The 69,902-nt window shown below is 43.9% G+C and overlaps 6 protein-coding genes and 1 long non-coding RNA gene across 10 annotated transcripts; 4 read left to right on the top strand and 3 right to left on the bottom strand.

Annotated features, from left to right (window-relative positions):
• Positions 1–35,728: 35,728 nt before the first annotated feature.
• LOC136522320 (dnaJ protein homolog) lies at positions 35,729–39,614 on the top strand. The gene is made up of 6 exons (XM_066516155.1): positions 35,729–36,053; positions 37,866–38,028; positions 38,126–38,270; positions 38,351–38,627; positions 38,718–38,916; positions 39,005–39,614. The coding sequence occupies exons 1-6, from the start codon at positions 35,904–35,906 to the stop codon at positions 39,328–39,330; spliced, it is 1,260 nt and encodes a 419-aa protein (XP_066372252.1). The 5' UTR covers positions 35,729–35,903; the 3' UTR covers positions 39,331–39,614.
• On the bottom strand, positions 39,494–40,715 carry LOC136522365 (umecyanin-like). The gene is made up of 2 exons (XM_066516193.1): positions 40,093–40,715; positions 39,494–40,002 (listed from the first exon to the last, which is right to left on the bottom strand). The coding sequence occupies exons 1-2, from the start codon at positions 40,277–40,279 to the stop codon at positions 39,788–39,790; spliced, it is 402 nt and encodes a 133-aa protein (XP_066372290.1). The 5' UTR covers positions 40,280–40,715; the 3' UTR covers positions 39,494–39,787.
• Positions 40,716–40,719: 4 nt separating this feature from the next.
• LOC136522355 (E3 ubiquitin-protein ligase EL5-like) lies at positions 40,720–41,815 on the top strand. Its single transcript, XM_066516187.1, has one exon. The coding sequence runs from the start codon at positions 41,301–41,303 to the stop codon at positions 41,811–41,813; it is 513 nt and encodes a 170-aa protein (XP_066372284.1). The 5' UTR covers positions 40,720–41,300; the 3' UTR covers positions 41,814–41,815.
• A 190-nt stretch (positions 41,816–42,005) lies between these two features.
• LOC136522331 (beta-glucosidase 34-like) lies at positions 42,006–51,404 on the bottom strand. Of its 4 annotated transcripts, none has more exons than XM_066516167.1 (10): positions 51,191–51,404; positions 45,820–46,795; positions 45,439–45,694; positions 45,149–45,264; positions 44,756–44,979; positions 43,115–43,146; positions 42,810–42,912; positions 42,564–42,672; positions 42,245–42,447; positions 42,006–42,142 (listed from the first exon to the last, which is right to left on the bottom strand). In XM_066516167.1, exons 2-9 carry the CDS (start codon positions 45,915–45,917, stop codon positions 42,279–42,281), a joined length of 1,107 nt encoding a protein of 368 aa, XP_066372264.1. In that variant the 5' UTR covers positions 45,918–46,795; positions 51,191–51,404; the 3' UTR covers positions 42,006–42,142; positions 42,245–42,278. The 4 variants fall into 4 exon arrangements, 3 of the variants coding, with proteins under 3 accessions (XP_066372264.1, XP_066372258.1, XP_066372271.1); XM_066516174.1 differs by having other exon boundaries at positions 42,099–42,447; positions 45,820–45,901; positions 46,006–46,795; XM_066516161.1 differs by having other exon boundaries at positions 42,092–42,447.
• A 6,792-nt stretch (positions 51,405–58,196) lies between these two features.
• LOC136538561 (probable E3 ubiquitin-protein ligase ATL45) lies at positions 58,197–58,768 on the top strand. Its single transcript, XM_066530512.1, has one exon. It carries the CDS (start codon positions 58,197–58,199, stop codon positions 58,689–58,691), a length of 495 nt encoding a protein of 164 aa, XP_066386609.1. The 3' UTR covers positions 58,692–58,768.
• A 539-nt stretch (positions 58,769–59,307) lies between these two features.
• On the top strand, positions 59,308–59,855 carry LOC136538560 (uncharacterized). Its single transcript, XR_010779374.1, has 2 exons — positions 59,308–59,464; positions 59,648–59,855. It is a non-coding gene; the product is annotated as an uncharacterized lncRNA (long non-coding RNA).
• Positions 59,856–60,954: 1,099 nt separating this feature from the next.
• LOC136538559 (protein argonaute 18-like) lies at positions 60,955–66,578 on the bottom strand. The gene is made up of 22 exons (XM_066530511.1): positions 66,129–66,578; positions 65,815–66,011; positions 65,574–65,738; positions 65,381–65,484; positions 64,962–65,071; positions 64,767–64,876; positions 64,502–64,634; positions 64,249–64,362; positions 64,044–64,151; positions 63,880–63,951; positions 63,540–63,662; positions 63,303–63,459; positions 63,103–63,224; positions 62,877–63,017; positions 62,686–62,786; positions 62,542–62,604; positions 62,367–62,430; positions 62,147–62,282; positions 61,977–62,050; positions 61,792–61,886; positions 61,651–61,682; positions 60,955–61,384 (listed from the first exon to the last, which is right to left on the bottom strand). The coding sequence occupies exons 1-22, from the start codon at positions 66,513–66,515 to the stop codon at positions 61,212–61,214; spliced, it is 2,781 nt and encodes a 926-aa protein (XP_066386608.1). The 5' UTR covers positions 66,516–66,578; the 3' UTR covers positions 60,955–61,211.
• Between the last annotated feature and the right edge of the window lie 3,324 nt (positions 66,579–69,902).

The following is a 69,902-nucleotide window of genomic DNA, read 5'->3' as shown; positions in this document are numbered from 1 at the left end:
AGATTGAAAGCATCTAGGCCCCTAGTTGGGTTTCGGTGATTAATGACAATACAACATTACTATGACTAACATGTGTTTTGTAGAGGCAATTAAGTTAGGTCATGGTAATGGAGATCAATTGGGCAATCAAGGTGGTCATGCCCCTACGATGGAAATCATTTTGGTTTTCAAAGGATGGACGACAAGGTTAAGGATGACTAGTTCTAAGTGTCAATCAGAGTTGGAGAGACACTTAGAGTAGTTTAGGACTTTGTTTTTCCTTTGGCCGTACTATTAAGGGGGGTATGGATAGGTAGCTTGACCTAGGTGAGTCTAGTGAGTTAGGTGTGGTGCACACTTATTAAAACTAGCACTAGGTAGCTCCACAACAGCCCTATGATCCTTTGGAGCAAACTTCATTCACATATGATCGAGAGTTGGAAGTGAATGGAGGGTCAAATGCTGACCGGACGCTGGCTCCGGTGCGACCGGACGCTGGCCGCAGGGTCCGGTCAGTTCATTTGATCATGCAGACTGCGTTTGGTGCGACCGGACGCTGGAGAGGTCAAGTGACCGAACGCTGAGAGGCAGCGTCCGGTCGACTCTAGTAAGGTTCCAGAGAAGGGAATCTGCGACCGGACGTGTTCGGTCAGTACTGATCGGACCCTAGGGGTTCAGCGTCCGGTCGAGTACAGTAAGGTTCCAGTAAGGGTTTTATGCGACCGGACACGTCCGGTCAGTGGTGATCGGACCCTGCCAGCGTCTGGTCAACACATTATCACTGGAATGCGGGTTGAACTGATCAGAGCGTCCGGTCAACATGACCGGAGCATTCGGTCACCCCGTAGAAGCTCATAACGGTTCGTTTTTCAGGCTGCCTTTTAAATAGAATCTCCACTCATGTGTGGAGTTACTTTTGCTCATTCCAATAGCTGAGAAACACGTTTGTGAGTGCCAAGAAGAGCAAGGTCCTAGTGAGGTGATTGAGATTTGAGAATCCAAGACAGTAGCCTCATTAGTGAATCAAGAGTAGCCAAGTGTGCATCCATCTTCTCATTAGGCTTCAAGTGGTCAAGTGAGAGTTCGTGCTTGTTACTCTTGGTGATCGCCATCACCTAGATAGCTTGGTGGTGTTTGGGAGCTTGGTGATCACCCGGCGGAGCTTGTGGGTGACCCAACTCAAGTTGTGAGCGGCTTTGGGTGATTCGCCACGACGGAGTGTCGAAGAATCAACCCGTAGAGAGCACTTGATCCTTGCACGGATCAAGGGGGAGCTACACCCTTGTGCGGGTGCTCCAACGAGGACTAGTGGGGAGTGGTGACTCTCCGATACCTCAGCAAAACATCACCGTGTTCCTCTCTCTCTATTTACTTTGAGCATTTACTTTGAGCAATTCAATACTTGTCTTTACATTGATAGAATTGCCATGCTAGAGTAAGTTTGGAACATAGGTTGCAAGTCCTTTGTGCGTTAGAGTAATAGAAACACTTTTCTATGCACAAGGGGTTAATTGGGCTAACCGTAGGATTTGATTATTGCAAGAAAATTTAGAATTAGCCCAATTCACCCCCCCTCTTGGGCATCTTGATCTTTTCACACGCTCATCTCGCCTCGGCAAAAACTACTGCTCAAACTCCACAAATCTGAGCTGCTGCAACTGCTTGGCCATGGCGGCCCTCAAATCTAGATGAGTCACTAGAGGTAGACCCTATGGTCTGGGTGGTGGACGAGAACCCCTCCACTGTGTATCTACCCTCGGTGTGACTGGAGCATGGGTACGACTAGAGTGGTGAAGCTATGGCTGAGGTGCCTACTCTGTCTCCTCAGCTTGCTGTCCCTCCTGAGTCTATGCGGCGGCATGTGGCTCCTATTGTGACTCCCCCTGAGGCTGACTCTCATCCAAGACAACTTGCTATCCCGCAACCATGATGGTCCTAGCTGGACCACCATGATGGCGCTCAACCTGCTCTAGTGCGGCCCTCGTAGATGGAGAGAGCTGATCTACAATAACAACACCACTGCGAGCTCCTCCTCTCTCGGCATGCTCTACGGCCTCTGCAACTGTGGCTGCTCTAGCTGTGTCTGCATCTGGATACTTCTGCTTCTTTGTTGCAAGTTTCTTTGTCGCCTTACCTTTTGGATCTGCAGGCAAGCGAGGTAGGTGTCTCAGATCCTCATCACCGGAACCACCTCCAACATTCTTGACACGAACCATCGGTTGGATCTAAAAAGAGCAACTGTTGCTGACAAGAAACAACTGCCAACTATCACTTCCGAGGCTTGATCTCGATCCATACTCACGAGCTTGGCCCCAAGTTGACTAACAACTGCAAGTATGACCTCAACGGCACCGACTCGCTGATGAACCGGCGAAACGACGAAAAAGGAACAAATCGGGGAACCACCGGGACGGCTAGGATTTTGCAGTGGCGTGGATTGGCAATGCACTACGATGAAGAGGCGCTGTGAGTAGTGGCTAGGGCACTGACGGTGTTAGGGCAGGGACTTGGCGGTGCTAGGCCATGGGGTTGCTCGGCGGCACTGGAGAACTATGGGCACGTGGGCGGCTCTACGACTATGTGGCCGCGCTGGCATGGCACAGCGGTGGCGCTGGGGCGACTGAAACACACGGGTGCATTGGTGCTAGGGCAGCAGTGCAGGAGCGGTGGCTCAAAGCAAGGGCGCAGAGCACGGCACGGGCGGTGCAGGAGTAGGAGCAAGGAGGCGTGGTTGCGCGATCGCGGTGGCATGGAAGAAGTCCGGCGCATGGGGCGTGCGGCGGTGCTCGAGCTCTGGAGGTCACAGCGAAGCTACGAAGGCTAGGTGAAAGCTCTAGTTTAGTTTTGGTGAATTGATGAAACCCTAAGTGCTAACCTAGTTTATCAAATGATCATGAGATAGGTAGCACACTCCAAGTGGTGAAGCAAATGAAGATCATAGCATGATGATGATGATGCCATGATGGTGATCAAGTGCTTGGACTTGGAAAGAAGAAAGAGAAAAACAAAAAGCTCAAGGCAAAGGTATAAACCATAGGAGCTATTTTGTTTTGGTCATCAAGACACTTAGAGAGTGTGATCACATTTAGGTTTGATAGACATACTATTAAGAGGGGTGAAACTCGTATAGAAATGCGGTTATCAAAGCGCCACTAGATGCTCTAACTCATTGCATATGCATTTAGGATCTAGTGGAATGCTAACACCCTTGAAAATGTTTGTGAAAATATGCTAACACATGTGCACAAGGTGATACACTTGGTGGTTGGCACGTTTGAGCAAGGGTGAAGAAGTTAGAGGTGAAAAGGAGTTAGTCTTGCTGGTCACTAAGTGACCGGACGCTGGTCTCAGAGGGACCGGCACGTCCGGTCAAGTGTGGCAGCAAAGACGCTGGCGTCGGTCAAACGACCAGACACTAAGGTCCAGGATCCGGTCCTATTGTCGGGTAGCGCAGAGAAATGTCACTAAGTGACCGGACACTGGTAGGGTCCGGTCAAGCATGACCGGACACGTCCGGTCGAAGAAATCCGTTTCTGGAACCTTACTGGAAATGACCGAACGCTGGAGGCTGAGCGTCCGGTTACTTTGTGCACTGCGTCCGGTCAGCAGATGACCATTGAAATCTGATGAATAGTATTTGAAGCAGGGGACATGTGGCATGAATCACATGACCAGACGCTAAGGGCCAGCGTTTGGTCGATCGGACCGGAGTGTCCGGTCACCCTGCGTTGTGCCCAGTGAAGGGGTACAACGGCTCTATTTCATGGGGGCTTCTATTTAAGCCCCATGGACGGTTGAAGCTCACACCTTTAGCAATTTTTATTGACATAGTAACCTTATGAGCTTAGCAAAAGCCCTCCCACTCATCTCCATCATTGATCCATCATCTTTGTGAGAATGGGAGAGAATCCAAGTGCATTGCTTGAGTGATTGCATCTAGAGGCACTTGGTGTTCATGTTTTGCTGTGGATTTCGCTTGTTACTCTTGGTGGTTGCCGCCATCTAGACGGCTTGGAGTAGCGAGGATCGTCGAGCGGAGGTTGGTGATTGTCTCTGGCTCCAATCATGGTGATTGTGAGGGGTTCTTGACCTTTCCTCGGCGGAGAGCCAAAAGGTACTCTAGTGGATTGCTCGTGGCTTGTGTGATCCTCATCTTGTGTTGGTTGTGCGGCACCCTATTGAGGGTTTGGCATGTGAAGCCAATTAGCGCGTGAACCTCCAAGTGAGTGAATCGCCACAATGGGGACTAGCTTGCCGACAAGCAAGTGAACCTCGGTAAAAATCATTGTGTTCATCATTGATTCCGAGGTGATTGGTCTTCATTGTTATTCATCCTTGTAATTGATTGGCTCCTTCATCTACATGGCGGTATAACTATCTTGCTTACTCTCTTTACATTACCGTAAACTAGTTGTCAAGCTCTTTAGTGTAGCTAGTTGTGAGAGCTTGCTTGCTTGGTTGGTGTGGCTCTTTAGTTAGCCTTTGAGAGCACACTAACATAGGGTAGTGTCATAGCTATTGTGTGAATAGATACTATGTAAACTAGAATTGTGGTAGGTGGCTTGTATATTGAGTAGGCTAGCGCAACACTTATTTCACCTTATAATTATCTAACCATTTTGTTAAGTGTTGTTGTAGAAGTTTTTATTAGGCTATTCACCCCCTCTAGCCATTAGAACCTTTCAAGTGGTATCAGAGCCAAGGTCACCGTGATTTGAGGCTTAACAACCTTTGGTGTAAAAATGGCTCAAATCAACAACACCAAGAAGCCACCCTAATTTGATGGCTCAAATTATCCTTATTGGAAGGCTAAGATGACAACATATATCAAGTCAATCAATAGAAATGTGTGGAAGGTGGTAGAAACCAAAATTGAGATTGGAGATCCGGAGAATCCCACCGCGGCTGAAGAAGTGCTTCTCCAAAATAATGACATTTCTCTAAGTGCTATTCATGATGCAATTGATGAGAGAACATTTGAGCAAATCAAAAATATTGAGATGGCTCATGAGGCATGGAAGAAGTTGGAAGAATCATTTGAGGGCACTCAAGCTGTGAAGGGTGCAAAGGCATACATCCTTAAAGAGAAGTTTGCAAGCTTCAAGATGAAAGAAGATGAGAGTGTGCCGGAGATGTTCCATAGGCTTCAAGTGCTTGTCAATGATCTTAAAGCACTTGGTGAAGAGGTGAAGGACAAGGACTTCTCACATAAGTTCTTGAGATGTTTGCCTTTAAGATTTGGTACATTGGTCACCATTCTAGTGAGAAGCGGTTTGAACACCATGACACCAAACCAAGTATTGGGAGATATAATGACCGATGATACATATAGAGATGATGATAAGAAGGAAAAAAAGAAGAAAAAGAAAGATGAGAAGAAGGATGACAAGAAGAAGAGCATGGCATTCAAAGCCACATCATCCAAGGATAAAGCTAAGCAAGAAACATCAAGTGAAGATGATGATTCATGGGATGATGATGATGATGAGAAGATGGCTCTTTTTGTCAAGAGATTTGGCAAGTTCATGGTGAAGAAGGGCTACCGTGCTAGAAGAAAGAAGTCTTCATTCAAGAACAAAGAAGAGTCATGAAGGTGCTTCAAGTGTGGAAGCAAAGATCATCTTGTTGCTCAATGCCCATACAATAGCGACAATGATGATGACAACAAGAAGAACAAGAAGAAGAACAAGAAGGAAAAGAAAGAGAAGAAGGACAAGATGGCATTCAAAAAGAAGAAGGGTGGTTCATATGTAGTCACTTGGGATAGTGATGCTTCCTCAAGTGATGATGATAATGATAGTGATGATAACAAGACCACCAAGAAGAAGGTTCTTGCAAGCATTGCTATCAATGAGAAGCCTTCTCTCTTCGAATCCTCATCATGCTTCATGGCTAAGGCCACTAAGGTACAAACTAGTGATGATGAAAGCGATGAAGAACATGATGATGAAAATGAAAATGAAAATGAAAATAACCATGATAGTGATAGTGATGATGATGAACCCACCAAAGATGAACTATTTGACATGCTAGAGGATGCTAGAGAACACTTTGACATCAAGAGAAGGGAATGCAAAAGCTTACGTAAGGAACTAAAAGATCTTAAGCAAGCCTTTGATGAGCTCAATGCATCTCATGAGAGGCTAGAGGAAGCCAATGAGAAGCTTGACAAAGCTCATAAAAAGCTTGAAAAGGCTCATTTCTCTTTGCTTGATGAGCAAAATAAAAGAAGCGTGTTAAAACTTGCAATGTAGGTTTAACTTGTGATATAATTGATGAATCACTATCTATGCCTATCATTGTTGCTTCTACTAACCCTTCTTGTAGCACTTCCACTTCTACCTCATCTAGTAGTGATGGTCTCACTTGTGATGCCTCACTAATGGTTGAGAATGAGAACCTCAAGAAGGAGGTCGATAAGCTCACTCACACCTTGGCGAAGGCCTATGGTGGGGAGGACCGCTTGCTTATGTGCTTGGGTAGCCAAAGAGCTTCTCTCTACAAAGAGGGATTGGGCTATACCCCCAAGAGAGGCAAGTCGGCCTTTGCTCCTCATAAGACTAGTTTTGTGAAGAACAATGGTCGGTTTTGCACTAGTTGCAAGCAAGTTGGTCATAAAGAGCATGAATGCAAAAACAAGAGCAAAAATGTTAATGTATCCTTCATAAAGCTTGATTCATGCTACATGCTTACTAAGGGTACAAATGGTGTGAAGGCTAAGTTCATTGGTAAACCTTGGATGGGCTCAAAGAAGAAAGCCATTTGGGTACCAAAGAGCTTAGTGACTAACCTTCAAGGACCCAAGCAAGTTTGGATACCTAAAAAGAATTGATCTTCTTTTGTAGGTTAATTACGAAGCCAGAGGAAGGCATTAGGTTCTTGATAGTGGGCACACTCAACACATGATCAGTGATGCAAGAATGTTCAACTCAATCAACACCAATGGCAATGATGGTTATGATAGTATCACATTTAGTGACAATGGCAAAGGCAAGGTCAAAGGACTTGGTAAGATTGCAATATCCAATGACATGAGCATATCCAATGTGTTGCTAGTAGAGAGCTTGAACTTCAATTTACTATCCGTAGCTCAATTGTGTGATCTTGGATTCAAGTGCATATTTGGGGTAGATGATGTAGAGATCATAAGTGTAGTCGTGTAGATGGCTCTAACTTGATCTTTAAAGGCTTTAGATATGAGAATCTATACTTGGTTGATTTCAATGCTAGTGAAGCTAGATTATCTACATGCTTGTTCACTAAGTCTAGCATGGATTGGTTATGGCATAGAAGGCTTGGTCATATTGGAATGAAACAATTGAATAGATTGGTTAAGCATGACTTGGTTAGAGGCTTGAAAGATATTGTGTTTGAAAAGGATAAGCTTTGTAGCTCTTGTCAAGCCAGAAAACAAGTTGGAAACACCCATCCCAAGAAAAGCATGATGAGCACTAGCAAAGCATTTGAGTTGTTGCACATGGATTTGTTTAGGCCAACACAATACACTAGTATCGGTGGTAACAAATATGGCTTTGTGATAGTGGATGACTACACTAGATACACATGGGTATTCTTTTTAGTGGACAAAAGTGATGTATTTGCAACATTCAAATCATTTGTCAAAGGCATTCACACTGAGTTTGAAACAACCATCAAGAGAGTTAGAAGTGACAATGGTAGTAAGCTCAAGAATACTAAAATTGATGAGTTGTGTGATGAATTTAGAATTAGACATCAATTCTCGGCCAAGTACACTCTACAATCAAATGGCCTTGTTGAGAGTAAGAATAGAACACTCATTGATATGATAAGGTCTATGCTTAGTGAGTACAATGTGAATCAATCTTTTTGGGCTGAAGCTATCAACACAGATTGCTATTGTAGCAACTGCCTCTATTGTCACCCATTGAAAGAGAAGACACCATATGAGCTCTTGAATGATAGAAAGCCCAACATTGCATATTTTTGGGTCTTTGGTTGCAAATGCTATATCTTGAAGAAAGGCACTAGATTGGGCAAGTTTGATAAGAAATGTGATGAAAGATTCTTACTTGGTTATTCCACCATAAGCAAAGCATATAGAGTTTGGAATTTGGATAGTGGTACTCTTGAGGAAGTTCATGATGTTGAATTTGATGAAACCAAGGGTTCACATGTAGAGAATGAGAACTTGGAAGATGTTAGAGGCATTCAACTTTCAAATGCCATGAAGAACTTGGATATTGGTGAATTGAGGCCTAGGCAAGTAATTGATGATGAAGATGATCAAGTGCAAGTGCTCTCTAACTCAAATATGTAAGATGATATAAATCAAGTTAGTGCAAGTGGATCTCATGATAATGAACAATATCAAGTGGCTAGTACATCATCTCAATCCAATGATCAAGCAAGTGCAAGCAATCAAGTTCCAATACTCCAACCAACCAATGTTGCAAGGGATCGTCCATTGGACACTATCATTGGTGATATTTCAAGAGGTGTACAAACGAGATCAAGATTGGCATCATTTTATGAGCATTTCTCATTTGTGTCATCCATTGAACCAAAGAAGATAGATAAAACATTAAAGGATATTGATTGGGTGAATGCTATGTATGAAGAATTGAATAATTTCAGAAGAAATCAAGTATAAGAATTAGTGGAAAGACCAAAGGGACACAATGTGATTGGAACCAAATGGGTCTTTAGAAACAAGCAAGATCAAGATGGGATAGTAGTAAGGAACAAAGCAAGATTAGTAGCACAAGGCTATACATAAGTTGAAGGTCTTGACTTTGGAGAAACATATGCCCCAGTTGCTAGATTGGAAGCAATTAGAATCTTGCTAGCCTATGCTTATGCCCACAACATCAAGCTCTATCAAATGGATATCAAGAGTGTATTTCTCAATGGTTACATTAATGAAGAAGTACATGTTGAGCAACCTCTCGGTTTTGAAGATGACAAGAAGCCCGACCATGTGTACAAGTTGAAGAAGGCATTATATGGCTTGAAGCAAACACCTAGAGCATGGTATGAGAGATTGAGGGATTTTCTACTCTCTAAAGGGTTCACAATGGGCAAGACTGACACCACTCCTTTCATCAAGAAGATTGAAAAAGATCTATTTGTATTGCAAATCTATGTTGATGATATCATATTTGGATCAACTAATCAATATTTTTGTGATGAATTTGGAAAGATGATGGCTAATGAGTTTGAGATGTCCATGATTGGAGAGTTGAGTTACTTCCTTGGTCTTCAAATCAAGCAATTGAAGAATGGTACCTTTGTAAGTCAAGGCAAGTACATTAAGGACATGATCAAAAAGTTTGGAATGATTGATAGTAAAGCCATTAGCACACCAATGGGAACCAATGGCAACTTGGAGAGTGATGCAAGTGGAAACATGGTGGATCAAAAATTGTATCGGTCTATGATTGGAAGCCTACTCTATGTGACCGCATCAAGGCTGGATGTCATGTTTAGTGTATGCATATGTGCAAGATTTCAAGCCTCACCAAGAGAAAGTCATTTGAAGGCTACAAAGAGAATATTGAGGTACTTGAAGCATACACCAAATGTTGGTTTATGGTATCTCAAAGGAGCAAAGTTTGAGCTAGTTGGTTACTCCTACTCGGATTATGTAGGATGCAAAGTTAAAAGGTAGAGCACCTCAGGTACATGTCAATTGTTGGGAAGATCACTTGTTTCATGGTCATCAAAGAAACAAAATAGTGTTGCATTATCAACCGCCGAAGCCGAATACATATCCACCGGTAGTTGTTGTGCACAAATTCTTTGGATGAAGGCCACCTTGAATGACTTTGGAATCAAGTTCAAGAAAGTGCCATTGCTATGTGACAATAAGAGTGCAATCAAGTTGACCAACAATCTAGTTCAACATGCAAGAACAAAGCATATAGATATCCGCCACCATTTTATAAGAGATCACCAACAAAAAGGGGATATTTGCATTGAGAGTGTAGGCACTAAAGATCAACTTGCCAATATATTCACCAAGCCATTGGATGAGAAAAAGTTTTGCAAGCTAAGGAATGAGTTGAACATATTGGATTTCTTAAATATGTGTTGATGCACCCCCTCACTTATATGACATGCCTCTCCTTCGAGCTATTCAAGGTAAAAGTTGATTAGCATGACATACATCCTTGCTAAGGACATGTTTAGTGCATCTAGTCACGTTTTCAATTTTATTAGAACCCTTCAAGTGGTTCAATTTTATTAGGCTCATTCATGAAAATCAAATGAATTTGATGTTTATATGGTATCACTATTGCTTCTATGCTTGACTTGATCTAGTGGTAGCATATGACATGTTTATGGGCTTGTAAACCTAGTGTTTAATCTAGAAAATGAACTCTAAGTGTTTAACTCAACATGGTACAAGATAACCCTTATTTAGAGGTGTGAAGAAGCTTGTCCTTGGATCAAACCGAGTTAAATATCTTTGGTAAATGATCTAGATTAGACTAAATTTAGGAAAATGATCCTCACCCCATTGATTGACATCGATAATCTTGACCCTACAAGTGGTACTATCTATATTTTAAGACTTTGTGATCATTGATGACAAAGGGGGAGAGAAACAAAGATATAAGTGATAGGGGGAGAGATAACGAAGATATTAGTACATGAGGAATAAGAAGTGATAACGAAGATATTAGTACATGGGGAATAAGAAGTGTACTAAGATGGTGAAAAGACAACAAAGGGGGAGAATTTGACATAGGGGGAGAAATATGACAAAGGAAAGGGGATCAATTAAAACTTTGAGCACACAAGTAGGGGGAGCAAGCTCATGAACTTGTATGGTGCATTTGAATGTGCATTTCATATGTTTGCTTGCATGGCATAAGTTCTAAATTTTAAAATATCCATGCTTGTGTGATGAATGCTAGTTGTAAGATTGAATGATGAAATGAAATCGCTAGATAATTTTTGTTTCCAAGTAAGTTTTTACAAGTGGTATCTTTTCAAAGTATGTTTCCAAGTGGTATAAAGCTAACCATGATGCTAAGGATGGTATAATGGTGCACTCCAATTGGTATCACGCTTCAAAGGTCCATCTTTTATACATTAGCATCATTTGGTAGACATTGTCTCCTATATTTCCTATCTAAGCATATGTGTAAGCTACAATCCAAACTCTTAGCACATATGTAGGGGGAGAAATTGCTACCATTTAGGGTTCATGAAACTTGTCCATATTCTTTTACACATGGTAAATATGCTTGGGCAAGCAACATGGATTCAATTGAATTTCAATTCATATCTTTGTGAAAGGATTGTCATCAATTACCAAAAAGGGGGAGATTAAAAGCTCTAGTTTGGTTTTGGTGAATTAATGAAACCCTAAGTGCTAACCTAGTTTATCAAGTGATCATGAGATAGGTAGCACACTCCAAGTGGTGAAGCAAATGAAGATAATAGCATGATGATGATGATGCCATGATGGTGATCAAGTGCTTGGACTTGGAAAGAAGAAAGAGAAAAACAAAAAGCTCAAGGCAAAGGTATAAACTATAGGAGCTATTTTGTTTTGGTCATCAAGACACTTAGAGAGGGTGATCACATTTAGGTTTGATAGCTGTACTATTAAGAGGGGTGAAACTCGTATCGAAATGCGGTTATCAAAGTGCCACTAGATGCTCTAACTCATTGCATATGCATTTAGGATCTAGTGGAATGCTAACACCCTTGAAAATGTTTGTGAAAATATGCTAACACAGTGCACAAGGTGATACACTTGGTGGTTGGCACGTTTGAGCAAGGGTGAAGAAGTTAGAGGTGAAAAGGAGTTAGTCTTGCTGGTCACTAAGTGACCGGACGCTGGTCTTAGAGGGACCGGCGTGTTCGGTCAAGTGTGGCAGCAAAGACGCTGGCGTCAGTCAAACGACCGGATGCTGGGTCTTGGACTGACCGGACGCTGAGGTTCAGGGTCTGGTCCTATTGTCGGGCAGCATAGAGAAATGTCACTGAGTGACCGAACACTGGCAGGGTCCGGTCAAGCATGACCGGATGCATCCGGTCGAAGAAATCTATTTCTGGAACCTTACTGGAAACGATTGGACGCTGGAGGCTGAGCGTCCAGTTACTTTATGCGCTGCGTCCGGTCAGCAGATGACCGTTGAAATCTAACAAACAGTATTTGAAGTAGGGGACACATGGCATGAATCACATGACCGGACGCTGAGGGCCAGCGTCCGGTCACCCCGCGTTGTGCCCAGTGAAGGGGTACAACGGCTCTATTTCATGGGGGCTTCTATTTAAGCCCCATGGCCGGTTGAAGCTCACACCTTTGGCAATTTTCATTGACATAGCAACCTTGTGAGCTTAGCAAAAGCCCTCCCACTCATCTCTATCATTGATTCATCATCTTTGTGAGATTAGGAGAGAATCCAAGTGCATTGCTTGAGTGATTGCATCTAGAGGCACTTGGTGTTCATGTTTCGCTATTGATTTCGCTTGTTACTCTTGGTGGTTGCCGCCATCTAGACGACTTGGAGCAGCGAGGATCATCGAGTGGAGGTTGGTGATTGTCTCCAGCTCTGATCATGGTGATTGTGAGGAGTTCTTGACCTTTCCCTGATGGAGAGCCAAAAGGTACTCTAGTGGATTGCTCGTGGCTTATGTGATCCTCATCTTGTGTTGGTTGTGCGGCACCCTATTGAGGGTTTGGCATGTGAAGCCAATTAGCGCGTGAACCTCCAAGTGAGTGAATCGCCACAATAAGGACTAGCTTGCCGACAAGCAAGTGAACCTCGGTAAAAATCATTATGTTCATCATTGATTCCGAGGTGATTGTTCTTCATTATTATTCATCCTTGTAATTGATTGGCTCCTTCATCTACACGGCGGTATAACTATCTTGCTTACTCTCTTTATATTACCGCAAACTAGTTGTCAAGCTCTTTAGTGTAGCTAGTTGTGAGAGCTTGCTTAGTTGGTTGGTGTGGCTCTTTAGTTAGCCTTTGAGATCACACTAACATAGGGTAGTGTCATAGCTATTGTGTGAATACTTTCTATCTAAACTAGAATTGTGGTAGGTGGCTTGCATATTGAGTAGGCTAGCACAACACTTGCTTCGCCTCATAATTGTCTAACCATTTTGTTAAGTGTTGTTGTAGAAATTTTTATTAGGCTATTCACCCCCCTAGCCATTAGGACCTTTCACTAGGGCACGGGAGCAGAGCGATGATGGATGTGGGGCAGGTTATGCGGCATGGTTATATGGGTCTCCAACCATGATAGATAAGGAAACAGGAAAGAAATTGAATCACGCACGATTCCTATTGACCGGACGCTTCGATGGCAGCGACCGGATGCTACCACCCAGCATCTAGTCGATTCCAGTAAGGTTCAAAACCCCTGGAATCATGATCGGACATATCCAGGGGACACCAACTGGATGCAACTAGAGTCCGGTGCAAGCAGCCATCATCGCCTTCGATCAACCAGACGCAGGATCAGCATCTGACCGGACGCTGGGAGAACACTGTTTCAGCGTTCGGTCACTCCTTCGCAGCAGTAGTTCACCACCTAAGAACTGACTGAACGCTGGACATCAGAGTCCGGTGCAGCGTCCGATCACTCCTTTTCCAGCGAATCTTCAAAGTCCTTCGTGCTGCTGTAACACCCCGGGTGTTTAAATATTAAAAACAGGACATGTCATCATATGCATTGCAAGGCATTTGGTCATATTGCAAACTTTGATATGCATTCACTAAAACAAGATTACATTTGTGTTATGAGTGTTGAATTGAATTGTTTGAATCAAGTCAAAATTTGGTTTTGATTTGAATTTTCCAGAAAACCCTGATTTTCAGTATTTAAATCCTACCTTGAAAACTCATTTCAAAATCTAAGCATATTTTGGGTTGAGCCCAAAAGTAAAAGTGTAGAGCTTGAAAAGTTATACAAAGTTTGTTTTTGGAGTTTTTAAAGTTGTTATGAAAAATTTGGAGTAATTCGAAAAGGCGTAATTCGTTAAATTTCCCCTATTTGAATTCAAAAGTTCATTTCAAAATGTAGACCGAATTTGGGGTTGGTTATAAAAGCAAAGTTGTAGAACTTTTGATTTTAAACAACTTTTATTTTTGGAGATTTTTGAGTTGTTATACAAATTTGGGAGTAATTTGGATTTTAAAATGAATGGCAATTCTGTAATATTGATGAACAGTGTTCACCGCCTTAGCTACATTGCCGGCGATCCTTCGGCTTGCTTCCAATCGCGCGCGTGGCCGTCTGGGCGTCGCGCTGGCGAGGGAAATGGAGTCGTCGTGGCTTCCTTGAGCTTCCTGGCCATCCTTTATAACCTGAGCCACCGTCGTCCTTGCCGTTTCCTCCTCCTCTGTTTTCCCGTCGCCTTGCTCATCTTCGGCGAGCTCCCACCGTCGAACCAGCGCCTGTGCCGTCATAGCATAGCGCTCAATAGTTCTGCCTATTCCTTGCACACCCAACTGACCTGCTTTTGTTGCTTGACTTCACCGGAAAACTGCTCTGCGCGCTCTTCTTCCTCGTGGCCGGCAACGTCCCCGTCGCAAGCACTTAGCCATGGCCAGAGCTCCACAGTGCGCCTCTGCCCCTACTGAGTCTTGCTTCAGCTTCGCCACGATGCCGTGGTACTCTATGACCCATTGATTTCTCATTTTGACCACCACAGCTATCGGAGCATCGCCACCGACGACGGTCTACTCCGCCGTGCCTACTCGGAACGTCGACCAGCATCTTCGTTGCTCCTCTGACCCTGCTTGTTGCTCAGTCGTGTTTGGGGTGAGTTGCTGAACCCTTCTGTGCTAAGTGTTTAACCTCTACCGCACTTGTGTCATCGGTGTAGCGCGGCCATGCCGTTGTGCCCGCCATGGTCGTCGTTGTGCTCGGTCCAGTCAGTGTTTGGTCTTGTTTTTGCCACCAGCCGAAGCGTAGTAGTGTAGGGGACGTAGTGGTGCTTTCACCATCGTCGTTGGTCTCACCGGCGGCGAGAATTCGCCGGTCAGCGTGCGTGTCGCCGCGGTCAAGCCGGAGGTTGGGGATGACAGGTGGGGTCAAGTTGTCAGTGACTGTGTAGTTCAAAATGGATTTTTCTATTTTCAGAATTGAATGAATAGTGCCTATTTTTGTTATTTCTTATAGATTTATTTATAGCTCCAAAAATTATGAAAATTTTTGTGTGACCTCTCTGTGATGTATATTATTTAATAAAAATATGAAATGTTATTTTTCATCAATTTTTGAATGTGATGAAAACTACTCAATTTATTAATAAATGGATTTTCATGATTTTTCTAGGCTTATTTAATTGTCCAAAAATTATGAAATTTGTTTTGCCACTTACTTATCATGTAATGAACATTTACAAAAATTTTGAGGTCAATTGGAACAAGTTGATTTATTTCATAATTCTTAATTAATTAATTAATTCATAAAAGCAAATAGTAACCTTTAGTGATTTAGGTTTTGTTTGAATTTTTGATTGAGTGATGTCCTTGGGTCATTAGTTGGTAATGATCTTTGGCAATTGATGTTAGTATTCTGGAAAGGTTTAGTTAGTTTGACTTGTAACTGTACCGTGAAGGAAAGTTGTATTCCAGTTGTTAACTTTTGCATCCAGCATCAAGCATCATGTTTTGTATTCCGCATCATGTTAAACATGGCATTGTTACTACGTGTAGTGAACGAAGGTGAACATGTGATAGTTAATCAAGTTGCTGAGGAGGTTAGTCCGTCTGTTGAGGTCGGATCGAATACTTGTGGAACGTCGCAGGAATCGGACTTTTCCGTCAACGAAGGCAAGCCCCGGATGCATACAACCCTACCTTGTGTTTTACAACTTAATTTCACTTTTGCTTTTCTATACTTCATTAAGTGATTAAGAGTTAAGTAAAAGCCTAATTGGTGCATTACCAACATTATTTTTCCATATCTACCTTGATTACCTGTTTTATTCGTAAATGTCTAGATATGCTTAGTCATGCTTAGTCGGGTGATTACCTGTCACCTAAGAATTTTAAATGGATCTTTGGTTACTTATGTGATCATAAAATATGAGCATGTGGAGTAATAAGTCTAGACCGAGTAGACTAGGTGTGTGTGAGCCATAAGACATGGAGGTCTTGTGAGCGGGTCCTTTCCGCCTGTGTCGGTTAAGGTCCGTCCGTTGTTGAACTATGTGCGGTGAGACTTTGTAGTACTAACCACATACTCCGGTAAGCCTTAATTTGGCGATTCTATTACGAGAATGGCTACTCATGCAATGGAGTGGAGAGATGGCGGGAATAGCGTGTACCCACATGGCAATGGGCTGGAATGGTGGAGTACTATATTCTTGGGTGGCGCGGACCCATTCTTGTTTAGAGGATCTGAGGGTAGGTTGGTATAGTCGTGTGGTCTAGAATTCCCACCTGGGTTTATAATCGGTTCGAATCATTGTTGCTCCTCGATTATGGAGACTCACTTCTCTGTTCATCATCATAGTTTAATAACTGGAACTTAAGGATGGTTTGAGAAGATGTTGGATATGAAGTTCATGATCTCATTACGGATTATAGCAGATTCATATGTGGTTCTTATAAAGTTTTATATGTTGAAATAAAGAATTTTGTTAAAGAGCTTTTACGCAAAAATAACTTTGATCATTGCTAAAGCTATACCTTGAATCCCTGAGCCTGCATTCCTGAGTTTGTCAGTTCTTATTTTGGTTAAGTCTTGTTAAGTACTTTTGTACTCAGGGTCCGTTGACCCTTGTTGCAGGTGTGCCTCATGAGCAGATCTGTTTTGGATCGTGCTGCATGACTATTGTTCGATCTGATGATGAGAAGTAAATGTGTGGCCCTTGGGTAGGGCAGTTTCATTATGTGTTTTGTATTATATTATAATGCCACTCCACTATTTCATTTTTTAATAATCATCGAACTTAGTTGTGAGTTTTGAAACTACTGTTTTATAAATTATGTTATTGTAAGACTTCCGTTGTTTTACTCTGGTATAGATATTTGAATAAATATTGTAATATTGCAATGACTCTGTAATGTGATCCTGCTCAGAAATCATGGATGATTCGGGGTTCCCCGAGGACACCCGACAGTCTTCTTAAGTTACCGGGAACATATGCATAGATGTCAAAGGTCGTTGGACAGTGACAGGTGCATGTGGGCCCTATAATTTAGAAGGTTCTGCCACAGAGTGGTATCGGAGCGATCGTTACAAAGTTTTTGTTGTATTGTTTTACAAAAACTTTAAAATGATTTGGGATGACTAAATTTAACTTGTTAATTTGGTCTAAATTGCTTCTGACTTATCTTATTTCTTTCTCACCATTCCTTATTTGATTAAAAAGGTTTTGTGTGGTGGAGTAGTAATCTTACTATGCCCTATATAAAAACAAATGTTGTTTATGTGCATTATAAGCTTTGATGGTTTTGTTCGTAAGAATGATTCATGCATCATGATTAATTCACTAGTTACTTCCTTCACCTCTGAGTCTGGAGTTGAGTAGTGAGTCTGGTTTGAGTAATGTAATCCATTCTAGCTGCTCTTTAGACTTTGATCAAATGGTCTTACTTAGATTAAATTAGCTTCCTACAGTATGGCTCGTACCAAGATGATGCCCCGTAAGTCCACTGGACCCAAAGGAGTTCCTTGTCACCAACTTGCCCCTAGGAATGACGGTGCTAGCAGTAGCAGCTCTAGGCCTAATCCCTAGGCAGAGATACAGAGGATTTCTGCAGAGTTAGCACAAGCTACTAGAGATAGGGCTTTGGATGCTATACAGGTAGGAGAATTACAGGATCAATTGAGGCGTCTCACCACCGCGCACAGGAACTGCGAACGTATGTTAGTTCGTACGGTGGAAGGAAGGAATGAGGCTTGGCATAGGGAAGATGTAGCTAGAGCTAGAACACATGAGCTAGAATTTTATGTAGAAGATTTAGAAGAACATAATACTTATCTGCATGAGGAAGTTCATAGGCTTAGCAATCTACTAAATCCAAATCATGAACCCCAAGCTGATGCCATGGACCCCGGTGTCATCCTTGCCGATGATGACGAATCAGAAGAAGAAGAAGAAGAAGAAGATCCTGAAGAATTAGTAATGATCGATGAAAGTGATAATGAAGGCGGTAATATTTCCGGAATGGATACCGAGCCTGAAGTTTGAAGTGATCAAGGAAAGGAGTAGAGTTATATAATAGTTAGTTCTAGTTAAGTTATGTAGTCTTGTTTTGGTACTTACAGGCTCTGGTGTTTATATTAGTAAACTCTATGTAATGTGTCTGGAGTAAGCTTTGGTGCAATTCAATAAAGACTTGTAATAAAGTTTGGTTTGTTATGAGCAGATGCATCGTACGCGGGGTTCATATATTCTAGGAACTTCACAAGATGAGGATGGTATTCTAGATCCACCACCAGTTCCAACAAATCTGGCTGATGCTATAACCACACTTGTCAATGTGACGGCCGAAAATTCTCGTTTACTTCATGAGATAGCTCAGAGTAATCAGAATCAGATGCAAGGAAACCATGGTCACCACCATAACAGACAGGAGGCTACATATATTGATTTTACCAACACAAGACCACCGGTGTTCACCAAGGCAGATGAACCATTGGAGGCTGATGACTGGCTTTGAACCATGGAGCAGAAATTTGATCTTATTCCATGCACGAAGTATCAAAAACCTACGTTTGCCGTCCAGCAACTTCGAGGAGCAGCAAGTGCTTGGTGGGCAAACTTAGTGGCTATGCAACCAGCTGGCATTCCAATAACTTGGGCTAAGTTCCATACTACCTTCAGAGCCCATTATATCCCTGAAGGAGTTATGGCTATGAAGCTGGATGAATTCCTTGCTTTGAAGCAAGGGGATCAAACCGTGATGCAGTATGTGGGAAGATTCAATCACCTATCACAATATGCACCTGAACATGTCAATACTGATACCAAGAAGAAGAGGTGGTTTATGAGAGGCCTGAATACCAAGCTGTAGACAATGATGACAACTTGTACTAATGTTACTTATCATGAGGCTGTAAATATTGCAATTGCTTCAGAGGCAAAGTATCGACTGCATAAGGAGCTCAAAAAGAAAAAGAGTATGCCATCTGGATCTTTTGGGAGAAATCAGAAGAGGTAGAGGGTGATTTATCATCCAGTAAATCATAATCGTCCTTATTGTCCGCCATAGTTCCAAGCCGGGCAACAGTCAAATGTTTGTCCTGCTATAACCCAACCGAATCCATAGCAGACCAATGCTCCTGGTGGTAATGCTCCAACGTCCCAGGGTCACAATTATCCGTGTTATAGTTGTGGAAGGACCGGTCATTTCTCCAGGGAATGTCCGTATCCTAGGTAGGCTAATCAAAATTATCAGAAGGCCCCTACCGATCAACAATAGGGTCAGGCACCAAATAAGAACCTCAATCAGAATGCTCAGCAGGGCAAAGATGAGAGGAAGATAGGACAAGTGTTCTATATTCAAGCTAGAGAAATTTCGAAAGGGGAGCCAGTGATGATGGGTATGTTTTCTGTTGCCAATCACCCTGTAGTTATACTTTTTGATTCGGGTGCATCTTATTCATTCATCAATAGAACATTTGTGGTAAAGCATGAAATTTTAATTAGGGCAACAAAGGAAAATTTCTTTATATAGTCGCCTGGGGGACGTCTGTGTACTAAGGAAATGGTATACCAGGTACCCGTAAACCTAGGTGGGCATATTTTTCCACTACCATGATTATCCTTAAGGATCAGGATATAGATGTAATCTTGGGATTGAATTGGATGTATTAGTGTATCAGCATAAGGCTGTTATAGATGCTTTGAATAGGACATTAAGGGTGAGTTTGCTTGATAGTAATTCTCAACTTCTCATCCAACTTCCAACCTTAAGAAGATCAGTGGGCAAGGTTTGTGCAACTGCTGTCAAAGAGATTAGAGATATCCCGGTAGTGTGTGAATTTCCAGATGTATTTCCTGAAGATTTACCTAGTCTACCACCTGATAGAGATGTACAGTTTAACATAGAGTTGCAACCTAGAACAGCTCCGATTTCTCGGAGAGCTTATAGGATGCCACCTAAGGAATTGGCCGAGTTGAAGACTTAGTTACAAGAATTGATTGAGAAGGGGTTTCTCCAACCTAGTTCCTCACCTTGGGAATGTCCGACAATTTTTGTGAAAAACAAAGATGAGACCCTGAGGTTATGTGTTGACTATCGTCCGTTGAATGAAGTGACCATCAAGAATAAGTATCCTTTACCTCGGATAGATTTGCTTTTTGATCAATTGGCCGGAGCAAAAGTTTTCTCCAAGATAGATTTGAGGTCAGGATATCACCAAATCAAGATAAAGCCTGAAGATATTCCCAAAATAGCATTTACCACAAGATATGGATTATATGAATACTTGGTGATGTCTTTTGGTTTGACAAATGCTCTAGCTCATTTCATGTATCTGATGAATTCAGTATTCATGCCTGAGCTAGATAAGTTTGTAGTAGTATTTATTGATGACATTCTAGTATATTCCAAGAATAAGAAAGAACATGCGGAACTTCTCAAAATTGTTCTAACCCGCTTAAGAGAACATCAACTATATGCCAAGTTCAGCAAGTGTGATTTCTAGCTTAAGGAAGTACAATTTCTTGGACATGTCTTGTCAGTTGAAGGCGTTGCAGTTGATCCAAGCAAAGTGAAGGATGAGCTTGATTGGAAACCGCCAACCACAGTTCATCAAGTTCGGAGTTTTCTGGGATTGGTGGGGTATTACCGTCAGTTTATCCCAGATTTCTCTAAAGTATCAAAGTCCATAACTGAATTATTGAAGAACCAAGTCAAGTTTGTCTGGTCATCTGATTGTGAAGAGGCTTTCCAGACCTTGAAGAGACTATTGACCACTGCACCAGTATTAGCCCAACCTGATATCGAGAAGCCGTTTGATGTTTATTGTGATGCTTCAGGTATTGGTATTGGATGTGTGTTGATGCAAGAAGGCCGAGTCATTGCCTATGCATCTAGGTAACTTAAGCAACATGAAGAACACTATCCGACTCATGATCTAGAATTAGCAGCTGTGGTCCATGCTCTGAAGATTTGGCGGCACTACCTGCTTGGTAATACGTGCTATATTTATACAGACCACAAGAGCTTAAAGTATATCTTTACTCAGTCAGAGTTGAACATGCGACAAAGAAGATGGTTAGAACTGATTAAAGATTATGACTTGGAAGTACATTATCACCCCGGTAAAGCAAATGTGGTTGCAGATGCCCTCAGTCGTAAAAGTTATTGCAATTGTCTGGCAGTAAGAACATTGGGTTTGACTTTATGTCAAGAGATGGAGAAGTTGAATGTAGAAATGATTCAACAAGGTTGTTTGACCAACATAATTATTGAAGCCACTATTTGAGATCAAGTTATTGTTGCTCAGAAAGAAAACAAGGGTATAGCCCATATCAAAGAAAGGGTCAGGAATGGAAAAGCAGAATGCTTTAGCATAGATGATGAAGGTGTGTTATGGTTCAAGGATCGCCTGGTGGTACCAAAGGTTCCTGAGTTGCGGCAGTCAATTCTAGAAGAGGCACATGCTACTAGGTTATCTATCCATCCGGGAAGCAACAAGATGTACCATGACTTGAAGCAAAGTTTTTGGTGGACTAAAATGAAAATAGAGATTGCTAGATATATAGCAAAATGTGATACTTGTCAAAAGGTGAAAGCTATAGATTTGATGTCTGCTGGTGAATTACAACCATTACCTATTCCATCTTAGAAGTGGGAGGACATAAGTATGGATTTTATTGTTGGTCTACCCAAGACATCAAAGGGATTTGACTCAATATGGGTTATTGTAGATCGACTAACCAAATCAGCACATTTTCTTCCAGTTCAGAATACATATCCCACTATACGGTATGCCAAGATGTATTTAGAGCAAATTGTGGGTCTCCATGGAGTACCCAAGACTATTGTGTCAGATAGGGGTACATAGTTTGTCTCCAGCTTTTGGAAACACTTGCATTCTTCATTGGGTACCAAGCTCCTGTATAGTATAGCTTATCATCCGTAGACTGATGGACAAACTGAAAGAGTTAATCAAGTGCTCGAAAATATGTTAAGGTGTTGTGTCCTTAACTATTCCAATAAGTGGGACGAATGCTTACCTTTGGCTGAGTTCTCATACAACAATAGTTATCAGGAAAGCATTAGAATGGCTCCATTTGAAGCACTCTATGGTCGTAGATGCAGAACATCGCTGAGTTGGTCTGAGCCTAGAGAAAGAAGGTTCTTTGGGGTTGACCTTGTGAAAGAAACAGAAGACAAGGTTAAGCAAATACAAAGTAATTTGAAGATAGCTCAATCCTGACAAAAGAGTTATGTGGATAAACGACGTAGACCATTGGTGTTTAACAAAGGAGATTTTGTATATCTAAAAGTATCACCAATAAAGGGAGTTACCTATTTTGGTGTTAAAGGAAAGTTGGCACCTCGATATATTGGACCATTTCAAATTTTGGAGAGGTACGGAAAAGTGGCATATCGCTTGAAATTACCAGAACATCTCACAGTTGTGCATGATGTGTTTCATGTTTCTCAATTGAAGAAGTGTCTCCGAGTGCCTGAGCAGAATGTTGAGGTTAAAGGAGTGGAACTTGAACCAGATCTGACTTATTCCGAATATCCTATCTGAGTTTTGGATCAGAAAGATCATGTTACTCGAAGAAGGACAATCAAGTTCTACAAGATACAATGAAATCAACATTCAGAAGAAGAAGCTACTTGGGAATCAGAAGATTACTTATTAGAAAATTTTCTAGAGTTTCTAGCGCCAATATAGAATAGAGTAATGTTAGTTGAGCTCGGTTGTACAAGTTGTGTTTTGTAAAGGGACCTTAGTTGTTTTATGGACAAGTTTTGGATGTTTTTGGACTGACACATTTCCTTTTCCATTACTTACCCTATGGCTTTGAATCTCAGGGTGAGATTTCTTTTAGGGGGAAGGATTGTAACACCCCGGGTGTTTAAATATTAAAAACATGACATGTCATCATATGCATTGCAAGGCATTTGGTCATATTGCAAACTTTGATATGCATTCACTAAAACAAGATTACATTTGTGTTATGAGTGTTGAATTGAATTGTTTGAATCAAGTCAAAATTTGGTTTGGATTTGAATTTTCCAGAAAACCCTGATTTTCAGTATTTAAATCCTACCCAGAAAACTCATTTCAAAATCTAAGCATATTTTGGGGTTGAGCACAAAAGCAAAAGTGTAGAGCTTGTCAAGTTATATAAAGTTTGTTTTTGGAGTTTTCAAAGTTGTTATGAAAAAATTAGAGTAATTCGAAAAGGCGTAATTCGTTAAATTTCCCCTATTTGAAATCAAAAGTTCATTTCAAAATGTAGACCGAATTTGGGGTTGGTTATAAAAGCAAAGTTGTAGAACTTTTGATTTTAAACAACTTTTATTTTTGGAGATTTTTGAGTTGTTATACAAATTTGGGAGTAATTTGGATTTTAAAATGAATGGCAATTCTGTAATATTGATGAACAGTGTTCACCGCCTTAGCTACATTATCGGCGATCCTTCGGCTTGCTTCCAGTCGTGCGCGTGGCCATCTAGGCGTCACGCTGGCGAGGGAAATGGAGTCATCATGGCTTCCTTGAGCTTCCTGGCCATCCTTTATAACCTGAGTCGCCGTCGTCCTTGCCGTTTCCTCCTCTCTGTTTTCCCGTCGCCTTGCTCATCTCCGTTGAGCTCCCACCGTCGAACCAGCGCCTATGCCATCGTAGCGTAGCGCTCAATAGTTCCGCTTGTGCCTTGCGCACCCAACCGACCCGCTTTTGTTGCTTGACTTCACCAGAAAACTGCTCGCGCGCTCTTCTTCCTTGTGGCCGGCAACGTCCCCGTCGCAAGCACTTCGCCGTGGCCAGAGCTCCACGGTGCGCCTCTGCCCCTGCTGAGTCTTGCTTCAGCTTCGCCACGATGCCGTGGTACTCTATGACCCATTGATTTCTCATTTTGACCACCACAGCTACCAGAGCATCGCCACCGACGACGGTCTGCTCCACCGTGCCTGCTCGGAACGTCGACCAGCATCTTCGTTGCTCCTCCGACCCTGCTCGTTGCTCAATCGTGTTCGAGGTGAGGTGCTGAACCCTTCTGTGCTAAGTGTTTAACCTCTACCGCACTTGTGTTGCCGGTGTAGCGTGGCCATGCCGTTGTGCCCGCCATGGTCGTCGCTGTGCTCGGTCCAGTCAGTGTTTGGTCTTGTTTTTGCCACCAGTCGAAGCGTAGTAGTGTAGGGGACGTAGTGGTGCTTTCACCATCATCATTGGTCTCACCGGTGGCGAGAATTCGCTGGTCAGCGCGTGTGCCACCGCAGTCAAGTCGGAGGTTGGAGATGACAGGTGGGGTCAAGTTGTCAGTGACTGTGTAGTTCAAAATGGATTTTTCTATTTTCAGAATTGAATGAATAGTGCCTATTTTTGTTATTTTTTGTGTATATTTATTTAGAGCTCCAAAAATTATGAAAATTTTTGTGTGACCTATCTGTGATGTATATTATTTAAGAAAAATATGAAATGTTATTTTTCAGCACTTTTTGAATGTGATGAAAATTGCTCAATTTATTAATAAATGGATTTCCATGATTTTTCTAGGCTTATTTAATTGTCCAAAAATTATGAAATTTGTTTTGCCTCTTACTTATCATGTAATGAACATTTACAAAAATTTTGAGGTCAATTGGAACAAGTTGATTTATTTCATAATTCTTAATTAATTAATTAATTCATAAAAGCAAATAGTAACCTTTAGTGATTTAGGTTTTGTTTAAATTTTTGATTGAGTGATGTCCTTGGGTCATTAGTTGGTAATGATCTTTGGTAATTGATGTTAGTATTCTGGAAAGGTTTAGTTAGTTTGACTTGTAACTGTACCGCGAAGGAAAGTTGTATTCCAGTTGTTAACTTTTGCATCCATCATCAAGCATCATGTTTCGTATTCCGCATCATGTTAAACATGGCATTGTTACTACGTGTAGTGAATGAAGGTGAATACGTGATAGTTAATCAAGTTGCTGAGGAGGTTAGTCTGTCTGTTGAGGTCGGATCGAATACTTGTGGAACATCGTAGGAATCGAACTTTTGCGTCAACGAAGGCAAGCTCCGGATGCATACAACCCTACCTTGGGTTTTACAACTTAATTTCGCTTTTGCTTTTCTATACTGCATTAAGTGATTAAGAGTTAAGTAAAAGCCTAATTGGTGCATTACCAACATTGTTTTTCCATATCTACCTTGATTACCTATTTTATTCGTAAATGTCTAGATATGCTTAGTTATGCTTAGTCGGGTGATTACCTGTCACCTAAGAATTTTAAATGGATCTTTGGTTACTTATGTGATCATAAAATATGAGCATGTGGAGTAATAAGTCTAGACTGGGCGGACTAGGTGTGTGTGAGCCACAAGACATGGAGGTCTTGTAAGCGAGTCCTTTCCGCCTGTGTCGGTTAAGGTCCGTCCGTTGTTGAACTGTGTGCGGTGAGACTTTGTAGTACTAATCACATACTTCGGTAAGCCTTAACTTGGTGATTTTATTACGAGAATGGCTACTCATGCACTAGGAGTGGAGAGATGGCAGGAATAGCGTGTACCCACGTGGCAATGGGCTAGAATGGTGGAGTACTGTATTCTCGGGTGGCGCGGACCCGTTCTTGTTTAGAGGATCCGAGGGTAGGTTGGTATATGTAGGTCAGGGACCTACATATGTCATGTGGTCTAGAATTCCCAGCTGGGTTTATAATCGGTTCGAATCGTCGTTGCTCCTCGGTTATGGAGACTCACTTCTCTGTTCATCATCGTAGTTTAATAACTGGAACTTAAGGATGGTTTGAGAAGATGTTGGATATGAAGTTCATGATCTCATTACAGATTATGGCAGATTCATATGTGGTTCTTATAAAGTTTTATATGTTGAAATAAAGAATTTTGTTAAAGAGCTTTTACACAAAAATAACTTTGATCATTGCTAAAGCTATACCTTGAATACCTGAGCCTGCATTCCTGAGTTTATCAGTTCTTATTTCGGTGAAGTCTTGTTGAGTACTTTTATACTCAGGGTTCGTTGACCCTTGTTGCAGGTGAGCCTCATGAGCAGATCTGTTTTGGATCATGTTGCATGACTATTGTTCGATCTGACGATGAGAAGTAAATGTGTGGCCCTTGGGCAGGGCAGTTTTATTGTGTGTTTTGTATTATATTATAATGCCATTCCACTATTTCGTTTTGTAATAATCATCGAACTTAGTTGTGAGGTTTGAAACTACTGTTTTGTAAATTATGTTATTGTAAGACTTCCGCTGTTTTTACTCTGGTGTAGATATTTGAATAAATGTTGTAATACTGCAATGACTCTATAATGTGATCCTGCTCAGAAATCGTGGATGATTCGGGGTTCCCCGAGGACACCCGACAGTCTTCTAAAGGTCGTTGGACAGTGACAGGTGCATGTGGGCCCTATAATTTAGAAGGTTCTGCCACAGCTACATGTTTCCAATCAAGTCCCAACTCCAATAAGATCCAAATAAACATCAATTGGGACTGATGTGAGTGACCTCTCTCAAACCCTCATATTTTTCAAAAATATTTTGCCTTAGGCTATTATTCTTTTTATGAAAATAGGCAATAAGAGGGCAATTGAAGATAAACGATAAAACAACATTCATGCATATGCAATGCATTACTTGAAGATAAATCTAGTTGTTTGTCAAGTTTGATCTAAGGTTAAGCTTCTTTACACGCTTTACGGCGGTTATCTTAACCATCTTAGACAAGCCCTATATGCATTTCAAAAAAATTGAACATGTTGTATATTACAATGTAATGCAAGGGACAACACAAGCTCATTTTTTAGTGAAGTTACTAAAATAAATAACATTGAGCTCATTCCGCAATCGACAATAAGTCGCCTCATCTAGTGGTTTACTGAAGATATCCACCAATTGATCTTCGGTCCTTACACCTTCTAATGATATATCATTTTTAGCAACATGATCTCTAAGAAAGTGGTGACGGATATCTATGTGCTTGGTACGAGAGTGTTGAACCGGATTATTTACAAGTTTTACCGCACTTTCATTGTCGCACAAAAGAGATACTTTATCTAGAACTACACCATAGTCTAGTAAAGTTTGTTTTATGTAAAGTATTTGTGCACAACAAGCACCCGCGGCAATGTATTCTGCTTCGGCGGTGGACAAAGCCACACTATTTTGCGTCTTAGAGGACCAAGACACAAGTGATCTACCAAGCAAATGGCACCCTCCGAATGTGCTTTTTCTATTAACTTTGCACTCGGCATAATCCAAATCGGAATAGCCAACTAACTCAAATCTAGCTCCTTTGGGATACCAAAGGCCAATGCTTAGTGTGTGCTTAAGATACCTAAGGATTCTTTTTACGGCAATTAAATGAGTTTTCTTAGGATTAGCTTGAAATCTAGCACACATACACACACTAAACATGATGTCAGGCCTAGATACAGTTAAATATAACAAGCTACCAATCATAGAGCGGTAGATAGTTTGATCAACCATGTTACCTCCCTCATCTAGGTCGAGATGTCCATTAGTTGGCATTGGTGTCTTGATTGGATTACATTCATCCATCTTGAATCTCTTGAGAAGATCATTTGTATATTTCTCTTGAGAGATAAAAATTCCTTCTCTCATTTATTTGATTTAAAAACCAAGAAAGAATGTAAACTCTCCAATCATTGACATCTCGAATTCCTTCGATATCAATTCACCAAACTCTTTGCAAGAATCTTTATTTGATGATCCAAAGATGATGTCATCAACATACACTTGACAAATGAAGATATGCCCATCAAGCTTCTTGATGAATAATGTGATGTCGACCTTCCTGATGGTGAAGTCCTTCTCAATGAGGAAGTCCCAAAGGCGCTCATACCAAGCTCTTGGGGCTTGCTTAAACCCATATAATGCCTTGGACAACCTATAAATATGATTAGGATATCTAGGGTCTTTAAACCCGGAAGGTTGATCAGCATAGACTAGTTCATTAATAAAGCTATTTAAAAATGCACTTTTCACATCCATTTGATATAGTTTTATTTCATGATGTGATGCATATGCAAGGAGGATACGAATGGCTTCTAGTCTTGCAACTGGTGCAAAGGTCTCTCTAAAATCCAAACCTTCAACTTGAGAGAAACCCTTTGCAACTAGTCTTGCCTTGTTCCTCACAATTACGCCTTGATCATCTTGCTTGTTGTGGAACACCCACTTTATTTCAATGACTCTTGTTCCTTTTGGCTGCTCTTCAAGAGTCCAAACTTCATTGCGGGTGAAGTTGTTCAACTCTTCATGCATGACATTTATCCAATCCAGATCTTGAAGAGCTTCTTCTACCTTGGTAGGCTCATAGCAAGAGACAAACGAGTGATGAGCAATAAATGAAGTAAGTTTTTGTGAGCGAGTCATTACACCCTTTGATGGACTCCCTATGATGAGATCTTGTGGATGATCTTGTAGTAGATGTGTATTTCTTCTATTGACCACTTGAGGAGGAGGTTGTGGAGCATCAACATCTTGTGCTTGTGCCATCATTTGATCATGAGAGATATGGGTGTCTTCATTTTCTACTCTCTCATCTTTATCATCGTCTTGTGGCACACTTGATGAAGAAGGTGGATCAATCACTTGTACATCATCTTCATCATCTTTAGGCTTGATGTCTCCAACCAGAATATTCTTCATAGCCTCCCTCAATGGTTCATCATCTACATCATCAAGATTCTCATGTGCTCCTTGGGAGCTGTTAGATTCATCAAACTCCACATCATATGTTTCTTCAACCAAGCCGGTGGCATGATTAAATACTCTATATACTTTAGACTTTGATGAGTAACCAACAAGAAAACTAATATCACAACGTCTTTGAAACTTCCCTAGATGTCGTCGCTTCTTTTAGATGTAGCATTTACAACCAAACACCCTAAAGAAGGAGACGTCTGACTTCTTTCCATTGAGCAACTTATAAGGTGTCTTGCTAAGAAACTTTTGAAGGAATAGACGGTTGGATGCATAGCATGCGGTGTTGATAGCTTCCACCCATAGAGCTTCGGGGGTGTTGTACTCATCAAGCATTGTTCTTGCAAGACTGATCAATGTCCGGTTCTTCCTCTCAACTACACCATTTTATTGAGGAGTATATATTGCGGAGACCTTATGTTTGATTCCAACTTCATCACAATAGGCTTCTATGTTGTTTGTGTTGTCAAATTCCTTCCCATTGTCACTTCTTATCTTCTTGAGCTTCACTTCAAATTCATTTTATGCTCTCTTGGCAAACTTCTTGAAGCATGATGCAACTTCAGATTTGTTATGAAGGAAGAATACCCATGTATATCTTGAATAGTCATCAACAATCACAAGACAATAAGGATTTCCTCCCAAACTCTTGTATGTTGTTGGTCCAAATAAATCCATGTGAAGAAGTTCTAGCATTCTTGTAGTTGACATGAAAGCTTTGGTTGGATGAGTATTTACAACTTGCTTATCGGCTTGACATGCACCACAAAGCTTATCCTTCTTAAACTTCACGTTCTTCAACCCTCTCACCAAATCATTCTTCATTAGCTTCTTGAGTGAGCTCATCCCAACATGAGCAAGTCTTCTATGCCATAGCCACCTAAGTATTGTTTTGGTGAATAGGCAAGTCTTTAAATTTGCATCTTCGGATGTGAAATCTACTAGATATATGTTGTTGTATCTAAATCCTTTGAATATCACTTGATCATCATTATTCTTAGATACAACAACTTTCTTCTCAATGAACAAGCATGGAAGCCAAGATCACACAATTGTCCAACGGATAGCAAGTTGAAGCATAATGAAGCAACATATAGCACATTTGAGATAGAATGATCATTTGATATTGCCACTTTGCCCAATCCTTTAACCTTGCCCTTTGAGTTATCTCTAAATGTGATTCTTTCTTGTCCATCTACTTCTTCATCTAGTGAGGTGAACATACAAGGATCACCGGTCATATATTGTGTGCAACCACTATCACTAATCTAATGACTTCCACCGGTCTTGTAGTTCACCTACACACAAGAGATCAAGCTTTAGGAACCCAAACTTGTTGAGGGTCCTTCACCTTCTCAACAAGTAACTTAGCAACCCAAATTTTCTTAGGCATATTCTTGTTGGAAGGTCCTAAGAACATGACTTTCATCTTTCCACTAGAGTCCTTTCTAAGCATGTAGTGAGCATTGAAGGCAAAAGGTCTAGCATGCTTAGGCAAGGATTGTGGTGGTGGAGTTTGGCACTCATGAGCAAAGTGGCCTTCTTGTCCACACTCAAAATACTTCTTTGGCTTTGGCTTTTGTTGTTGTTGAGCTTGAGCCTTCTTCTCTTTGTTTGCCATGTACCCAATGCCACTTCTATCCATCTTCAAGACGGTGTTCATTAGTAGCTCACTTTGAAGGTACTTGCCTCTAGTGAACTTGCTTAATCTAATCTTGAGATGCTCTTTCTCCAACTTGAACTTCTTGTTCTCTTCCTTAAGAGCATCATTGTTTTTCTCTTCCTTGAGCTTCTTGTTTTTTCTTTGAGCTTCTCATTCTCAAGCATCAACCCATCATCATGAACAAGGGTTTCTAGCATTATAGACTTGGTGGTTTTGAGTTCTTCAAGATCTTTCTTGAGCTTTTCATTGTCATTCTTGAGCTTGACAAACTCATCATAATCATCGGCCTCAACCACTTGCTTGCCCTTGCTACTAGAACTTTGCTCAATGCTCTCAATGATCAAATCATCACATGATGTAGCTATATCAATCTTAACAACATTGTTAGTAGCATCATGTGGCTCATTGGATAAATATTCTTGAGCAATAACAAGGTTATCATGATTAATCTTAAGAGTTGTATATTCTTCTTTTAGCTTGTTATGGCTAGTGATGAGCTCATTGTGTATCCTCTCAAGTTTATCATGTTTTTCTCTAAGCTCTTTCTTAGAAGATTTGAGGTCATTAAGTTTGGATGATATAGCATCATTTGCTTCTCTAAGCTCAATACTAGCCTTTTCCGCCATATCATATTTTGCTAAAAGTGAATTATTTTTAGCTTCTAGCTTGTCATTCTTAGCTCTAGTCTTTATAATGATCTTGGAGTATTTATTTAGCAATTTAACAAGATCATCATAAGAAGGTGATTCATATTCATCATCATCACTATCGCTATCATCATTACTAGCATGTTCATCACCACTACTCTCATCATCATTTGATACATTGCATTCACCCTTGGCCATAAGGCATAGGTGTGTAGAGGATGATAGCGATGGTGGCGGTGAAGATGATGAAGAGTCAATAACAACGGTGGCCACCTTCTCATTGTCACTATCATCATCGGATGAGCCACTAGATGAATCAATATTCATGAGTCAATCAACGACGATGTATGCCTTTTCACTCTTCTTCTTGTGGAAGTCCTTCTTGTCATCTCTCTTCTTGTATGGCTTGTCTTTCTTCTTCTCATCTTCATCACTTGAGTCATCTTTCTTGCCCTTGTTCTTGTTTCTAAACTTGTCTTTCTTGGGCTTTGTGCATTGGTGAGCTAGATGACCAAGTTCTCCACAATTGTAGCAATCCATCTTAGAGATTGGCTTCCTTCTAGAGCTAGTAAAGAACTTCTTGCCATCAAACTTGATGCCACTCTTATTAAGCTTCTTTAGCATCTTGGCGGTTTTTCTAACTATGAGAGCAAGGCTTGCATCATCAACTTCATCATCACTTGAGCTCTTATACTCAAGCCTTGCTTTGCCCTTCTCTTGACTAGCTTTGAATGCTAAGTCCTTTTCTTTCTTCTTGTTAGAGGATGAGCCATCTTGAGCTATGATGTGTATGTACATCTCATGAGCATTGATCTTTCCCAAGATTTGTGTCGGTAGCGGTGGAAAGATCACCTTGATGTAGCACGGTCACAATATGTCCATATTTGTCAATAGGGAGGATACTCAAGATCTTTCTTATAACATCAGATGGTTGTATTTGAGTGAGTCCAAGCCCATTGACTTCCTCTACAAGAACATTCAAATGTGAATACATTTCATTAGCACATTCTTTAGGAAGTATCTCAAAAGAGTTAAGCTTTTTCATGATAAGATGATAGTATTCCTCACACTCACTCTTTGTTCCCTCATGGAGCGCACAAACGTTCGACCATAGTGCATGTACGTCTTTGTAGTTCCTCACCCGGTTGAACACATCTTTGCAAAGACCTCTAAAGATGGTGTTTCAAGCCTTTATATTCTATTTCTCGTAATTCACCTCATCGCCTTGTAGGTTAGTAGCATCCCGAGGTTTTGGGAAGCCTTGTGAGGCGGCTCTAAGTATTCCAACATCTAGAGCTTCTAAGTACGCCTCCATGCGAATTTTCCACTATGAAAAATCATCCCCCCTTAAAGATAGGAGGAGGTCCATCCCCGTGAGACATCTTTCTCTAGGCGGTTAAGCCTAAATACGTGAGCACGAGGCTCTGATGAATGGCCATCCCTAGCATCAATGAGGGAAGGGGAGGAGGAAGAAGGGAGAGAGGCTATCACCTGGTTTTCATCGCACCGCTAAGATGGCGCCAGCTAGGGTTTGCTCCAGCACAGACACACAGCTAGGAGCGAGGACCTCCAGGAGCCGGCCGCGGTGGGGGAGGTGGCGGCCACAGCCAGCGGTGGGCCTCTCCTATGCCCCTATCGCTGCGCCGTGCCGATTGAAAGGATCAAGATACCTAAGAGGGGGAGGTGAATTGGGCTAATTCTAAATTTCTTTGCAATAATTAAACTCTACGGTTAGCCCAATTAACCCCTTGTGCCTAGAAAGTGTTTCTATTGATCTAACGCACAAAAATTTAGCACCATAAGTTCCAATCCTACTCTAACATGGCAATTCTAGGAATGTAAATGACAAGAATTGAATTGTTCAAAGTAAATGCTCAAAGTAAAGAGAGAAGGAGGAACGCGGCGATGTTTTGCCGAGGTATCAGAGAGTCGCCACTCCTCACTAGTCCTCGTTGGAGCACCCGCGCAAGGGTGTAGCTTTCTCTTGATCCATGCAAGGATCAAGTGCTCTCTATGGGTTGAGTCTTCGACACTCCGTCGTGGTGAATCACCCACAACCGCTCATAACTTAAGTTGGGTCATTCACAAACACCGCCGGATGATCACCAATCTCCCAATCACCACCAAGCCGTCTAGGTGATAGCGATCACCAAGAGTAATAAGCACAAACTCTCACTTGACCACGACAAGCCTAATGAGAAGGGTGGATACACACTTTGCTACTCTTGATCTCACTAATGAGGGCTCTCTCTGGGATTCTCAAATCTCAATCACCTCACTAGAACCTTGTTTTTCTTAGCACTCTCAAAGGTGTTTCTCAGTTGTTGAAATGAGCAAAAGTACCCCCACACACGAGTGGAGAAAGTATTTATAACATGGGCTGAAAAACGAATCATTATGTGCCTCTATGGATTGACCGAACGCGCCGATCAGTTCACCCTGAACTCTAGTGTTTACAATGTGACCGGACGCTGGCCAGCGTCCGGTCATGATTTTCCCTCTCTGGAACCTTACTGGAGTCGACCGGATGCTGGCCCTCAGCGTCCGGTTGCACCAGACGAAAACACCTTGGCCAAATGAACTGACCGGACCCTTAGCCAGCGTCTGGTCACACCGGAGCCAGCGTCCGGTCAGTATTTGACCCTCTATTCACTTCCAACTCTCGATCATACGTGAATGAAGTTTGCTCCATTAGATATAAGGGCTATTTTGGAGCTACCTAGTGCTAGATTTAGCAAGTGTGCACCACACCTAACTCACTAGACTCACCTAGGTCAAGCTACCCATCCATACCCCCCTTAATAGTACGGCCAAAGGAAAAACAAAGTCCTAAACTACTCTAAGTGTCTCTTCAACTCCAAACGACACTTAGAACTAGTCCATCCTTAACCTTGTCGTCCATCCTTTGAAAACTGAAATGATTTCTATCGTAGAGGCATGACCACCATGATTGTCCAATTGATCTCCATTACCGTGACCTAACTTAAGTGCCTCTGCAAAACACACGTTAGTCACAGTAATCATGTATTGTCATTAATCACCGAAACCCAACTAGGGACCTAGATGCTTTCACCGGGAGGCAGCCACCGACGGGAGGGGGGAGGGGGGGGGGCGTCCGGGTAGCCACGCCGCACAGGGGGTGCGCCACCGCTCTGGCCACGCGCAGGGCGTCGAGGTGGCCACGCTGGGGCCCAGCCGGTGCACCGTCACGTCAGGAGCGAGAGAGAAGAAGGGGGAGGCACGGCCGGGTGCGCGAGCGGCGGCGGCGCGGTAGGGAGGAGCGGGACGACCGGGAAGGAACGAGGCTTCCTTTGTATTTAGGTAGGCGAACGGGAGCGGCCGCGGGCTGCACAATGGCTGGGACGTGCCTCAGCCGTGGAAACGAAGATCAAACGGACGAAACTAAGTTTGCTATCGTGGATGGCCTGAACGCTGGCCAAAGTCCCCTCCTTTGATAAGAAGAGATACTTGATTAATCTAGCATAGTTTCTCCTATGAGATCCATGTAGAATCAAAATTATTGAGCTGAAATTGTGGCCGGATGCGTGTTTGATGTTTCGTTTAAGGAATGAGTTAGTTTAATATTTTTTGTGTTTTTATTTAGTTTGTAGAATAGAATGAGTTATCCATCGTCTCCTTATTTCCTACAAACTAATAATTGATAATGGTACGCGAGAAATAATTTGAGAAATGGACTCATGATATATCACATTATTTAAAATTAAGTGATTTCTCAAATAAACACCTTATAAAGGTGCTTGTTTTCAACTACCTATATATACCTAATATTAAAAAGCAAAAAAAAAAAAATCTCTCTACATTATATTCTATCGCACGTCTCCTTGTATGTATGTCTCCGCTCTCTATATAGCATAAAGTCTCGGCCAATTTACTAAGAGTATGTAATCAGGGAGAGATTAGAATTCTAATTGATTTATTGTCCTATTTGTGACTCAAACTCATGCTCCGTCTTTCATACGATTTGTAATAACGCTCCATTAACAATATGGAGTCCGATTTCAAAACATATTAGAACAGATAAAACGATATATAATCTCGTCGCTAGTAAAGTGCATATAAGAGTACAGAGAATAAAGGGGCCCAAAAATCTAAGATCACGTGGTCTTCTTATTATTTGAAATATGTAATCACACGTCCTGTTTTCAGCATTGCTTTAATAGTATTTTTCAGCGAAGAAATAATGCTTTTCTCTTACAACAAATCAACATTAACACTAACATAAGTCAAATTATAGCAAAACGAGCTGAGCCTATAATTGTTATGCCCTATAGCTGACTGATTGTGATTAATTGCGGTTGCGGCTATGGTCGCCGAACATTTGATTCGACCAAACTCGTTCTATTCCTCCGGCTCCTGTCGTCCACATGGAAACCAAACCACAATTATTTGCACAAGCACGAAGCACGTGTGTGAAAGTGAAAGTGCAGTAAAGCAAGGGAAAGCCCCGTGCCCTGAGCCCTGACGCATTCGGGCCCATTCTGCTAGCCCAGCACCGAGAATACGCGTCCGCTGCGGCGTTGACGTATTTGCAGTCGTCTACAGACCCGACTACATTAACCAACGCGTATCGGCGGTGCAAACCCTCTCGCTTCCCACTCCGCTCGGCCACCAGCTTTGACCGCCTCCTCCCCTCCCCTCCCCTCCGCTCCTGCTCCTCCCCACCCCACTCCCCCGCAGGAGCGGCGGCGGCGGCGGCGGCGAGGTCGTACCCCACATCGGCGAGCGGCACCCGCGGCGGTGGCTGCAAAGGTAAAATGTTCGGGCGCGCGCCGAAGAAGAGCGACAACACCAAGTACTACGAGATCCTCGGGGTGCCCAAGTCGGCGTCCCAGGACGACCTCAAGAAGGCCTACCGCAAGGCCGCTATCAAGAACCACCCCGATAAGGGCGGCGACCCCGAGAAGGTCCGGACCACCCCCTCTCCCCTCTCCCCTCTTGCGATCTGGCCTTGATCCGATCTGGCGTGCGTGATCCGTTGCGGTAGATCGAGGTTCAGGGCACTAGGGCAGCCTTTGCGTTTGGTAAATTAGCCTTTAGGAAGGGTTGCGTGTTGGTCTTGATGATGTTTAGGTTCGAGGTTCCTCAGTCCTGTTTCCACGATGTGATCGTTTGGTAGATTCGTTGATGCTTCTATAGCTGGTTCAGGTGCAATTGGTAGTTCGTGTTGCATACGCTAGGTTTGCGGTGGGCGATCCGCGGTCATGTTGTGTACCGTGATTGCGACCTTAATTTTGTGGGGATTCGCGAGAACCATCTCCATGTGCTTGCTGCGCTCAGAATCCTATGCAGGTGAAAGAAAACAGCTTTTTAGCTTGCATGCCATGTGCGGTTCTCGTGGTCATGTGTTATGATTCACTTCGCGCATGTATATTGGCTAGTCTTTTCTTTTAGATGACAGGAAGCTCCGCAGCTGGTTCAGTTGCAAACATTTGTAGCTGGTACTTCCATCGGGGTTTTTTGAGCAGTGCCTGCATTGTTCATTTTGTGCTGGAGGTTGCTCGTGTGGAAACTAACTACTTCACAGTAGATTTATTTTATTAGGTGAAATACACTGTCAGTTGGGGGCCTATCTGTCAAGAGCTATAGGGTTACATAGTAACCAAGATGCATGGTAGTTATAATGCATTTCTCCCGAGCTTTGTTACTCTGGTGGTGTTATATTGTCATGGGAAGCTTATCCTTCTCATCACCTGGATGTTTCAATGCGGTATCTGTGGTCATCCAGAAGATGTTCAATATCTGTTTACTTTACCCTCGGATACAATGTGTAATGTCTTGGAAAATAAGTTCACTCAACTGTTAGCTGATGACAGTGGTGTAACATTTTCTGTATCCTACTTTATCATGTGGGACGAGACATGGCTGAATCCCCTGTTGATAGTTTCATGTAGGGAGGTTATCCTTGTCCTAGCAGCCATGGTTGAAATCTTTGCAGACGTTGATGTCACATGGAATGGCAGATAATAGTATGCAGTGGTCCAGCTGGTTTGTCGTCCAATGAATGTTTTGATTGCCCTTTTGGATGTGCCTGTGCTTTATTTGTCTGTTATGTAGCCTATGTGATTTCTTATCTTGTTAAGGTTACAAGGTTTGCCTATTTTGTATAATCACCTAGAGATCATTGGCTTAGATTTTTTGTGTTGTATATTAAAACTTTTTGCGTTTTACAGCTGTTACATATGCATTTGCATAACATTATTTGTGTGATTTCTTATCTTGTAAAGCTTACATGGTTTGCCTGTTTGGTATAATCACCTGGAGATTATTGGCATTTTTTTGTGTTGTATATTAAAACCTTTTGCGTTTCACAGCTGTTACATATGCATTTCCATAACGTTATTTTTGTGATTTCTTACCTTGTAAAGATTACAAGGTTTGCCTGTTTGGTATAATCACCTGGAGATCATTGGCATTACTTTTTTTTGTGTTGTATATTAAAACTTTTTGCGTTTTACAGCTGTTACATATGTGTTTCCATAACATTATTTGTGCCAGTAATATTTTTTGCATGCTATATGATTTGTCCACTTGCTTGCTTATACTTTGTATATCATGGTGCTGGTGTATACAATGATAATTTTGTTTAGTAAAAAATTATATAGAAGTGACAAATGTAAAAATATGTGTTCCCTTCCTTTACTGATTCAGTTTGTCTGCTAAATTCCTGTTTTGATCCATGATTTGTAGAGTAAAAGCTTTATTTTAATTTATTTCAGTTCAAGGAGCTCGCACAAGCCTATGAGGTTTTGAGCGACCCAGAGAAGCGTGAGATTTATGATCAGTATGGTGAAGATGCCCTTAAGGAAGGAATGGGCGGAGGAGGAGCCCATGTTGATCCATTTGACATCTTCTCATCATTCTTTGGACCCTCTTTTGGAGGTATTGTCTGGTGGTACCCATATTCATCTGTGACTATTTTTTTTGTTATGCTCCTTCTATCAATGTGATAACTGGTTTTTATATGTTTTCTTCACAGGAGGTGGTGGAAGCAGCAGGGGAAGAAGGCAAAGGAGGGGAGAAGATGTAGTCCACCCACTTAAAGTTTCTCTGGAAGATCTTTACAATGGCACCTCAAAGAAGCTCTCTCTTTCGCGCAATGTCATCTGCTCCAAGTGCAAGGGGTTAGTTCTGTTTGTCCCTCCCAATTATTCGAATCATTTTTCCAAAACCTTTGGTTGAATGTGCTTTTTTCCCCTTCCAGCAAGGGCTCGAAGTCTGGTGCCTCAATGAGGTGCCCTGGTTGCCAGGGCTCAGGCATGAAAGTCACAATCCGCCAGCTGGGGCCTTCCATGATACAGCAGATGCAGCAGCCTTGCAACGAGTGCAAGGGGACTGGAGAGAGCATCAATGAGAAGGATCGCTGCCCAGGGTGCAAGGGTGAGAAGGTTGTTCAAGAGAAGAAGGTTCTTGAGGTTCATGTTGAGAAGGGGATGCAACACAACCAGAAGATCACCTTCCCTGGTGAAGCTGATGAAGCGGTATGCTTGCTCAAGCATCAGTGGGATAAGATGTAGAGGTTGCTTTTTTATGATTTCAAAATTTATACTGATATGTTATGTTACTTGCAGCCTGATACCGTCACTGGAGACATTGTATTTGTCCTCCAGCAGAAGGATCACTCCAAGTTCAAAAGAAAGGGTGAAGATCTCTTTTATGAGCACACCTTGTCTCTGACCGAAGCTCTCTGTGGGTTCCAATTTGTGCTTACACATCTGGACAACAGGCAGCTTCTCATCAAATTAAACCCTGGTGAAGTTGTTAAACCTGGTAAGCCCTTTCTCTTGTAGACCTCAGTTGTCACTTTGTGCTTCTGCAGCTGTATCTGTTTCTGATCCTTGTTTGTTAATTTGAGCAGATCAATTCAAGGCGATAAACGATGAGGGGATGCCAATTTACCAGAGGCCTTTCATGAAGGGGAAGCTCTACATTCATTTCACGGTGGAGTTCCCTGACTCGCTGGCACCAGACCAGTGCAAGGCTCTCGAGGCAGTACTTCCACCAAGGTCTTCATCCAAGCTGACCGACATGGAGATAGATGAATGCGAGGAGACAACTATGCTTGACGTGAACAACATCGAGGAAGAGATGCGCAGGAAGCAAGCTCATGCTGCCCAGGAGGCGTACGAGGAGGATGATGAGATGCCAGGCGGAGCCCAAAGAGTGCAGTGTGCGCAACAGTAAGCAGACTATTCATCAAGGCAATTGGCAGGGTTGCCCTTCAAGTGCGCGAGTGGTCTCTGGTTTTGCTGTCGCTGAGATGCGAAATAGGAAGCTGATTCTACCCCTGCAAGCAGGGAATGTATCCTTTTTGCTGCAACTGAAAAATGCTACCCAGGCATAGCTGGCTACATTTTTACTTTTGTTTGTGAGATTTGCTAGAGTCATGGTTTCATCAATATATAGGTGGACTTAATGTTTGTAGAATGCTACTGTATAACGCACGTATGGGCGCAATGTCTGTTCCATTGCTGTCTGATTGACAACGCCGTTGCACATCGGCACAATTTTTTCTTTTTATGTAACGCATAATCGTATACCAATTGTCTGATTGATGATGCCTGAAACTTACAGATCATAAGGTAATGTAGACTGTTGAGAAACAATTTGCGGATGAATTGAAGAAGAAATGGTGAGCAGGCTAGCGTGGTTGGATCGTGACATGGAACTTCATGCCAAGTTTGCAGTAGTTGCCGACGCTGCATACGTAGTAGCGCATACTTTTGTAGTCGAGCGGGACGACGGCCGGTGGGACGCGGAAGTTGTTGATGTTGTAGGGGTCGTCGGCGGTGCAGTCCTCGTACTCCCTCCTCGACACCTGCACCACGTCGTAGAACCCTATCGGGAACCTGAAAACTGAACGCGGATGTGGTGGAGTCAGTAGGGTGCTGTTGCATCATATCACCGGCAGACGGCAGGCAATGCAAGAGAATCCGGAGGGCTCACCGAGGTTGTCGCCGGCGTAGAACGTCGTGTTGTACGACCAGGCGAGGTACATGTCGTCGCGCAGCGGGATGGACCACATCGAGCCCCCGACAACGTGGTCTGTCGCGACCGCGGGCGGCGGCACGTGGACGGTGAGAAGGACGGCGGTCAGGAGCGTGGCCATGGCCGCTGCGCCGAGCGTCCCCATCCTTGATTGACGCCCACCGCTGTTGGGTGCGACTGCGATGGCCAACGAATGAATACGCGCAACGAAGGAGAAGACAAGAGAAGGAAACCGCTGTTCGTTTGTTGGGGCACCAAGTAAAAGGGAACTGCAGTTACGTTGCTTTGGAGCGGTTACTGGCAATTGACAACCTCTGCTGCTGCCAAGTGCCAACGATCCGTGCCAGTGATTTCCTGCGGTTTATTCTGTATGCTATTCTCAGTGACTCTGACACACTGTCCCGTGCAAGCTGCGGCTGTGGGCTGTAGCCGTCGTTGTCGCTGGAGATGCAGCCCAAGAAACCAAGGGCCCTGGACCAGGTCGTTCCATTTCTGAATTTCTGATTGATCCCCGTTTTCTCCAGGAAAGTACGGTGCAGTTCACTCGCAAGATCGCCTTGAAGATGTCCGACGGAACGGACTCATCACACAATGAACGCTGGCTACTCCACTCGAATAGTCGAACTTGCCCTTTGCCTTGGTCAGTTTCGTCAGGCTCCACAGCCGACCTCCGTACATGTCCAGGGGGCAGGGGCGGTCGCATTTGAATGAAACACGGTGGATTCGGACACGGACAGCACGGAATTTCCCAAGGTTTAGCGGCGAAGTAGGCAGGAGTCAAACGACCGCACAAAACGCCGGCAGGTGCAGCGCGTTCTAGAGAAGAAACCAAATGGGAAAGAAGGCTTTCTTTCTAGCCCTGTTGCACTGCAGCCGGCACTGCCGTGTGGAGGTGAAGAATCAAAAGGAAAAAGGCGCGGCGATGGAAAGGCCCTCTCCGAATTACCCAAGTTTTGACGTAAATACAATTGCGCGCCGCAAGAAAATTAAAGGAGAAGTTTTCTGAAACTTTCTAGGAACAACACCACCCATCGCTCTCTCTCTCTCTCTCGTTCTCTCCCTTGTGAGCTAGCTATATACTACCAGCACTGCAGCAGCAGCAGCAAGAACGCCGAGCGTACCAAGAAAGCCAGCACGCGTCGTGCGGTCCCTCGCGTTCTGCGAGCATGAGCCTCGACGCCGCCTCCGCGATCGCGGTGGCCGCGGCGGTGGTCCTTGCGGTGCTCATCGTGGCCATCGTCGTCGCGGCTTCCGCGGGCGCCTGCGGCGGACAACCACCGGGCCGTCGTCCAGGCGGCGGCGGCGGCGCAGCCGCGGTGCACGACGTCGAGCGCGCGCTCGGGAACGCGACGCTCGTGACGTACGAGCAGGCGCGGGCGGCTGGGACCGTGAAGAGCGGCGGGAGCGCGTCTGCGGACGAGGAGGAGGCCCCGCGCTGCGCGCTCTGCCTGTCGGAGTTCGCCAGCAGCAACAGCAAGGCGGGGGGCGAGCTCGTGCGGGTGGTCTCGGCGTGCGGCCACTTTTTCCACGCGGAGTGCGGCGTCGACGGCTGGCTCAGGGCGCGCGGGACGTGCCCGCTCTGCCGAGCTGAGGTGTGGACGACACTGCCGCGGCCGCCGCGCCCGGAGTGCCCGCCGTTGCCGCCGCGATCCGGAGGCGCCACAGTGGGCTCGCGTTAGTGTGTCAATGTGCTACGCATTTTCTCACCCACTTTCAGTTGTTGGTTAGTGAGGCGTAGGATTTTAGAGGATTCTTTGGCACATTATTTCAGAGGCAAAAGTTTCTTTTTCTTTCTCTCTCAATTTTTTGTGTCGATTTGGCGAGACAGCAAAAATTGGTAGTACCAGTACGCCATCCTGGAAGACCAGAGAATCCGGTTTATAAAGCTGCAAGGTATGGTTTTGGAGATGGGCTAATGCCACAAATTGCACCGGTTACAGTACACCTTGATTAGTGCCGACAGTTCATTGCACCCAGAAATGCTTATGTTTATCGATAAACTTTGAACCTTCAATCAATTATTGCACAGAATCACTATACAACCAATGCATATACAGGGGATAGGACAAATCGCTAGAAAATACTGCTTACTGGATCTGAAGGAGCATACCATGTGGACCTCTAAATGGGCAACCAAACTTCCATCAAGAAGAGTTCAGCTGGTTCTTGAACCACAGCACTGAGTTCTTTGGGCATCTCTTGAGATTGTTGTTGTAGTCCACAAAGTACAACCCGAATCTCGAGGTGTATCCAGCGGTCCACTCCCAGTTGTCCAGAAGAGACCACACAAAATTCCCATCGCAGCCATCCTCCCTGCATTGTCAGTGGTGAGCACTGAATGAGCAGATCTTTTTTTTTCATAACTTGGGTTGCATTCCGCCCTTGCTTTTGTATTGATCTGGTGACTGTTTAAGATAAATGAGTAGTACCTGATGGAGGCAGCTAGGTTTGTCAGGTAGTCATTGTGGTACTTTATCCTCTTGGCATCCTTGAGTGCGTTCTCCAGGGTAATGAAGGGACTGTTGCTATCGTCCATTCCTAAATCAACAGGGGTTTCATTAGTTTCTTGTTTCTCTGTAGTAATGAGTGTTAGAAATGCTAATGGCGCAAATGTTAATGAGATTACAAGGCAAAATATCTGAAGCGACAACAATTTTGTCCGTCTCTGTACTTGCCATTTTCTGTAATGTACACCTGTGGAGTGTTGTATCTGTGCTTGACATAGTTCATTAGGCTCCGCATGCTGCCAGGTACAATGTAGAGCCATATCGAGTTAGCCTGCATGGAGGACAGACAATGTATGAATTCGCAGGTCACATGTACAGTAAGTTCAGAGAAAGAAAAGCAGTGCTGCAGCTTAGAATTCTCAGTCTCCTTTATACTTCAGTGCCACTTTGAGAGAGAAAAATGCTTTCATATCTTGTCGTGTTTTCTAATATTCTTTTGAGTTCCAAAAGATTTGCTGAAAGCCAGAACTCACCCTATCCCCGATTGGCTTCCCATTTCTGAAGGCTGAAAAAACGTGAAAGGCATTAATATGTCAGCAAGAACCATTCAGGCAATCATTCAGCAGAGGGAGGCAAAAAATAAATTGTTTGTTTCTTTTTTTTTTAACGCAATGACAGGAGCTCTGCCTTTCAATTAAGATAGGTAAAGAGAGTTTATGTACAAGCAAGGCAGGGATAATTGGGAAACACACCCCAAAAGGGGAAACATCAGCTAAACATAAGCAGTGCTCTCTTCCTTTGCTCTATATCTTCCTTTATCCTTGCGGCTACTTGCAACACCGTTTCTATCTCGTTGTTATCTCTCTCTTTCCAAATATTCCAAAAGGTATAGATTACTACCCCGTTTAGTCGTCTACGTTCATATTTCGGCACTTTCCTTGCAGTCTCTTCCCACCATGCTCTGATATGGATGGGGTCTGGCTAGGGCTATTGTTGCAGCTGAGTGAAGTTTTTTCAAGAGAGGATTTAATCCCAAACCGCCTTAGCAAAAGAGCAACATAGACATAGGTGGAGGCCGGTTTCTAAGGGACCGTTGCATAGCACGCAGTGTTCTTGGTGTGGCCACCCTCTCTTTTGTAGGTTGTGCGCCATAAGAATTTTATCTTGCACCAAAATCCAAGCGAAGATCTTGCATCTGTTCTCCACTTGTGCTTTCCAAATGAGTTCAGCACGGAACAGGACGAGCGAGCCTTTGAATTGAATTCTGTAAGCTGAGCGGGTGGAGTAAGTCCCACACTGGGTCCATTGCCAGGCGATGGAGTCCCGAACGCCCTGCTGCAGGTGCACGTCCTGAATTCGTATTCAAAGGGACACAAATTCCTCTATGTGGACAGCCGAGGTGATTTTCCTTCTTAGCGAGCGCATCCAATTGTTGTTTCGGAGTTCTTGTTGCATTGTTCGTTTTTTTCTTGAAACAAGCCAAAACAAATTCGGGGCTATGTACCTTGGAGCTTTTCCTTCAAGCCAATTATGGTGCCAAAACCGTCTTTGCACCATCACCCAAAGTTATGTTGATTGAGGAGTTGAAGAGGAGACGATCAACATCAGTACATAGAAGCTCTGAGCCGATTCAAGGCTTGGAGTCCTCTACCCATTCTTGCCAAAGCCAGCACAACCGGAGGGCTCTCCCAAATTTATCAAGGTCAGGCACGCCTAAGCCACTAAGGTCTTTTCGGTCTGGTAACTATGGCTAGTTAACTTGGCAGTGTCCATCATTGGCATTCTCCTCCCCTTTCCATAAGAAAGATCTCCTGATTTTATCAATCTTCCTCTTAGCCCATGCCGCCAAGAGAAGCACTGTGAGGTGGTAGGTTGGTATGGAGGAGAGGACTAAAGTTACTAGAGTGAGGCATCCCGCTTTGTTTATCCATCTTCCTTTTTATTTGGGTAACCTTTGTTCACTACGCTCAATGAGAGATTGCACATGGACCTTTTGTAGTGATCTAGTGTGAAGTTGCAGCCTCAAATATTTGCATGGGAAATCACCTCTACTACCGGTGAAGGGTGATAGGACTTGGTCTAGATCGATATTTTCACATCTGATTGAATGCACAGAGCTTTTCAACTCTTAATTTTATCTTGTCTGAACAAAAGAAAAGATAATGCCAACTTACGGACGCTAATAGTTCCTGTGTCTGCCAAGGTATTATTCAGCAGTGTCCCAACGACAGTGGACTCGTCATCCTGCATGTAGAACGTGGTGTAGTGATTAATCCCCATGAAGTCCAGCGACCCCTTCACAAGAGCAGCCTCTTCAGCTGTGAACTTGGGCAGCGTGTTTCCAACCCTCGATCTCATTATCTCCGGGTAGTCACCAAAGAAGAAAGGGTCCGCAAACCTTCAATTTCAGATCAGTCTTGTTAGCAAATAACTTCACCATAAACATACAGAAGTTCGAATTTAAGAGCTATATTATATATTTTCATGATACTGCTGTATACAACTTAGATTCAGGAAAGTCTTGCATTGGGAATTTATGAGCAGAATAATGTGTTGATGAACCTCACCATCCTAGCTGGAATTCCTGTGCCCTCTTCGTCGCTTTGACATCTGCCGTGGAGTTTGACATCGGCTCATACCAGATGACATCAAAAGATATGCCCAGCTGTCCGTTCTGTGTTGCCTGCATAAAAATTGGATCTCAACACTAAAGTCCAAAGCTTGATTTCACACTATTCAACTTTGTTACAGTCAGGGTAATGCAGAGAGCAGAACATATGTATACACTGTCGATATATGCTTTATTATTTGTGTTATACAGCTTTAAATTTCAAATGAAAAAACAGATACTTCAGACCTTGTACTTCTTCATATAAATGTCTGCAACTGTGGCATGAGCCAATATGATATTGTGAGCAACTATATAGGGCTCAGTACTTGAGTTGCCTTCCTTGCAGTAGACATGAAGGAGCACCGAGCAGCGCCCTGGTGCCTGCATTCCGGAATCGTAGCCCTGAACTGTAACAGTGTGTGGCTCGTTGAAGGTTATCCAGTGCTTGACCCTGTCTCCGAACGCCTTGAAACACACCTCAGCGTACACCGCATAATCATTGCTGCATTATATCCGGGCGATACATAACAGTTTGATTATAGTGGCTAATCATGAAAGACACAACACCACTGAAGCTGCGAGGCTTCACTCAAATCTAGCTATGGAGTGTGTGTGACAGTGACTCACATTATCTGCCTATCAAGCCACCCAGTGTACTTGTCTTCCAGGGCCTGGGGAAGGTCCCAGTGATACAGTGTTACATATAGCTCTATCCACAACAACATCAACAACAACAAAGCCTTTAAGTCCCAAATAAGTTAGGGTAGGCTAGAGTTAAAACCCAGCAGAAGCAATCAAGGTTCAGGCACGTACATATAGCTCAAGGCCTGTTCGACTGGTATTAAAACCGGCTGATAAGACAGCTGAAGCTGTTTTATTGTGAGAGAGAAATACTGTAGATTTTAGCTGATAAGTCGGTTGATAAGTTCAAACGAACAGGCCCTGTAAGATAGTTTCACTTGAACTTATCAGTCGACTTTTCAGCTAGAATTTACAGTATTTTTCCCTTACAAGAAAACAGCTTCAGCCAAATCTCCCAGCTACAAGAGAGCGAAGTGCAAATGGTTTCCTTTCTACTGTGTCATCCACATCAAGTCTCTATAGGCTTCATGAAAGATAGTTATATTGATGCTAGTAGTATTACTAGCCTACTAACTAAAACTTTTTTCAAGTCCCAAACTCATTCAAACCAAATTCATGGGTCTAGAAACGTCTAAAGTATATGGCATGTACATTTCAATGGATTGGAAATTATGTAGTGGCACGAGCCTAACACATTTGAAACTTGTCAGCTAAAGTTTCATTTCCGGTAAATTGGATGCTTTGCATCATTTAAACTGAATCCTCATCCAAGAGCCTGAAAAATCATATCCTATACATATATTAACCGTGGTTAAACAGAGACTCAAAGATATCTGTCATGTTCGCTTAGCTTATAAGCCGTATTTTTTCAACAAATGAACAATATTTTTCTCTCACAACAAATCAGCCAAAAGTATTTTTAGTTATGGCTTATCAGCAAGCAAACAGGGCAACCAAATGTGTGAGCAAATTTGTCCCAAATAGCAGGCCCTCTTCCATCATCCTTGACTGCTCCCTCATACTGTAAAATACAAATAGAAATAGAATAAAAAAGCTGATGTAAATGTCAAACCTGTAGACAGAGAACTCCCCCCATCTCACATGCGTTTTACATCTATCACTAACATTTTTTTTTCAATAACACGCATTGATGTGTATTTCATTAAAAAGAAGTGGGAGTGTTGAAAAAACGGCTTACACGGATACAAAGGACTCACAAGTAATCCTAGGATTTACCGGCGGGATCTCAAAGACACAAACAAACAGTAAGAAAACACGAGGGGGAACCTCCACCTCAAAACACCAACGGACTATGCCTGCCAAAGGAAAAATACATCCGCGCAAAGGTCGCCAACAAAAGGTGGGTGAAGCCGTGGTGGCAAAGCATCACTGGTAGAAAGCTCAGCATCTATCTGCAAGCGACCAGGTAGTCGCTGTGGAGAGCTCAGCATCCATCCACAAGCGACCAGGTAGCTGCTGCGAAGAGCTCAGCATCCATCTGCATGCGACCAGGTAGCCGCTGCGAAGGAGAAGGCGACAGTGTCCGCCAGCGACTAGATAGCCGTTGCGAAGAAGAAGGCGACCATATCCACCAGCGACCAGGTAGCCGCTGCGAAGAAGAAATGACTGCGGCGACACCAACACCCGAGGTGGACAGACCAAAGCGAGTAGTAAGCTGAAGCGCAGGCAGGCACAACACAAGCAAGGAGCGGCATTGATGGATGGTGGCCAACAACGAAGCCTCCAAGGAGGACATGACGTCCACAGACGCCAACAACGCTTAGAGGGCACAAGAAGGACTTTTGTCCTAGAACCAGCCCCAACGACCCGCGCGGCGAACTGATCCTTCGGCGATGCCTTCAGGAAGGTGAATGATGCATGCTGCACCACCGGCGCCGGCCTAAAGCGAGAAGCTAGGCAGGGTTTTCACCTGAGAGCTTCTTCACCAACGGTCGCTGGGGTGTCCCTTGGCCCCGGTCACCAACCCCCAGAGACAGGGCTGCGCCACCCGCGCCCGGCCAGAGTGCAGCGGCCAGGCGCGCGCCCCCATCCCCAGCAGCCTCCCGCGGTGGATCTGGCCACCGCCTCGGCGTAGGCACCAGATCTGGCGTGAACGTGGGGCGCCGACCTGGCCGCAGCCACGCCACTGCCTAGCAGACGCCAGCAGCGCCATGGGCGCCACCATGGCCCGGTGAGGTCTAGGAACGGGAGGGGAGCGCAGCTGTCGCTGACGCAGCCCTGTCGAGGACCCTCCACGAGGACGACGTCGGCGGCGCGTTGCCGACGGAGGCTGTTTCCGCCCTGCGCAGTGCCGTCGCGCTGCCCCGTGTCCCGCCGGCCACCATCTCCAGCCGCCGAGCAGGGCATCGTCACCACGCCCGCGAGGCTGCACCCTGCGTCGCCCGCGGAGCTCACGGATGTGGAGACGAGGGAGCCCGAGGCCGTGACGGTGCTGCCTCGCCCGATGCCGAGCCTCGGCCCGACGCGGCCTACGGAGAAGCCGGCCGGCCGCGGCCGCTACCGGTAGGCGCGCCTGGGGGCCGGGCCGGAGGGCCGACTGCGCCTGCGGGCCGCCGCGCCCGAGTGCCGTCCGTGAACCAGATCCGGGGCGGGAGTGCCGGATCCGGGTCAAGAGGTCCCAATCTGAAGCTCCGAGCACGCCGCCGGCCATCCAAGCTCCAAGCCTGAGGTCAGAGGAAGAGGAGGAGGGAAGGGGAGGGGGAGAGAGGAAGGGGAAGGTGCTGTGGGGTGCCTTTTTGGACGCCACAGCTGGCCGCCGCCGCCGCTGGCCGGGGAGCAGCGGCGGCGCCTAGGGGAGCACGCCGGCGGGGGTGGTGACAGTGGAGGGGGAGTCGCTCCCCGTGTCGCCCTGTACGGAGAGCGACGCGGGGGGAGGAGCTGGAATATCATGAGGCTTTCACTGTCTATCACTAACATTTTTATATGGCTGAAACAAGATTGTTAAAATCATGATCCTAAATTTGATCGGAACTCCAGTGTTAAGACCGCGAATCGTATGATCATAAGTAAGAGGATCGTAGAATTGTTGGATCAAACCGATAAATTAAGATGATAAAGTAAAAATCGCACCATTTTTTAAATCGTCATTTTAACAACTATGGTATGAACTATCACTTGACTATGTATTGTAAGTAGAAATAAGTTTGCGACTATACAAGTTCTCTGACCGAAGCCATTCCAGCTTTGATTCATGGACTCACTTACTCGGCAGCGTATCCCACTTTTAGATAGATCTTGTGGTGGGACATCTAAAAATCGTTTGTTTGTTGTAGAGTAAGTGGGCCGTTGGTCATTGGCAGTACGGTGACACTAGCTTGGAAAGATGGTGGAGGCAGCATTTGGGATCTCTAATTTATTGGTAACCGTGGATACTGGTTCTTCAATTTTGGGGAGAAAATTCTAGGTTTGACCTTGGCTTGGTTGTTTTCCTCTTAATGAAACACGGGTGAATGGCCTGATCGCAAAAAAAAACCTTGGCTTGGTTGTACCTATCAATAACTTTGTTGAAGGCATTGTCTGAAGTGCAAGGAATTTTGTCTCCAGAGTGAAAACCTATGGTCTGACCATCACTGATTGGACCATGACAATGCTGGTGCTGGTGGTGCTGGTGCATCTGTGTGTCATGTCCTTTTTGGAGACATTGTTTTTGGAGTGCCTTTATCATTAACCAAGTGTTGCCATGTTGGTGAACGGAAATAAAAAGACTAGGTTTTAGTGTAGCATCCTTTTTTATTGTCTTAGATTGTGTACACCCTAGCAGTGTAGAGGCCGAGAGTGATCTTCATGATATTTTTTTTGGATGTAATTGACTGAGATCAAGAAAACTTCCTTTATCGGAAAAAAAAAAGTTTATGACTAAGTGTAACAGATGGCGAGTCTCCATCTAATATGCGGGTTAGTTTTAACATATGCTTCTTTATCCTGATTTGAACACATAGAATGAGTCATAAGTGACGCATTCAGGTAAAGCTTCTAGTTTTATCTTTCCATCATCTGAAGCTTCTGAGTCACAAAAGTGTTTCCAGCTTGCATATGGAAGAATAGTAGAAGCACTCAACTCAATCATTTGACTTTTTGTTTACACAAACAATAATGCAAGTAATTAACTGCTGTAAATATAACTATGATTTACTAAATTGCTAAGACATTTATTTTATTAGTGGCATTCCACGTCTAAATAATATATGCAATTTGAAACTGCACTTTTATTTTTGTGGAAGAATAGCTAGTTAGGCATATTCATAAATAAGATCAATTATTGAACGGATGATGCCGAAAATTTGGTTGACAAAAAAATCCCAAGATACTATGGGTCTTCTACAATGGAAAAAAAAAATCCTATAGTAGCAGGAAAAGTATCTTTAAAGTTTGATTTTTACTACAATGGGTCTTCTTCTAAATGAAGTTAGCGTAAATTTCCCCAATTTTTGTTTGATCATTGTGACCCTTCTTGTGACCGTGGGAGAACTTTTTAGAGACTACAACTGGTAGAATAATTGATTGTATTGCTAAGTCTCATAGACGAATTATATAAGAGTAGCTTAGGGGCAAGTAGTCTCCCTTAGATATAATGCAATACAGAATTACGATCCTAATCTATCTATAGTATCCGGAGATATGGCAATATAGTCTAACACTTTTGACATTTGGCCATTCTTTAAGACACATCAAAAAGAGGAGGTAGAGAAGAAAGAATATGTTTACCATTAGATTTACTACTCCATCCATTAAAAAAATGTAAGGTACATTAGGATTCAAAAAAGTCAAATTAAAGTTCATAACTTTTGACCTATGACTAATAATAAAATTATATACATAGTATAGTTGTATTAGTAGATATACATTTCACATATCTTTTTGTAAGAATCGATTTTGTAGAAATTGATGACATATAATAATAGGAGTAACTATATAATGATCAAAGCAAATTTCTAAATATTTTCTCAAATCTTAATACACCTTATAAGAAGAAATAGATGGAGTACTTATACTACTGATCTCCCTTAGGCCGCTCTATATAATGTCCCATAGTCACCAGAAAAGAGAGGCGCAAGTATAGTAAAAAGAAAGAGCTCTCGAGCCTATATCAACATGTCATGCAACTCGAGCCCAGCAATATATGTTACTAGCTTTCACCTTCTCATCTTTTCGTGTACATATATGAGTCAGTACAATCTTGACACCTTGCATGTAGAGGACTCACGAGTTTTCTTCTTTCTTATTTTGGAACAACTCGATTATTGGTCATATTTTATCAGAACAAATAATTCATGTTCGATCTATCACTCCCTTCAAAACCGATAAATAAAACCCGGCCTCTTAAATAATTGAAATCATCTCTAAGACCACACCTAGTATAGACCAAGCTGTGGAAGAATCCAAGAACACGACCAACCTGATAAGAAGAAGAAGCAGTGCCGAAAACAAATCCCTTAGGAAAGGTGTTCCTCGTCAGATTTTCACTACTTTGGGCTCTACATCCTTGTGGTATGACCAGCAGAACAAGAAGCAGCACTACTAGGACGTTGCATTGCCCTTCGTCATCTCCGAGAGAGAGAGTTTTTCTAGCTAGCGTGCAAGGAACTAAGAGTGCTGAGCTGAGGTATGAGGAGAATGCGTTATGCGTGGTTGTAGAGAGGGAGAAGGGAAGGCTACATATATATGCATTCATGTTATTAGTTCCGGTTGGTTTGAATGAGAGACGTATATATGCCGCATGTAATGTGATTGGTTACGATCGAGATGCAAATTGGGAGGGAGCAGGCCAGCAAAGACCCAAAAGTGTGAAGGGAAAGCTCTCTCGTCCTTATCGCCCGTCCTAAACGTACGGTAAATTAAAGCAAGTAGCCACATACTCGATCAGTCCCTCCATCGATGAATTCCTAACAATTTTAGAACAGATTAACAACGAAGATAAAAAACCATATTGTCTTTTTATTAAACTACTGATCTTTAATAGCTCTCTAGTTATCGAGAAGCCTAATTAAGTAATAGCAGCGCAGGAGAGAGATGTTGTGTTAAATGCGACCTAGACTACGAGAGAGATTAATGTGGATCTGTGGACCGTTCACCTGTAGAAATCGATTTTTTTTAGACAAAATTTGTGCTAGAAATTGATTCTTTCAGGGATAGATGAACTAAGTTTGTGCAATAAAGTTTATGTGAATAGATGTCAATGTATGCAATCAATGGGTGAATTGCTGAATTGCCAATCATGTGACATTTCCCCTTTAATTATTATCTCAATCCAGCCTAGAGTTCGGATATTCCAATGGATGCATTATTTTAATTTTAATTATTTTTATGAATGATATGAGATGATTTCTTAACATTTGAACGAAGGCATGTGTTGTACTTGCAGTAAGCCAAAGTAACTACAATAGCTAAATCGGGACGAGCGCCAGCCAGGGGCAAGGCCCACCACTACCGCAAGCCAAGAGGCACGAACACACTAAGAAAAGCCAGCAAATCGGGACGAACGCCACCTCGATCACGGTCAGCATGGGTTTCCCGGTGGGCTACTCGGAGCTGGTGCTCCCGAAGCAGCTGCTCCATCTCCTCTTGCTGCTGGGGTACATTCGCCGCTTCCTCCTCTTGGCGTTTGACGTCGTGGGCCTTGGCGACCTGTTGGATCTCGGGGACGACCACCAGCGGTGCTGCAAGACGGCACGTCGTGCGGCCGCTGCCTCCCTGCCGCGGAGCCACCGCCGCCGCCCCGCCGCTTACAAGCGCCACCGGGCCGCTGCCTCCAGCATGTCGACGAGTCTCCATTCTTTCAAACAGCAAGGAGATGTTGCGTTTAAATCACATGTTGCAAGTGTATGTTTCAAGTGTTTTAGATATTTCAGAGGTATATTGCAAATGTTTCATACGGATGTTGCAAAAATAGAACGGGGATGTTGCATATGTTACAATAGTTGTACACGATGTTGCAAGCGTCTGTCCTCAATATTTCATCTGTGTTTTCAGACGTATGTTACAAGTGTGTTTATCTGGATGTTGCATATGGTTCACACATATGTGTTGCAAATGTTTTATCTGGATGTAACATATGTGTTGCAATGGTTTTTAAGTGTTTTCAGGTGTTTTTGCAAGTGTTTCAGAAGCATGTTTCAAGTGTTTCATCTGTCTTCAGACGAATGTTGCAAGTATTACATCTGGATATTTCAAAAGTAGATTGGGTGTTGCACATGTTGCAATGTCACCTGCCTACTATAGCTGCTAGAGGGGGCGCGAGGGGTCATGCGAGGCACAGACACCACATGGGGTCGGGCGGGGGGCATAGATGCCGCGTTGCGCTGGCGCGGGGGCAGAGTGTAGGCGCGGGTGTCCGGACGCGCGCACCGTCCTAACATCCACTAGCACTACCATTAGAAATATTAGCAAAACAGTGTGATATTTCCTAAAAAATAGAAATATTTAGTATTTAATTTAATAGACTCTAATCAATATCACCAATAATCGCCATTGAACCTATTCTATATTATAAAAAATTTAATTGTGCCGTCATAATGGATTACTAAAATATGATAGTTAAGAAATCATTATGAAACATACATAAATAGGCAAAACATCAGAAAAATATGATATTGATCTATTCACATCGTGAATGTCGAAACTTAGATCCTGACAGAGCTCTAGCTCTATAAAAATAGCTCCAGATTCATAGATCCTGTTCGACGGAACTCCATAAATCCAGCTCACCATATAGCAGCTCCACCGTGGATGTGAGATCTCAAAAAGCCTGTGGTACAGCTCCAGTCTCTCCTCTGTGTCACTGCCACCTGGGGCCTGCGCGTCAGTTCAACATCTATTTCTTCTCCACACGGCCGGGGTGGTTCCTCGCGGCGGTCACGCGGCCGGAGGTGCGCAGGGGCCTGGTGCGCGGAGCAGGGAGCTCACCGGAGGCGAGCGCAGGCGGGCGCGCGGCCTCGGCGGCCGGGCGGACATAGGCCTCGCCGGAGGAGGACGCAGAGGCGACGCTCGTGAAGTCCAGGGGCGCGGTTGGCGCGACCGACCGAGGCGCGGGGCCGGCGCGGGCTTGGCCTGCCAGGTCGTGCGGCCGTGGGGTGCGCAGCCGACGATGGCGCGGGTCGCCCGGCCGGAGATGGCACTGGCATGTGGCCGGCGAGGGCGCGGGACGTGTGGCCGGCGAGAACGGCGGCTCGGCGACGGTGGAGGCGCGGCCTCACCGGCGGGCGGGGCAGCCACGCGGCCACGGCCAGGCGAGAGGTGCGGGGTGGGGCTCCGGCGGGCGGCGCTCTTGCGGGGCTCCGGAGGGCTGGGCGGGGCCACGGCGGCGCGAGTAGAGCAAGAAGAACGGCGGCGTTTTGCACGGAGAGGAAGAAAGCTACGATGTGGTCAGCTTGGCCGTGGCCGATGAAGCAAGAGAAAGTTCCTAGGAACAATCCATCTCCCTCTCGACTTGGCGAGCAAAGCTGAAATAAACACTTGCCATGGAGGTTACCGACGCGGCCGCGAGCCTGCCTGACGGCAACGGTGTGGTCAGCTTGGCCGTGGCCGTGCGGCCCGAGCGCCGCCGATGCGGCCGCAAGCGGGGCCACACATCGACGGTTGGCCCGCCGTAGTGGGTGCGTATGAATCAGCTCGTGTCATCTGATTCCATTGTTGATTAAGTAGGACGGATGAAAACGGTACGGATATTTTACGACAGTATTCGAAATCGAATTTGTTTAGAGGGGTTGAGATTTATCCGTATCTGACTTTGGATATCCAACATTCGATATCGTATCTGTATTCGAATACTCAAATCGTATATTTATGATATCGATATCCAATCGTATTCTATTCGACATAGTTGATACTATCCACATTCGAATCCAAATCCAAACAGAAATATGAAAACAAATATAATATTGATGATATCCGTCCGTATCCGATCTGTTTTCATCCCTACAGGAGTACCTACTATGCACCTCAAACAACGACCAATCTGATGAACACGGATTCGCAGTTGGCAGTCTCCTCGGCCGTTCTGCGCACCGCGGGCTTGTCATTTCTGGTTACAATTTCCTTGCGATTCCTTCCAAGTCCAAAGCTGCAACAAACTCATTTCAACTATTCAAGGCAAGCTGCTTGTACGGCTCTAAGGCAGGTCGTCCGTGGCTTCGTGCTGGCAAGAGCGGTCACAAGGAAAGACAAGAGATTCAGACAGTTGCAGCATAACCAGACCCGTATTATTTTCTGACAGCGATGACAGCGATGGACTAAATCCAAGTGGGACAGTACTAGAAGTTGCCAATTTTTACAAAAAAACATTTTGTTTGATGAGGGTCATGAGACGGATTGACAGAGAGAAGGAAGCTCGCAAGCTTCTCGGCAAATGCAAACGCTACGATACCCTGCAAGCGGCACCAAGAGCAGCTACGCAGTGCAGCACTACCCTACCACACAGTTGGCCAGCTCCATTTTTTTTTGGGGAACAAACAGGAGGGGTTTTAGACCCCTACTGGAATTGATTAAGCAAAAAAAGGTTCAGTACAGACAGGAAACAAAGAACAAAAGAGACAGGGCAGGGCAGCAGAGGGAAAATCAGGGAACAAGAAAAGAAAGAAAGAAAGAAAGCTAACAACTGAATCACTAAAGTCCCAAAAATCATGAAGCACCGATATCCATTCTTGTAATCTTGGGGAGTAGGATTTCTTGGCGCGTAGAAGCATCGCACCCATTTCAATCAGAAACAAGTTCTTGCAGCCAGCAATGGAAGCATTGATTTGCTTGCAAATCTTGTTGTTCCTGGTCATCCAAATTGCCCAGCTTATCAGGATGAGATTCTCCATAAAAAAGAAAGGGCGACTGATTTGGGTGCTTAAGACCTCCAAATTGGAAAAGGCGTCTCTTGCTTGAATCCACATTCAGGTGAATAGACCTCCAGCATGCCTGTGTAAGAGAGCATCCAGGGAATCGATTTTCTACTGTTTCTTCAACTTGCTCATTGCATAAGACACAATTGTAGCTTTCCATCTCCATTCCCCTTCTTCTGAGCAGACCTCTCGTGCTTAGTCTATCTTTCAGCAACAACCAAAAGAAGACACGGTGCTTGTTCTGACACGGTGCTTGGCCAGCTCCATTCGCCCTATGTAAAATTGGCTAGCTCCTTCTGGAGTTGTTGGTTTGCTTGCTGTTCAATTCAGTAGATGGAACTAGGTCTAGCTAAAAGCCAACACACACACCCATCTTATCTTAACACCACTAACTGAAGATTGCGGGATTAGTCCTTTTAAAAAAAAGCTAGAAACTTAAACAAAAAAAAAAAATTCAACCATGGATTTTGCAGCGTCAGTCATTGTTTTGAAATTACCTACCTATACTCCTATATCTTACACCCTCTCATCCTCTGTTCAACCAAGATTATATACTCGTTTCGTTCTAAATTATAAGTCATTTTGACTTTTCTAGGTACATAGATCGTACTATACATCTAGATATATGTTATGTCTACATACATGACAAAAGCAATATATATATATACACCTAGAAAAGTCAATACGACTTATAATTTGGAACAGAGGGAGTAGAAGAGTATCGATATTTATGACATCAAGTAGACATCCCATCAAAGTATATTTCATGATGGTTTGATTTAGGACAAATTACTTATTTAGGAACAAAAGGGATAATAAATTACTACTGCATGAGTTGTTGAGCTAGTAAATAAAACATACAAATAAAAATGTTGATTGCCTCCCAAACAGAGTTGGGAATTTCAGGTGATTTTGGCGATTTTTTTATTCTACCGGTGACCTCTAGTAAATATATATAATGATAACTTCGTTTTTTTTTTAACTTGGACGAGATCCATTCAAATTTCCTAAATTTTAGTCAAAATTTCACAAAGTTTTTATTTTTTTTTACCAAAACTTTGGTGATTTTTGGTCATATATACCAGTCCCCTTGCAACAGGTAGGCCCAACACTGCTGCCAAATCATCATAGCCTATCCTCGATGACAAAGAACAAAATAAACCTCGGACCTAAAATAGATTAAGACCCGAAGCATCCACTATTGTTTCTTCATTTGGCAGACGCCGGGTCTGATTTGAATGAATTAGATTAAAACTCGAAGGAAGCACTCGTGCGCAGATCGAGTACGCAATGTGGAGAATGTGATCACGTCGCTCGCGCGGCGAAGGAACATGATCGAACAGGATACAGAGCTCAAGGCCACTAATAAATTAAACGAAGAGGCTGGTCTGCCTCCAGTGCTGTCATCAGCAAGCTAGTAATCCATGGAATGGAATGGAATTGAAGTGCAGGGTGGAGCCGATGGATGGTATTGGTATTGCCCTTCCACGTTTTGATAAGTGTAGGGCAATTTCTAAGTTTTGTAGGAACAACTCCACCTAACCCGCGTCTTGTTGGCAAGTGGCAACGAGGAACACCCTCCTATTCTGCAGCCGTCATTCGGCAAAGGTCTGGAAAGGGCCAGCCAGGAGATCGTGTGTGTGGTCCAGGCAAACAATAATAATAAAAAACAACAAAAAAAGGATAGGTCATTCGTCGGGACTCCGGAGTAGTTTTTTTTTTAAAATAAAGGTAGGAGCTCTGCCGTTTAATTTAGTAGAAAAAGAGGTTTATGCCGAACACATGGTCCTAGGTTCAGAGTAGATTTTTTTTTTCAAACTCCACTAATTTGTTTGTCCACCCATTGCCATTGCCATCGTCCTATGTCTCTGAGACTCGGGAGTAGTTAACGGGCTAGTAATCGCTTTAACCTTTATAAGCACTCAAGCCGACCGCTGATGGATTTTGGCAGGTACTTTTTAGGGAAAAATCCTTAAAAAGAAACCTGCAAGTCGTTTTTAAAATTTCCCTTCATCTTAGTTTGTCATAATCTAACACCTCGTAGCGGTCTCCCAAGCAATCAAAGTCAAAGCCTGCAACTGACGAGAGCAACTCGGATTGCCGCTGACGGCTTGGCTTGGCCCATCCCCGAGTGGAACCGGGCGGCGATCGGTCTCGTCGGCACAAGTCGTCGCGGTCCGGGTCGCCGACCAAGCTGTCCTCTTCCTGTCACCGGAGCTGTCCTCTTCTCTTCTCTCAGCGCATTCTAGAAACCTTGACAGTCAAGAGACGGAAACAAAAGGCCCATTTGGTCCGAAAAGTTTTAACGTAGGACAATTCTGTACCCACCAACACTCAAGACATGATGGATGAAGAAGACCTCAGGAAATACTCTGAGCTTTCTACGAACTCCTCTCTATGACTCTATCCCTTTCTGTGACGACAACTGAGGCTTAAATAAACACTTGTCAATGAGCTGAGCTTATATATATACATAGCACTAATACTAGTAGCAGAAGCCTGTGCACGAACGACCAAGAAAGACAACCGCTCGTCGTCGCACGCGCACAGGCCACCGGCAGCAACCAGGCAACCAGCATGACCCCCGACGCGGCCTTTGTGCTGGAGATGGCCGCCGTGGTCTGCCTGGTGGTGCTCATCGTCGCCATCGTCGCCGCCGCCGCGGGCGCCTGCGAGCCTTTCGCCGCAGCCGCCGCGGAGCGCGCCGCGGTGCACGACGTCGAGCAGGCGCTCGGGCCCGCCACGCTCATGACGTACGACCAGGCGAGGAAGGCGGCCGGCAAGAAAGGGAGCGCGTCGGTGCCGTCGCCGGCAGAGGGGAATAAGGTGGACGACGTCGGCGACGAGGAGGCGCCGTGGTGCGCCATCTGCCTGTCGGAGTACGCCAAGGGCGACGAGCTGGTGCGGGTGCTGCCGGCGTGCGGCCACTTCTTCCACGCCGACTGCCGCATCGACTGGTGGCTCCGGCAGCGCGGGACGTGCCCGATCTGCCGCGGCGCGCTGTGGCCGCTGCCCATGCCGCCGATGCCGCCGCGAGTGACCGGCGCCGCCATGGTCCGCGGTAGGGGTTGAATCAGCTCAGCTCGCATTCTTGATTCTTGGTTAGTTGTTAGGAGTTTGCAGAGGAGACAGACAGAGGTGAAAATGGTGCAGGCGATAATTTTGTTACGGAGACCTTTACTTCAAAACAAAGCAGAAAGCACTGTAAGCATTTTTCTCAAAAAAAAATGTAAGCCTTTCTGCTACCAGAAGTTTTTACATTTTGGTGCTGTCCACCGTTGTTTTGGGTTATGGGAGAAGACACAAAGGGTGCGTTTGATTCGTGTCAGCCAACTTTTGTCCCTGCTCAGGTTATTTGACTAGCGTTTGATCTAGGACCAAAGTACGTTTAGCTAAACCAGGGGGAATTTTGGCTGCGCCATCTGCAGTAGTAAGCAGCAAAGTGAGGCTGATTCCAGGACCGTCGATTCGTGCACGGTGCACCCTGGCCTATTTTGGTTTCGGCGCATGGACATGCACAAGCTGAAGTCAACCATCCAGTGGTTGTGCGTTCTTCGATTGTTTTGAATTACAAAGCTTGAAACGTCAGTACGGACTATATACTAAACAGAAATGCTAATGGATGACCGAGTGTTTTAGAGTCCGGTGACACGAATTTCTGACCGTTGAATCTTACGTTGCTCGCATCTCGCCCACCCACCCAGCTGCCATCGCACCCGCACAAGCACGCGCCCGCCGCCGCCGTCGCCTCGAAGGAACCCCGCCTGGCCATTGCTCCCTCCCCGCCGCCCTAGCCCGGCCGCCTCCCGCAGGCCGGCCGCTGCTCCCTCCGCCGCCTCCCCCAGGTCGCTCCCTACTCCCTCCTCTTCCTCCTCCTCTTCTTCTTCCTCCTCCTCCTAGATCTGTGTCGACCGGAGCCAAAGACGGCGGCGGCAGTGGCTTGGGTTCCGGGGAGCCTCTCCCTCAAATTTTGTCCTTGTCCTTTCATAAAAAAAAATTGTTTCTTGTGATTTGTGATTTGTGCCAAGGAGTAACGGGGGAGTGCGGGCCGCGCACCGGCGGCGGAGTGCTCGCCGGGCAGCAGGGGCCGGAGCTGGAGTGGCACTGGAGGTAGAAGAAGAGCTGTAGGTGTTGGATCTTCATGTACGGTCGAAAAAAATCATGTGTTGGAACTTGATGAAACACCCGAAAGCCAGGTAGACAGACTCTATACTAAATGGTATATCTAATCTTAAATTTGTTTTGGCTATTGTATTTTTATATGATTTTATCTCCAAAACAAGATCCTACATGCATTTGCTACAATTCAACGAAGAAAAAACATAAGATCTAGACCCTACACGTCATACACAAAGTTATAGTACACCTTGGCATGCGTTATAATTTTAGTTTAGTCACCATCAAAATATCTCCAATATAACTAAATTTCGGTCATGCCCTAATTTGGCTATAGCCAAATATGGCTTGACCAGCTAGAACATGCATCCAAAATGGCCAATGTCAGTATACTGAATTACTATTAAACCGTTGAGGAAAAATGTGTAGCTTTTTTTAGAAAAAAAAGTGCAGTTGTAAAAGTAAAATTGACATCATGACCACTCCTTCGAAATTTCAGTGTACGTTATACGCAGGGAGAAAGTTTTACTACTCCGTACTAGGTTAACTGTGATGACAGATTGGACCGAGCTTTTCCTCTGTAAACAACGACTAATCTGCTTAACATTGGCTCCGTCGTCTGCGTGTGGACTGGACCATTTCTTGTTAGCATCTTTTACGACTCCTTGGAAGCTGCACACAATGATTAATGACTAGTTTGTTTTGAACCATCGTTGAAAAGTTAGGCTAAAAAGTACTGTTTGCTGATTTGTTGTGAGAGAAAAACAATGTTCTTTCACTGTAAAAATACGGCTAATAAGATAAGCCAACAGGGCCATAAGTCTATGTACTCGGCGTGTGGACTTGACCACTTCTAGTTATGATTTTCTTATGACTCCTTCAAAGCCACACCGCATTCGATGTGTGCCCAGTATGACAGGCTTGGTGCTAGCAGGAACTATGAGGAGGAAACCAGAGATGATAGATTCATGCAGTTGGCAGTTGACAGGATGATCAGGTAGTACTGTACTGCCTTGAGTTTTTACAGCAACAGAAGTTACCAATTCGAATCAAAACATCGTGTTTGGTGAGGCCAACTGACAGAGAACGAAGCTCAGAAGTTCCTCTCTTACACGAATTAAAGCAAGCCAGAGGATGATGCCTTTAGGTACCTTTGCAGGCCACCCTGGCTGAATTCCGACTCCAGTTTTCTGGAGCTGAACAGTGCATGTCAGATCACCAGACGTTGAATGATATACATATCTCACGCATTCTGAATTACTGGAAAAAAAAACTGATTCAACATAGGCTTCCACAAACATACTCTGTTCAGGGGAAATATCACACCACCAAACAAAACATCCATCCATTCCAATATACTGAAAAGAACACGACAACTATTGCAGATGCCATCCTTCTCCAGATGTCAGCCAGAGACTCAGAATACACTCAAATCTTTCACTAGAGCAATGCATCGTATATTCAGGGGGCAAAGGACTAGCAGTAGAACATGGACCCCTTCAGCTCGTTCTTTATCTCTGGAAGTTGCTTCGGGCCAGCGCCAGGAGCAGCTGCACTGCTGGAGCTTGACGCTGACGCCGTGTCAGAGCCTTTGGCGAGGTAGGCGAGGGCACGATGTGCGAGCTTTTGGGCGTAGAATGCGGGAGGAGCTGCCATTACAAACAATCAGCATAGCATCACGTTAACATTTTCTTCCATGCACTATGCAAAATTGTGGTAGTAAGGTTTTATTTTTGTTGTTAACAGTCGTGCTTCTGCATCTGTACATGGATGTAGATTAGAGATTCAGCCCGAACCGTCCAGTTCAACTGCAGTCTGGATGTTGATTTCACTAGATACCGTGCTTGAGCAGGAAAAAAATAGGGCAAGTTCGTTTAAACTAAATTATCTGTGAATACAGAGAAGAATGACATACCGATCGACACCGTCCGAGTGCCGCTTGTATAACTGATGAGAGACAAAATAGAACAAACTGTCAGACACCTGAACAGCTCAAACTGCAAAAAAAAAAAAAAAAAAAAAAAGAGAGAGAGAGAGCAAGTAACAGCATGCTTACGTGTAGCACAGGTTATTTGTGAGAGCCTGCAGTTCATCGGCCGTGAAGTTGTTATCATCTCGCAGCACAAGGTACTTCACAGGACGCCTTGGTCCCTGCATTTTCCACAGTCATCCAATCTTTATTCCTTGGATACAAATTGACAAGAAGGCAGTCAAGTTATTGTGATATTGTGGACATCTTACTTTGACATCAGCTTGGTTGCAAAGGAAGAAATCAAATTCTGCTGGGTGACAGATCTCACTATCAACCACTGTGCCTACAATTTTTTCAGGAACATGTGGTTAAGATGGCTTATGAAACAGGATACCATAAATTGACTGTTGTGAATAATCTCGTGGTTCTAAGTTCTAACCAGGCTCAACAATTTTGTTCGCAACAGAACGGAGTTTATATTTGTTGTCCATGGGGGACAGCCTTAGTCTATGCCTCTTCTGCACAATAATGAAGGTGATTTGTGGCTTCTCATTATCATACAGTGTGTTCCAAGCCTGGAGAAGAAAAAAATAGTTGTTACCAAATGTTCTAATCAAATATGATATTGGCAAGCACTATTTGCTCTCAAATTACTTTACCTTTTCTATCGCTGGGATTTCTTTCTCCAAAACTTGTTTGAACCGACCCTCACTTATGCCATCCCTAGTAACCAAATACATAGCAGAAGGACATAGAGAGAAAAGCAGTCAACTGTTAATTTTCATGGGATGATGATCAAAATAGCGCATCACAGAACAAATGAGATGTTTGAACCTGTAGAATATCAGCTGCTGGAGCTTCTTGTTGGACTCGTTTGCAAATGCATGAAGGAGCTCCCTTCAAAAGTTTCATAAATTAAAATGCAACCTAATATGGTGGCATGCATGTTCAAATAGTTACATAGATTGAAGGTCTTACTTGACAATGTCTTCAAGGCCACTGATCTCTTCAGTGTGACCTTGTGCACGAACAACACTATTATACTTAGACACCTCATGCCAGTCTTGGGATGCAACGACCTAAACAGAACCTCAGGCAGCATCTGTTAGTTTAATGATATGAAAATGGAAAAGGCACTGTGCCATTTACCAAACAAAAGGAAACCTTACAGAAGCAATCGAAGGGGCAGCAGAACCATCTTTTTCTTTAGAAGGGTGAGAAACATGAGCACCAAATATAATCGTCGGCTTGTTTGAAACAACCGGTAAACTCTTCTGCACGTCATCGAATACTGAGTTCCTTCCTCCAGCCTATCAAGATGGTGAATATATCATATCATGTTGAACTGCCAGTTTTTATAAAACAATATACATGAAGAAGCGAATCTGAGTTTACCTTGGCATTGATCTTAATAGCAATATTTGCCAATATCTGACTATTTTCCGTGAAGACATTTGACCTTCGACAACACTGTGACACGAGACCAATATCTGTCTCACAGATCCTTTTAATATTTCCTGTGGTTTGAAGTAATATCAGGCATCACACATATGTAATAGAAGTGAAGAAATTATGTCTCCAATCATAGACACTACCATATAAACTGCCATTTTTATCTGGTAGTATAGCAAGCAGTAAATCAATCTTCTGATGCCTCAGCTTGTTCTTCGCTTCCTGATAGCATTTACGAATACCATCTTCAACTTGATCTGGACGTGCAGTGAATATTGGGAACTTCAAATTGGCAAATTCCTGAAATTAAAGTGAAAAAGGGTAGGCAATACAGTTTGGACCTAGAGACAGTAAAAAAGGATGATGAAAAAGCATATTACCACTCCAGTAGTACGAGACATTTCAGCCAGCTTAAAGCAAAACTCCTTAATATCTTTCTCGGATAAATCTTCACAGAAGTTAAGACATGCCCAGTTGCTGATATTGGCACCATTTATTACTTTCTGCAAACAAAATATTCAAGCAATGGTTATAGATTAAGAACAAATATATGTACAACCAAAACTCATGGAAAATTAAAGAAACTTTTTTCTTGATTCATTACTTCACTGAAGAACGCAATAGCAAGTAAATGATAGAATGGCACTACTGGAAAGGTTCTCAAAATGGATCTTCATTGAAGCTGTAACATCAAGATTGGTTTAGCAGTTCATGACATACCTTGCCTTTCATATTCCAGTACCCATTCATTGGAAACCCCGTCTTCTGAGATCCAGAATCATGATACTTAAGCTACAACATCAACAAAAGGAGAGCATATAAGACAATCAGAAACTTCTTTAGACCCAAAAGTACTACATCAGAACTCATGGAAGCAGGAGTACATTTGGAGGCAGCAGAACTCTAGCATCAACTGTTGCAAGATTGTCATCAACTTCTATGTCAAAATCATTTGCACGTTTGGTGCGTCTGTACTGCTCCTTATCAACAATCTAAGACAAGTGGAAGTTAGGTTAGCAAAAACTGAAAGATATTTTTATCAGTTTACAGCTGTCACAACATTACACGAAGTGCAGTGAGATCATGAACCTGATGACAGAATTGCTCCGGTTCAGGATGGATGCAGGCTGACTTCCTTAGAGTAGAAACCTGACTAGCTTCCAGCTTCTTCTGGTAACACTGCCTGGGAACTATCTTGCAAACCTGAAATTCAAATTTACATTCGGAAACAGCAGCAGAGTAAGGAAGGGTAAGGAGTATATAGAAGCATAAGACATCATGTTGAAGTTGAGAAGTCCATAACTACTATGTTTAAAAAAAGAAGAAGTCCATAACTACCAACCTCTATAGGAAGATAGACTGGATTCTGCTCGCTGCGAGCGATGATGCATGGGAGAGATTTGTATTTCAGGTCCAGGCTGTATATTTCTCTGAAGTAATTAATGACTGTCGTTGTGGCTCCACTAGATTGAAAACTGATATTTTAAAGGCACCATGAAACGTTTGATTAGTAAAAAAGAAGTGCTGTTGACAGAATTTAATGGCACCATGTATTTCTGAACTAGAGAGGCTAAGTTGAACATAAATGCAAACGAGAGGAATCCTACCTCAAATCATTAGTAGGATTCACTGACAAACCAGCAATTCTGTACTTACGGCGTCTATTATCTCCTAGGTGTGTGACTTCAATCCTCACACCCCTGAGGGCCTTCAAGAGCTGAAATTCAGAAAACAACAACATACATCTGAAGTTCTGATGTGCATAGTGCATTTTGTATCAAGGCCGGAGAAAGCATGGATACCTTGTCATACTCAGGTTTAGTCAAGTTTCTATCCACGACATCCATCTTTAGGATCTTCTGAACGAATTCAATCAATAGCAAGGGTTGAACGAATACAGATGAGGACACATCTGCAATGGAAAAATTACTGCACGTTACAAATTCGGCAAAGACACGAGATCTGAACTGCAATATTACCAAGTGCAATCGCAAGTTTTTCTTTCAAGCAATCACCTGAAACTAAGGTGTCCACTTGGTTTGAACTGAATATGATTTACACCAACCACATGAAAATGAAATGAACCTATACAAGTACAGATTTGTATCCAAATTTCCCCTATTGGCCAGTTCTGCCATCTAAACATCCTATCTGTGTTTCTGACCATACTGTACATAACTAAAAAGGAAAACCCACATTTAGAAGTGAAGTGATATCTGACCTGCAATCAGAGACAAGCAGTTCTGTGTTGACCTGATGCTCTGATAGAGCCCCTTCCATGCGTCAACACCCAGTGTACGATCCTTTGTGGCAATCGCGGCGCATCTGTTCACAGTCCAGAGACGAATAACATTATCATCCCAAATCATGAACACAGTGAGATAATCAGAGACAGCGAATGTTCCGTTTCTTACTTCATGTCATTGCGCTCGTTAGAGACGACGTCACGCAGCACGGTGTCGAGGACCAGCAGCGCCTGCGCGGGGATGTCCGTGGGGTAGCCCGCCAACAGCATCCTCAGCTGTAGCAGGCTAATCGTTACGGCATGGTTGATCACCACCTTGTACTTCCTGTCCATCCTGCACAATTCGTCGAGCATTTGCATCGCATCTCCGCAGCGACCGACATGAGATGGGAGAAGCAGAGTTTACGTACTTTTTGTCGCCGCCTGCAGAGAGGGTGACCTCGAACTCCTTGGTGTCGAACGGCAGCGCGCCCGCGGTGAAGAGCGAGTCGCGGTCGTCGTACGCGGGGAAGCGGCCGCCGAGCTCCGTGTGCTGGTTCTCGGACACCAGCTTCGTCATGACCTCCCTGTACGCGGCCTTGGGCGTCGGCTCCGGCGAAATGGTCACCTACAAGTACAACGAAACAAACAACCATAAACACGGGAACCCACGGCAATGGCGCTCGGTCAGATTAGATCAAAACCAACAACGAAGAGTACTGGACGAGAGAGCACGAGCACTTACGTCGTACTGGTGCAGGCCCTCGTCGACGAGGCGGCCGAGGAAGTGGTTGGCCCTGACGACGCACGGCGTCCCCTCGGCGCCGTACCCTGGTCGCGGAGGGAACACGGGCTCGGCGCGGCGGACGTGGATGCCGAGCGCCTCGAACTCCTTCCACAGCGGCGCGGCGGCCTCCTTCCAGAGGGTTGGCCCAGCTTGGCGGATATCGGCGGGAGGGCTCTGGCCGACGCGCGAGGGGTCGTCGTCGCGGTGCTCGTTGCCGTTCCCCGCCTCAGCGCCGCTCGGGTTTGCCTCGTCTCGCCCGTTGCAGCCGGAGACCCGCGCCTGATCGACCGGCGGGTTGGCCTGGCGGCCGCCGCGGCGCCCTCTGCCACGGCGATGCCTTGCCATGGGCGCAACTCCCCTCGCGCTCACGCAGGAGTTTGTTACGTACTTGGAAGAGAAGAAAAGGGAATGGGGAGGAAGAGATCAGTTCAAGTGGGGAACACGGCGTGCACCAGCGGCTTATATAAAGCTAGCGTAGGAAAACCCACGGTAATTTTCCAAGAAATGTGATGTGCAGTGAATTCTCTTTTTCACTATATTTTTTGAAGCTGTCTACTCAACACGTGACACGGATGTTTTACAGCAGCTCAACACATTTTTTTTTCCACCGTCTGATCAAGATCGGACAGCTCTCCTTCAACCTTGACCCGTTTCTCCTTCACATAGCTTCCATGATGGCTGACGAGGCCCCGCCTACCTGGGACAGCGGGTCCACTTGTTTCAAGAGTATCCAGTTGAATATTTATCTTTATAGATAGCTAAAATGTCAGCGAATTTTTGAATTCAGTCCAAACAATCATTCTCCTCTTATACCTCTCAGACTTGCTAGCGCTCGGACGTCCGTTCCAGACGCTAGCGTCCGAACAGTGCCCACATAGGAAGCGAGCGAGCGACTAGCGCGTCGGGCTCGCGAGCAAGCGTACTAGTAGTGGACCCGCGTCGTCCTAGACGTCGCCCGCACCGCTTTGGACGTTGCACACGCTGCCCTAAACGACGCCCGTGCTATCAGCCGTTTCCCACGTGCGTCCCATGTGCAACATGAATCTACTTTTGAAACATCCAAAATGCAACAATTGCAACATACAAAAGAAGACAGATAAAACACTTAAAACAAGCGTCTGAAAACACTTGCAAAAACGATTGAAAAAAAAATAAAAACTATTGCAACATATGCAACATCCAGATGAAACACTTGCAAACATACGTATGAAACACCTAAAAACACTTTGAAACGTATGTTTGCAACATGCACGTATATGCAACATCTAGATCTACTTTTGCAACATCCAGATAAAACACTTGCAACATACGTCTGGAACAGATGAAACATTTAGAAAATACACTTGAAACATACGTGTATAGCTGTTACAACATGCGCAACACCCCGATCTACTTTTACAACATCGATATACAACACTTGCAACATTCCTCTGAAATATTTGATTACATTGAAACATACTTTTTGCAACATGCGGTTTTCACCATTCTTCTTCCGTACGACGCAACACAGAGCGGGGGAACGACCGATTCTGGCAAGCCGGCGACTGAGGATGGTGGCGCGACCTGATAGCGGCCAGATGCGCCTGCGCCTGGCCTAGCCCCGGCTAGCGGTGACCCCCTCTCCTAGCCGCCTGGCTTGGGCACAACAGAGGAAGGAGCACGGTATGGCACGGCAGGGGATGGAAGCGGGGATGGGGTGGCGTGGGGGGATGGCGTCGGTGACGCGTTGGAGTGGGCCGCGGCGCGGCAGAGTGGGGTGGGCGGCCACGCTGTGTGGCACAGAGTGGGGAGAGGAGCGCGGAGCAGTGTGGGATGGGAGCGGATGTGGCGCTGCCACGCTGGAGAAGGCCACGGCGAGGAGCCTCGTGCTAGAGAATGGAGCAGCGCTGTCTTTTGTTTTAGAGATGGATTGACGAGTGGCGCCGGATAAGGCGGAGTGAGGGAGGCAGAGTGTGGTCTGGTGCGTTCGTCTGTCAGGATGCCCTATAGGGAGCATTATCATATACCTATCCCTTCTAACCTGCAGGTCCAACAAACACCACCACACACGAACCGACTAGTTCTGTCGGAATTATTAACTTTCTAACATTGTTACGATTGGCACCTTCTCAAATACTCCATCTATTTTAAATTACAAGTCATTCTAACTTTCTTGAGGTTCGTAGTATCTCAAGTTTGATCAAAATTATAGAAGAAATTACAAAGATTTACAACATTAAATAGTTACTATAAAAATATAATTAATGAAGAATCTAATAATACTTAGTTAGTATCATAAATGTTCTTGTTTTATTTCATAATTTAGTTAAACTTGATATGCTTTTACTTTAAAAAAATAAAAATAACTTATAATTTAGGATAGAGGGAGTAATCACTGCCCTTTCGTTAGTAGAGAGAGAAATATAGACCAGAAAAATATTACTTTGTTCGCGTGGCACCTACCGTTTGTGCCACCCCTCCATGCTCTCGTCCAACGGGCGACGCCCCGTGTGTCTGCTACCGCACCGTGATGCTCTTAGCCCACTTTGATGGTCAGTCACTACACTGTTCGCTATGTCCTCTACTCCTCTCCTTCTATGCTGCCCTCGGTTCAGATTTGGATTCTTTGACTTGACATTGAACTCTGGTTCGAATTCGAATTGTAGGGACGAACAAGCACGCCAACGGCATCCTATGAGCGCGGCGGCGGTCGTACGACAAAGCGCTTCCGGTAACACCTTTAGCTTGTCTTCGATTTGATGACTAGTCAGGGACTGTCTGGATCACCGACTAAAGTTTAGTCCGTCGTTAGATAATAGGCTAAACGTAGACTAATTAAAAAAATGCAATGTGTTCTACTTATATATTAGCCTTTACTAGCAAATATGCTCGTGTGTTGCGACGGGTGAAAAAACGTCAAATGACCATAAAAAGCGATGATAGAATGCTACATATCTATTTATGTGTTACCTTTTTATAAAATTTAAAAGCTTCACTTTATTTTATTGATAACCATGACATCCATGGTATTAGTTAATATTTGTAATAGTATATAGCTTGGAGACATATATATTTATTTTTATTTGATTGGATAACAAACTGTTTAAGATTTTAGTTCATGTTTTGATTAGTTAGACCATTCAGCTATTGTAGGTTCTAATAAGAATAAATTTCATGTATAATCAAAACTACATACTTAGTGGTAAAAATATTTGTCTCTTAGTGATTAGTGAAAGATCAAGGGTTGAAAGACCAATAATATTTCATTTATTATATTTGTACAATTGTTTTTAAAGTTGTTAAGAAAAAGGGGAAAAAGTCAAGCGGAATGGCAAAAACATTTATTATTTATATATTTTTATGTTTATGTATGAAAAAAGAAAAAAAAATAAGACGTGCACATGAAAAAAAGAAAATAAAAAGTGACCGAAATAAAAAATCTCCTTATAGTACAAGATTAGGGTAAAGTAAAATAAGATTTTATATTTCATATCCATACTCATATGTATCGTATATTACTACAACACCTAACCTTCGTCTAGCATCCGAATCCGATAGCTTGCAACGAAATCAATTGCACATCCTCGGCATGCCCGTGTTTAAGAGAAACGGACTATGTTGAAAGAGATCAAGAGGGAACGAAAACAGCATGTAACTCTTCCATGCTCTCATGAAAAATAAATAAAATCTGGACGGAGGACAAAAGCAAAATAAAATAGAACCGAAACCAACAAACTTCCCATGGTACAAGAG

This window comes from Miscanthus floridulus, chromosome 2 (assembly GCF_019320115.1).
Source record: "Miscanthus floridulus cultivar M001 chromosome 2, ASM1932011v1, whole genome shotgun sequence".
Taxonomy (NCBI): Eukaryota; Viridiplantae; Streptophyta; class Magnoliopsida; order Poales; family Poaceae; genus Miscanthus; species Miscanthus floridulus.
Note: the sequence above shows the minus strand (reverse complement) of the source record. Positions and strands in the feature narration are given on the sequence as shown.

What these genes read in the sequence shown, in the direction of transcription:
- LOC136522320 (XM_066516155.1), top strand. Translation starts at nt 35,904, where the DNA reads ATGTTCGGGCGCGCGCCGAAGAAGAGCGACAACACCAAGTACTACGAG. An exon ending in ATCTGCTCCAAGTGCAAGGG is followed by an intron (nt 38,271 to 38,350) that starts GTTAGTTCTGTT and finishes TTCCCCTTCCAG; the next exon opens with CAAGGGCTCGAAGTCTGGTG. An exon ending in CTGGTGAAGCTGATGAAGCG is followed by an intron (nt 38,628 to 38,717) that starts GTATGCTTGCTC and finishes TGTTACTTGCAG; the next exon opens with CCTGATACCGTCACTGGAGA.
- LOC136538559 (XM_066530511.1), bottom strand. Translation starts at nt 66,515, where the DNA reads ATGGCAAGGCATCGCCGTGGCAGAGGGCGCCGCGGCGGCCGCCAGGCC. An exon ending in CTAAACCTGAGTATGACAAG is followed by an intron (nt 64,877 to 64,961) that starts GTATCCATGCTT and finishes TCTGAATTTCAG; the next exon opens with CTCTTGAAGGCCCTCAGGGG. An exon ending in ACTGGAATATGAAAGGCAAG is followed by an intron (nt 63,663 to 63,879) that starts GTATGTCATGAA and finishes TTTTGTTTGCAG; the next exon opens with AAAGTAATAAATGGTGCCAA.
- LOC136522365 (XM_066516193.1), bottom strand. Translation starts at nt 40,279, where the DNA reads ATGGGGACGCTCGGCGCAGCGGCCATGGCCACGCTCCTGACCGCCGTC. An exon ending in CTACGCCGGCGACAACCTCG is followed by an intron (nt 40,003 to 40,092) that starts GTGAGCCCTCCG and finishes ATCCGCGTTCAG; the next exon opens with TTTTCAGGTTCCCGATAGGG.
- LOC136522331 (XM_066516167.1), bottom strand. Translation starts at nt 45,917, where the DNA reads ATGTTGTTGTGGATAGAGCTATATGTAACACTGTATCACTGGGACCTT. An exon ending in TGGCTTGATAGGCAGATAAT is followed by an intron (nt 45,695 to 45,819) that starts GTGAGTCACTGT and finishes GATATAATGCAG; the next exon opens with CAATGATTATGCGGTGTACG. An exon ending in TTTATATGAAGAAGTACAAG is followed by an intron (nt 45,265 to 45,438) that starts GTCTGAAGTATC and finishes ATTTTTATGCAG; the next exon opens with GCAACACAGAACGGACAGCT.
- LOC136522355 (XM_066516187.1), top strand. Translation starts at nt 41,301, where the DNA reads ATGAGCCTCGACGCCGCCTCCGCGATCGCGGTGGCCGCGGCGGTGGTC.
- LOC136538561 (XM_066530512.1), top strand. Translation starts at nt 58,197, where the DNA reads ATGACCCCCGACGCGGCCTTTGTGCTGGAGATGGCCGCCGTGGTCTGC.